This window comes from Tiliqua scincoides, chromosome 1, assembly GCF_035046505.1.
Source record: "Tiliqua scincoides isolate rTilSci1 chromosome 1, rTilSci1.hap2, whole genome shotgun sequence".
NCBI classification, from domain to species: domain Eukaryota; kingdom Metazoa; phylum Chordata; class Lepidosauria; order Squamata; family Scincidae; genus Tiliqua; species Tiliqua scincoides.
Genome location: NC_089821.1, coordinates 15455227 through 15507139, shown reverse-complemented (window position 1 = coordinate 15507139; position 51913 = coordinate 15455227). Strand labels below are relative to the sequence as shown.

The 51913-nt window shown below is 45.1% G+C and overlaps 1 protein-coding gene across 1 annotated transcript; it reads right to left on the bottom strand.

The window, feature by feature from the left end:
* Window positions 1-39774: 39774 nt before the first annotated feature.
* Window positions 39775-50228, bottom strand: LOC136639714 (cytosolic phospholipase A2 delta-like). Its single transcript, XM_066614202.1, has 10 exons — window positions 50106-50228; window positions 49027-49163; window positions 47731-47953; window positions 46854-46971; window positions 46455-46592; window positions 45481-45588; window positions 43659-43853; window positions 42767-42922; window positions 42002-42199; window positions 39775-39974 (listed from the first exon to the last, which is right to left on the bottom strand). The coding sequence occupies exons 2-10, from the start codon at window positions 49143-49145 to the stop codon at window positions 39775-39777; spliced, it is 1455 nt and encodes a 484-aa protein (XP_066470299.1). The 5' UTR covers window positions 49146-49163; window positions 50106-50228.
* Between the last annotated feature and the right edge of the window lie 1685 nt (window positions 50229-51913).

Below are 51913 nucleotides of genomic sequence, written 5' to 3'. Positions count from 1 at the left end.
CCTCCAACACGCCCCTGCCTGTCCCTCCTGTAGAGTTTATAGCCCGGGATTGCGGTATCCCACTGATTCTCCGCATTCCACCAGGTTTCCGTTATGCCCACTATGTCAATATTTTCCCTTGTCACCAGACATTCCAGTTCTCCCACCTTTGCTCGTAGACTTCGGGCATTCGCATAAAAGCATTTATACACGGAATGCCCCAGGATGGGCTGCTTATTCGCTCCTTTGTCCCCGCATCCTCTCATTGTGCCAAACCGTCTATCACATCCCATCACACTACCTTTCCCAATTTCTTCTCCTGCTCTGCCTTTGTCTTGTTGTTCTCTAACCTCCCCATCCTCATCCCATAGGGATGAGGAGTCCCGAACCGGATGTCCCTCGGCTCCTGTCGGCCTTCCTCCAGGGATCAGTTTAAAAGCTGCTCTGCCACCTTTTTAATGTTATGCGCCAGCAGTCTGGTTCCATTCTGGTTGAAGTGGAGCCCGTCCCTCTTGTACAGGCCCCGCTTGTCCCAAAAAGTTCCCCAGTGCCTAACGAATCTAAACCCCTCCTCCCTACACCACCATCTCATCCACGCATTGAGACCCCTGATCTCTGCCTGCCTAGCTGGCCCTGCGCGTGGAACAGGTAGCACTTCAGAGAACGCTACCTTTGAGGTCCTGGATTTCAGCTTCCTGCCTAAAAGCCTAAATTTGGCCTCCAGGACCTCCCAGCTACACTTGCCCATGTCGTTGGTGCCGACATGCATCACAGCCGCTACCTCTCCCCCAGCACTGTCTACTAGCCTGTCTAGACGAGAAGTGATGTCCGCAACCTTCGCACCAGGCAGGCAAGTCACCATGCAGTCCTCACATCCATCGCAAACCCCCCTCTCTATGTTTCTAATAATCGAATCCCCCACTACAAGAAGCCCCCGACCCCCCTCCCGCCGAGGAGTATCCCGAGTGCGTTCAGATATGGGCCCATCCCCTGGAGAAGGGGTCCCCCCTAGGGGATTGTTTCCCTCCTCTCCAGGATGACGTCCTCCAGTCCCGAGACTTCCCACCCTTACACAGCACTTAGTTGTTAGTGACTTGTACTCTCTGCTCACACTGCCACTGAAAGCCCAGAAAATGGTTGGCAACCTTCAGTCTCAAAAGACTATGGTATAAGCCTACAGCACCCAGTATTCCCAGGCGGTCTCCCATCCAAGTACTAACCAGGCCTGACCCTGCTTAGCTTCCGAGATCGGGCATGTGCAGGGTAACAAATTTCCTGAGAAAATGGCAGCCTCAGTGGCATAGCTACAGGACGGTCAAAGCACTAAGTTTTGCAGGGAGCCTGACCACAGTGTGTAAGTAGCCCCTCCCCTGCAGAGCCCTTCCAGGTAGTGAGAGCAAAAAAGAGGCAAATGCTGGAGAAAACCCAGAGAAACAGTGAACACCTCCATTTGGTTCCCACTGCCAGGAATGGCTCTGAAGGGGAAGGGCCATTTGCACACCATGGTGAGGCTCCATGTAAAACTTAGTGCTTTGCACCCCCTTTAGCTACAACACTGACTGCAAACAGTATTGCTAACTGGGTAAGAGGAACTTTTTCAAGTGGGTGCTCCTCTTTTATTTAGCAGAGGGAGTGTAACTGACCCTCCTCAACCCAACAGTGTCTTTTCTAGTGGCTGTCTGCTGGTGTTCTTTTGCATCTTTTTAGATTGTGAGCCCTTTTGGAACAGGGTGTTACCAAAAGGGCTGTTTTGTTTAGGGGAATTATTACACTGCCCTTATTGGAAACTTAGAATCTCAGGCTGGATAACAAGATAGCGTAATGCAGAGAAATTCCCTTTTGCTTAAAGAAGAGACTGAGAGAAATATAACTTTTAATTATAGATTATAGTTTGATTACAAAAGTACAAAGGTAAACATAATGCACATGGAGAAATGATAAGTATATGTTTCTTGGTCCTAGTACTTAGAATCTAGTGTACCTAGCTTTCATGGTGGTTGCATGTAAAGAGTATTTGGTGCATCAGAGAAAATTAGAAAAAGAAACGGTTGTAGGGAAGGATTTTAGGGGTCCCTGGTCTGCCAAACCCAGTTGCTAACTAAAGATGGGGAGAGAAGGGAAGGAAAAAAGGGGTGGAAGAAGGGAAAGAGTTCCAGTCACAAGATAGTTACCTGTCCTGTAGTAGTTGGGGGGGGGGGGGAAAGAGTCCTGTGAAGAGAACCCTCTAACACAACACAGATGTGTTGGTCCTTTGAGAGAGAACCAGAGAGAGCACGTGAGAGGAAGCCCTCACTTAAAAGGGGTTTGCAGACAGTGCTGAGCTGGAAGGTAGCTTAATTACTACCACACAGCAGGGAAAACACTGAAAGGATCAGTTATCAGCAAAATTCAATGGGGTCTATGGCTGGCTTCCTAAATGGGGGGGGGGGGAACTTACACAATACCACACACAATACACAATAATCAGCAACCCAAGAAGGCAGTTCAAGTTTGCATACAGTACTTACTGTACTTGCATACAGTACTTAAACAGTGATTGGGTTAAAACAATACAATGAATACAGTAATGTAGGAGACACTTAAACAATGATTTAAAATGCCAGACTTCCTCCCATAATGTGTGACCATAGGGAGGTGGTGGTTGTGTAACCATGGGCTTGTGACTTGACGTAATTGTGGCCTGTGTGCTGGGAGAAGTTTAGCCTGCATGATATTTTAGTCCATAGTTCCATAACCAGATATATAGAGAAAATCACAACTAAAAGGAAAAAGGGGATTTTCACGTAACAAGGGAGCCATTAATTATCTGATTTTCTCTGTAAACTACTTTGTGACCTTTTCCTTGAAAAGCAACACATACACACACAGTTATTATTTCACTGCATACCTAATGAAACAATTGGGTTTTTTCAGAAAACATCTTCTGGATCTCCTAAATCCAGCTAACTCACTTTTCCTTTCATAACCTCTTGTAATAAAACAGTTGCCATTATTAAGAGATCAATTTCCCTTTCAAACACTTGTTTGCATTAGCAAGTAAAATCTCACCGTTTCCATTTAAAATCAAATTGCACTGCTTAATGCATTCCTCCCACAGAGAAAGAACTGGCCATTTCATTTAAACTCTTCCTAAAGTAAAAGCATGTTCACTTCTAAGCCACCCAGATGCCCACAACAAATTTTTAGCATTTCAGAGGAAGTGTTAGAGGGTTCCCAATAGAGCGTTCTCCCCAGCACTTCCATCAAATGCCTCAGAAATAGTTGAGCTGATCTGTCCTACCTTCTCTGCTCTGCTCCCCATTCTCAGTAAAACTTTGCAATCACAATACTTGAGCAACAGATTAACAGTCAGACAGGTTGTTGCTCCTCCTGCATACATCCCAAAGGCAGCAATCATATATGTGGCTTTTGAGCTCCACCCACTAAGTGTCTTGGATGAAGCCACAAGGAAAAGAACTGTGAATACAACAAGCACAGGTGACCAGATACAATGGAAGAGAGTGTCTGTACCTCTAACTATTATATAGAAGAAGGAAATTTGATAGGTGCAGCTTTTTAACCCTTCCAAGTTGAACTGTACCTACCAAAATATCCCCTTTCCATACAATGGTTTAAAGGTATAGGCACCCTGACCTCCATTGTATCAAGTCACCCTGAACAATCATGAGAAACATCTGAAAAAGTGCCAAGTCCAGGATCACAAAGCTCAATGCAGTTACTAGTAGCTGTCCTTGCCTATTAAAAAAGGCATTGTTTTCATCAGTCTGACATTCATTTCTGACACTCGTTTCTGCTTTAGCAGATCTGATGAGTAGATACAGTGGCTGTTTCCTCACTGCAGGTACTGATTTCACTGTGGCATTCAGGTCTGCAACCTGTGCCAATATTGAATGGCTTGATTCCATACATCAACGGGAAATGGGTTCTTCAACATTTGCCAGTGTCTGCATAGTAAGAAGTTACATGGCAATAAATGTGAGGTGCGTCATGCAAAGATGTGCTTTCTCAGCACTAGGGTAATACATACCTTGACATTAACATTCCATGACTTCCCTATTTATGTAATCTTACCTGCTTGGAAATACTGAAATCTCGTTCACAAAATGAAGAATTGTGTGTCTGCTCTTATACCAGCTGCTGCACGCCCACAGAATGTCATATCACTTCTGCAGGTAGCTCATCAACACAGTTTTCATCTTCCTTCTTGCCCCCCCCCAATGGTTCCATTCCCCAGACTTGCAAGTTATGCCACAGTAGCACCTCCTTCCACTGTGTCTGTGCTTGCCTTCCTCCAAAAGGCTTTCACGATGGGCTCTCAAACTCTGAGTCAACATCTGAGAATCACTGCTGTAGGTGTCATGGCTTGTGAATCATTCCAATGGGTGTATTTCTGCCTTAGGCAAGTACAAGGACCCTCTACAAGTATCTTTTAGAGTATTTTGGGAGGACCCTTATTATAGAACAACAAATTCTCAAAGCAGCTAAATCTCAAAAGAAGAGAAAAGCTGATTTCCTACCTCAAAAGGGCTCACAGTCTAACACACACACACACATGCACACGCATACAGGAATAATATCAGGATAAGCCACTGAGGCAGATGTTATGCTGGGATGAATAGGGACAGTTGCACTCCCCCTACAAAATATAAGAGAACCACGCCTTAAAAGATGGTTTCATGCCACTGGCATTCCAGGGGGGTGGGGTGAGAGAACACCAAGTTTTGTCAGGTGCCTGGCTGCTGACAAAGCTTTTGCAACCATGACTGGCTCTGAAGGGGAAGGGTTTTTTACACAGCGGCCAGGCACCTGATAACTTAGGGCACAATCCTAACCCCTTATGTCGGTGCTTTCCAGCACCATCATAAGGGCAGTGCAGCTCTGAGGTAAGGGAACAAACAATCCCTTACTTTGAGGAGGCCTCCATGAGTGACACCGAACTGCAGGATGCAGCACATGTCCCACTGGCACCGCTATGCCAGTGCTGGAAAGTACTGACATAAAGGATTAGGATTGCGCCCTTAGTGTTTAGCACACACCCCCAGGAATGCCAGTGTGTGCATCTTTGTCCAGATAGAGGGGTTACACACTACTAGACATTATGCCAACATAAACAATACAGCATTTATATTGCTGCAGTTGCCTTCAAAATCTCCCCATTCCTTTGGCCACTGTGCAGCATAACCTAATGTAGCATATCAGTATTCTCTGATAAGATGCCTTCCAAAATTAAAGTCTTACATTCTTATACATGGTACTTATGACAAAACAGCTTCTTTGTTTTGCAGTCTCAATCTTCAATCCAGTCCTATGTTTTATCTTGTATTTCTGAGGCCTTCCTTGCCCTCGACTTCCCTGTTATTCTACCCAGATGTCAAATACAGCTACCTGCTTAGATATGCTGTACAAACCCCTCAGGTCAGGATCTCTATCTTGGACATTGATTACTTGTGCTAGATTCTCACGCGTGTTCCTACTTTTCCAGTATTACAGGCAACTGCTGTGCCACAGTGAAATCAGTACCTGCAGTGAGGAAACAGCCACTGTTAGGCATAGGAAGGTACGTAGCATGCGAAAAAATGTAAGTTCCTGTCTAAGGCCTCCTGGAGGCCTTCTTAGGCTCAGGGAGGCCAAGTGCAGCCTCCCCAGGCCTCAGAACACCTCCCAGATGTTACTGGAAGGCACTTCTGATCACATCTGGGAAGTCCTTTGAGGGCTTTCTGCATCCCTGGAAATCAGTATCTGCAGGGGTGCAGAAATGGGACCCCAGATACTGAGGGCCCACTCTATAGCATATAGAAGGCAACTATGGACAGACATATTTTAGAGATCTGGAAGCCCTTTTTAGATTGTGGGGATTGTTTATTAATTTTCTTTGTCATTTTTATGTATTGGGCAGCCCAATCCTATTCCGTGGTGGCCATCTAATCCTAGCTCCCTTCCTGGACCCAGTCCTGCAGTACAGGCCCACACAGAACCGCACCAGTGAATTTGCTAGTGCACAGGTTCAGGTAGACCCCTCCTGTGGAGGCTTACCCCTGAATAAGGCAACAAACGGTTCCTCACCATTAAAAGACCTCTGCAACTGCACCTTCCCCTCCCCCCCACAGTATGCATTGCTGTATTGGTGAGGGACAGGGGAATAAATAGAATTGGGCTGTCATTTATATGATGTATTTTCCCCTTTACTCTTTTTCCTTTTTTATGTTTTCTTTTTTGTGTGAATTTCATGTTTTAGATTTTGTTTCTGTGCATTTATTCACTGCAAGGCCTCCCTGTGGGGGGGGGAGGCCCACCTGGCCTTTCCGAGGGGGCCCCAGTTCACCAGAAGAAGGGGGGGTTGTGTCAGCCGGTTCCCCCTCTTTGGGTTGGCAGCATTTGCCAGTCAGGAGCAGGGGCTGCTGCAGCATATCCTCCTGCCTGCTCTTCTAACTCCCAACTGCCTTGTCATCCCTGGCCTCCAGGTTTATGTAGGGCAGACCCCTCCCCTTTTGCCCCGCTCCTTCCCTCACATGGAGGGTACAAAAAGGGTGTGTCTCTGGGGCTGCCTTCCCCTGGGACTACCACAACTCCTCCCCTTCCTCTCTCTGTTTCCCTCCCACCTCCTCTCACCTGGAGCTGCCAGGGTTGTTCCTGAGAGGGCTGAGAAGGCTGCTGCCTCTGCTTTGGTCTCTGCCTTTGGGGGTTGGGCTGGTCCTGCCCACCTGGGTCCTGTAGCTCTGCAGATGACGTCAGGAGGTCCCGTTGTGGGCCCCCGACGTCATAGCCAGGTGCCCTGCCCGGCAAGGCAGTTCCCGGCTGGCTGGGCCAGGGAGTGCTCCCCCTTTCCCCCGAGGCGGGGGAGGGGCGACTTGCTGAATGGCCTGCATCCTGTCTCCCCCCTCCCTCCTCCAAGGCGGAGGGAGAAGCGGGGGGTTCTGCGCGCCGTGTTCCTCTGCTGCGCTTTGCCACCTACAGGAGTGCCCAGGCAGCCTATGGGGAGGTGGCCCCATGTTCCACCGGCTTCCTCCCTGACCCTCTGGCCCAGAAGCCTTCTCCCTGGGTAAGTTGGGGACTTGTGCGAGGAGGGGAACCCCCGACATCACTAATAAAGGAAAAGGGAAAAAGAACTGAGAACTTGGTAGAAGGAATCAAGGGGAACGTAGTGCTATGAGAGGCAGAAATATCTTTTGGGTGGGAAGGTCAGGATTTTGTATGCTGCTAGTTTCCAAGTTAATCTGAAAATATCTGTGACTACCCAATCACAGGCTGGCCTGCACTGTATGCAGTGCAGGGTTGGGGCTGGCTGTGGTACAACCAGGGGCAAGGGGAGTCAACTCCCCTTCACCTGGGAAACATGGCAGTGGCCCAAATGGGACTACTTGGATCTGTACCATCTAAAGAGGCTGGGCCACCCAGGAAGGGGGTAAGGATCTGGGCTAAGTGCTGGATCCTGACTCCACCCGGCTCCCGGGTCTGGTCCACCCACAGGCCTACCCGCCACCCACCCTTCCCCCACCATGCCTCACTACCTCCTTCACCAGACCCCTGTGCCAATGGCCCACCAGCAGCACATACTTACACTTTGCCAACACTGTTGGGGCTGTATTCGGCCTCCAGAAGCTAACACAAGACCCCTTCACCAGCCTCCCAACTCACCCAGTGGCCTTACAGCACTTTTCTCTCTCTCATCCTGACCCAGTTGCAAATGACATTTCTTTTTAAACCCTGTGCAGAGCTCTTTAGTGCATGTGAGATTCAGTGAAGAGTGAGCCACACATGCAAGCCTGTTTCCACTTATGGATCACCTGAGCTGGATTTTGGCATTTTAAATACATCTGAGACCTCCCATGTGAAGAAAAACAACTATTTCTCCCTTTTGCATTAATTGTGCATTAATTGTGCAAACAGTACTTGGCAAACGAGATGATACCTGAAACACACTATAGTTGCAATTATCCCACATCTCTTCCCAGTAAGTTACCACACTTGCTCTGGTGACAAGTCTATTGTTTTCCTAAAGTGAGAAACATCTGTCAGAATTGAAGGGTTCTGCTGTAAGGAAGACGCTGCAATGTTTGGGGCTTTTTAGTTAGGAAAAAAAAAATCACATCACTGCATTGAACATTCCCCTCCTTAGCATGCAACAGTCAGTGAAATAACATGGGAACAGATAAATGCAGGATTGAATGGCATCCCATCATACCTCTGCTTCAACTAGACATTATCAGGAGACACAAGAAAGAGATAAGGATCAGCGGTTGCCAGGCATTTAAGGTTAACGCCTTGTTTGGCCTTGTGGCAGAAAGTCATCTTTAAAACCTGCCAGCTTGGCAGATCATAAAAAACAGGCACTTGATCCTCAGTTTGTTTATTTTATTTACAATGGTCCTCAAAGCAGACAAAAGCCATGTGAAACAAATATGTCTTAACTTGACATCTAGACTTCTCTGCACTGCTTAGAACTAAGCTGAACCCAATTCTAATCATTCTGCCCCCCTCCCCCCCCCATTTGCACTCAAAAGGAAAAGGAAGGAAGGTTTGGCAACCCTGCCAAAGGAAAGGAAACTTCTCAAGGAGGGTGGCCCATATTAGTTATGTATTAGCACAGATGAAACCACTGACAGTACGCTAGGCCTGACACTTATTAAGACTCTGGGCCCAATCCTATCCAACTTTCCAGTTCCAGTATAGCCACAATGCAGCTCCATGGTAAGGGAACACATGTTCCTGTACCTTAAAAAGGCCCCAGTGACTGCCCCTCCACCACAGGATGCAGTCAATATACCACTGGCACAACTGCACCAGCACTAGAAAATTGGATAGGATTGGGCCCTCAGTCTATGGCAGCTTCCAGTTTTTTTTACAAATCGAGAGTTGTTTAGGATACTTAAAAACCTGGGCATTTCCATGTAATATCCTGTTCACAGGAAGAGAATGTAGCCATTGGATGAGATCCATTATTGAACTGTTTCATTCCTCCTGGAAATCAAACTGTTTGAGAAACTATTTTTTTCGCAGTTGATACAGGTAGCCAATAACACCACAGACCATGGACTAAATTCTCCACAAAATTATTTGTGGAGAGGTGGCGCTCCAGAGGTGCGCAATTCCAAGGAGAGCAGAGCGGCTTGAAGCTGCTCCGTTCTCCCTGGGAATGGGGGTTGGAATCCGGCACAACTGCCGGATCCCAGCCCCGCCTCCCACTACCTGCCCACCGGCCTCCAGGGCCGCCCATCACCCACCCTCCCCCTGCCCACGAATGCTTCCCTCCCTCCTCCTCCCCATCCCAATCCCCCCACACCTACCTTTTCCGCTTGTGTTGGCACAGGTGGGCCGGCACAAGCGGTTGACGGAAAGTCGGCGCAGAGGCTTATGTCAGCTTCTCGGAGCATCAGCCTGACTTCCCCTTGAGGAGGCGCAACAGTGCTTTATGGCACGTTTGCAACCCTCCTAGGCCGGCCCAAGGGACTTGGGGCAGCATAGGGCGCAGTTTGGATTGCGCCCTTGGAGACTTTGAGCCTGTAACTTAGAGACTTTGAATCCGTTGTTTTTGCTCCCTTCCTTTGTTTTTTCAGAGGCTCTGAATATTGTGGCCAACATTGCTCATTCACACACATGCATGTGTTTCTAAATGTGTAATGTACAGACACACACGCATACATACATTAACTCAGACTGAGCCAAACTGGCAGTGGCGTACCTAGCCCATCTCCCACGGCAAACTAACATTTTGGTGCCCCCCCCACATGATTTAATTAATTAATTAAATTTATTATTATTACTGTATTATAGAAGATAGCAATGTAAAAATGGTAGATGAAATAACTTTAGCTTACAAAAACTTGTGCCACATTACTTTGTTAGGGCACAATCCTAAGCAAGTCTGTTGGCCAAGTGTTCTTATGTTCTTAAGTGTCTCTTCAAACTGGGAGAGGCCATGCTGCACAGCCTGCCTCCAAGCGGGACGCTCAGAGGCCAGGGTTTCCCACCTGTTGAGGTCCACTCCTAAGGCCTTCAGATCCCTCTTGCAGATGTCCTTGTATCGCAGCTGTGGTCTACCTGTAGGGCGCTTTCCTTGCACAAGTTCTCCATATAGGAGATCCTTTGGGATCCGGCCATCATCCATTCTCACGACATGACCGAGCCAACGCAGGCATCTATGTTTCAGCAGTGCATACATGCTAGGGATTCCAGCACGTTCCAGGACTGTGTTGTTTGGAACTTTGTCCTGCCAGGTGATGCCGAGAATGTGTCGAAGCGTTCAGTTTCCTCTCCTGTTGTGAGCAAAGAGTCCATGACTCGCTGCAGTACAGAAGTGTACTCAGGACACAAGCTCTGTAGACCTGGATCTTGGTATGTTCCGTCAGCTTCTTGTTGGACCAGACTCTCTTTGTGAGTCTGGAAAACGTGGTAGCTGCTTTACCGATGCGTTTGTTTAGCTCGGTATTGAGAGAAAGAGTGTCGGAGATTGTTGAGCCAAGGTACACAAAGTCATGGACAACCTCCAGTTCATGTGCAGAGATTGTAATGCAGGGAGGTGAGTCCACATCCTGAACCATGACCTGTGTTTTCTTCTTTCTGATCATCAGTCCAAAATCTTGGCAGGCCTTGCTAAAACGATCCATGAGCTGCTGGAGATCTTTGGCAGAGTGGGTAGTGACAGCTGCATCGTCAGCAAACAGGAAGTCACGCAGACATTTCAGCTGGACTTTGGACTTTGCTCTCAGTCTGGAGAGGTTGAAGAGCTTTCCATCTGATCTGGTCCGGAGATAGATGCCTTCTGTTGCAGTTCCAAAGGCATGCTTCAGCAGAACAGCGAAGAAAATCCTGAACAAGGTTGGTGCAAGAACACAGCCCTGCTTCACGCCGCTTCGGATGTCAAAGGGGTCTGATGTGGAGCCATCGAAGACAACAGTGCCCTTCATGACCTTGTGGAAGGATCTGATGATGCTGAGGAGCCTGGGTGGACATCCAATCTTGGGGAGAATCTTGAAGAGGCCATCCCTGCTGACCAGGTCGAAGGCCTTCGTGAGATCTATGAAGGCTATAAAGAGTGGCTGTCGTTGTTCCCTGCGTTTCTCCTGCAGTTGTCTAAGGGAGAATACCATATCGGTGGTGGACCTGTTGGCTTGGAATCTGCACTGTGATTCTGGATAAACGCTCTCTGCAAGTACCTGGAGCCGCTTTAGTGCATCTCGGGCAAACAACTTTCCTACAACGCTAAGGAGAGAGATGCCACGGTAGTTGTTGCAGTCACCCCTGTCACCTTTGTTCTTGTACAGCGTGATGGTGTTTGCATCCCTCATGTCTTGAGGTACTCCACCTTCTCTCCAGCAGAGACAGAAGATTTCATGCAGCTCAGTGACGATGATCTCTTTGCAGCACTTTAGGACTTCAGCAGGGATGCTGTCTTTTCCAGGTGCCTTGCCAAAGTTCTTCTAGGGTTGGTTCACTGTCAAGCTCCTCCAACACAGGCAGGCACTCAATGTTGTTCAGCGCTTCTTCGGTGACTACATTTTCTCTGGAATATAGCTCAGAGTAGTGCTGCACCCAGCGTTCCATCTGCTGCATCCGATCCTGGATGACCTCGCCTGTGGCAGACTTCAGAGGGGCAATTTTCTTCTGCGTTGGACCTAGGGCCTGCTTGATACCGTCATGCATCCCCTTGATGTTGCCTGTGTCAGCTGCTGTCTGTATTTGGGAGCAGAGCTGGAGCCAGAAGTCGTTAGCACATCTCCTGGCAATCTGCTGGACTTTGCTGCGAGCAGCTCAGAGGACCTGCAGGTTGCGCTCACTGGGACAGGCCTTGTATGCTGCTTGAGCTCTCCTCTTTTCCTCAGTGACTGGTGTCAACTCCTCAGAGTGGGCTTCAAACCAGTCTGCCGTCTTGTTGGTCTTCTTGCCAAATATGGACAAGGCGTTGTTGTAAACGGTATTCTTGAAATGTTCCCATCTGTTGGATGCATTTGCATTGACCGGGCCTGGAAGAGATTCATCAAGCGCTCGTGCAAATTCCTCCACTTTTCTCTGATCCCGGGTCTTGCTGGTATCAATGCGAGGTCTTCCTTCCTTTTTCGTGTGGTACAGTTGCTTTGTTTGCAGTTTCACTCTGCTGCACACCAGGGAGTGGTCGGTGTCGCAAGCAGCACCCTGATAGCTGCGTGTGATCTTGATGCTGGGAAGGCTGGAGCGTCTGGTGAGAATCAGGTCGAGCTGGTGCCAGTGCTTTGATCTTGGGTGTCTCCAAGAGACTCTATGTTGGGGCTTTGTGTTGAAGAACGTGTTGCTGACACAGAGACCGTGATAACAGCAAAACTCTATCAGGAAATTGGAGAGGGAGCAGTGGCGAGACAAACGGGATGCAGGGGGGAGAGGCAAGAGAGGGGTTTGTGGGTATCAGGAAATTGGAGAGGGAGCAGTGGTGAGACAAACGGGATGCAGGGGTGAGGGGCAAGAGAGGGGTCTGTGGGTATCAGGAGAGAGGATGAATGGGCTACTAAAGCAGAAGATCAGACAGTTGACCCCTGACCATATGTTTAAAAAGTGGAGCACAGTATTAGACCAGGCAGAATTTGAGGTAAACAGCAGGCCCATTAGCAGAGGTCAGACCCCCCTGCAACGTATGGTGGGATTAGGAGCCCCCACCCCGGCAGCAGTCCTGAAGGTTTGGAAGACAAATACTTGTAGCCTGCTACCAATACGTGCCACCCCTGGTAGCATTGGGGTGGACCTGGCTACACCCGGGGAGGTGGTGGTATTATTAACAGTATTATTAACAGTATTAACAGTATTTATATACCGCTTTTCAACTAAAAGTTCACAAAGCGGTTTACAGAGAAAAATCAAATAACTAAATGGCTCCCTGTCCCAAAAGGGCTCACAATCTAAAAAGATGCAAAAGAATACCAGCAGACAGCCACTAGAACAGACACTGCTGGGGTGAGGTGGGCCAGTTACTCTCCCCCTGCTAAAAAAAGGAGCACCCACTTGAAAAAAGTGCCTCTTATCCAATTAGCAGGGGTTACCTGCCGGAGAGCAGGTTGTTATTCCCTTAGGGGTTGGGATCTCCAATGCCCATTGGAAAGGATTGCCCCCCAATCAGGACTGGCACTTAAAGGGGTACAGATGCTAGGAGGGGTGGTGGACCCTGGTAATACCAGGGGGAATTAAAAGTAATCCTCCGCAATGGAGGTGGGCAGGACTTCACCTGCCAGGCTGGGTAGTGCATTGCGCAATTAATCTGCAAAAAATGCAGCATGTCGGCCATCCAAGGTGTGGATGGCCCAGGGAAATCCACAACCAGGGGTGGCAAGGGAGTTGGGCTCACCGACCTGGAGCTCTGTAATGGCCAGAAGGTGTGGGTGATGTACCCACACAGAGTACCCACCCACCAACCACACAGAGCAGGGGAATTCATCAGCCGGGGACCCGGGGCCTCCTATTGGGTAGTGATGACAGGCGCAGACTCCCCAGTTTGTTTGGACTGCGGCAAGTTGAAGCACAGGGAATAAGACTTGCACTGCAAAAGAAAAGGGACATTACTGGCTGATCAAGGGGACTGCTGTGGGCACCAAGGGGTGGAGTGTAGCGACATCGCGGAAGATATCACCAAGGAGATAGGGTGTGGTATCCACAGTGCCCCTTGCTCTAAGTAAATGCAGGGTTAAAGCCCAGGTGGTAGCTGGAGGTGTGCTGCACAGCTGCAACCACTAGAGGCTAAAGTACCTAGAAGTATATAAACAGCACCTGGAGGAACTAGGGGGTGTGCGTTGTAGAAGGAATGTAGGAGACCGACCTCAGACTGTGACTTGGCTTATTGGCTCTGGACTCTGGTTTGGCCTCATTGATTGGACTGGCTTACCTGGAATCTGACCTCGGACTGTGAGTTGGCTTATTGGCTCTGAACTCCAGTTTGGCAATTCTAACTGATTGGACTGACTTACTTGGAATCTGTGGACTGGGACTTGACTCTGACTTTTGCTTACTGCACTTGTGAGTTTAACAAGGGAAACCAATCAGCCTTAAGCGGGCACGAGGCCCAGTGAGAAGGAGCTGTGCCAAGACACCTCCCTCCCTTATCCACCTCACACAACCCGCACCTGCTTGCTTCTTCCCCTCCCATCTCTCCACATGCAACCTGGACCATGGTGTCCTGGGATTGGTCAAGGCTGGAGGAGAGGAGAAGTGTGCACGGGGTGCCTAGAGGGCCGGCAAGCATTTCGCTGCTTTTCCAGCAGAGATCATGAGTGCCCCTTCTCCTTTAAGAAAAGGACAAACTGGTGGGGAAGGGGTGAGGCTGGTGGAGGCACCCCCAGAGGCTCAGTGCTCAGGCCATCTGCACTGTTTGCCCTGTGCTAGGTCTGCCAGTGCAAACTGGGGGAATTCTAGACCAAGAGGTCAAATTCAGCAGTGTCTGAGATCATTAACAGGAATGGGCAAATCCAGTGCAGCTTGAATCAAGTCACGAGTCTCTACCCCTGTGACTTGACAAGTCATAATGGGGGCACTTTCCGAGTCACCAAGTTGCCCTTTTGTGACTCTAAAGGACTTGAGTTGAGTCGCCCCCTTTAAAAACCCAGCTGTGGAAAAAATGGGGCTACTGCCAAGGGGTGTGTGTGTGTGTGTGTGTCAGAGCTCTCCTTTAATACTCCCCTAATGTCCCTGCCCAGCTGTAAACAAAGCAGGAGGGGGTGGGAGGAACTGCTTGAGAGCGGGGACAGAAGTGGCAAGAGGGAGGAGAGTCGTGTGTAGCAGCTGTGGAGCTTACCAAGATGACCCAATCCATGGCAGCTCTATTGCAGTTGGACATTCAGTGGGGGTTCCTCCCCCCAAATAACAATGAAGCTCACAGCAGCCATGTGGTGGAAAGTGATCACTATGAACTGCCCCCCCCGCTTTCCTGCCTCCTCCCCCTTCCTGGGCTTCTGCAGCCAATTGTAAGGCAAGAGCTCCCTTGGCTCCTCCTTCTGCCCTACCTCAGCCAAAGAAAATATCAGAATTCCCATCCTTTGTCCAATGATCATTGGTTCCTTCCTTCCTATCAGAGATGGGCAAAAGAGCCTGCTCCCGCCTCCCCCCTCCTGTTCCGATGCAAAAGCAAACATTAACCTTTCTTTGCCTCCTGGCTGGAACTTCCCTGCTGCTCGCCCAATCAGAATGCTGGCCCCATGAGGTTTTGCATGTTGCAAAAACAGTAAGCAAGGACACCCAGACATAGACAGACTTGAATCTGCATGCGTGGGGACAAGCACCGGATCAAGGAGCCTTGACTCAAGTGTTTTTCTGAGTCTTCCACACATGCGAATCGAGTGTCCATGAGTCAGCAAAAAAAATGCATTTTCATGACTCCATGTTGAGTCACCTGACTTGAGTTCCCATCCCTGATCATTAACACAGGTAAGCAGTGCCAAACAACTCCAAAGTGCTTCAGGCTACCATTAGTAACCTTGAGACTGAACTTTTCAAAAGAAAATAGTTTATTAAAGAATATAGACAAACAAGAAAAAGGCACATTTAGTTTCACTTACAGAGTGAGCCTACTTATCCACAAATTTTATATCCATGTGTCTGGCTCAACATAGGTCTTCCAGACATGCGCTGAGCCAGACTTGGCCCAACCTGTATTGCGCGTGACCTCTGCTGGCTTCAGAAAGCCTTCCGGAGACAACCGAGCACAGCTTCAGTCGCCTTTGGAGAGTTTACAGGGGCCAAAACCATGGATTTCCTTATCCGCAGTTTCCAGTATCCACGGAGGGCAGCAAATGGATGCCCCATGCATACCGAGGCTTTAATGCTTGCACGTGAAAGAAAGGGGTGGGGGAGAAAGAGAGAGAGAAGGAAGTTATGAGGATCAAAAGAGGGAAGAGATTCTGCAGAACAGGGTTCTGAGTCACTGGCGTAGATGGGGGGGTGGCGCACTAAGTTTTGCAGGGAGCCTCCCTGCAGCATGCAAGCGGCTCCTCCCCTTCCCTTGGGAGCCATTCGCCTCTGTTTCTCCCCTCCTCCCCAACACAGCTCCAAAGGGGAGGAGAGGAGCTGCTTGCATGCTGCAGTGAGGCGAATGGCTCCCAAGGGGAGGGGGAGGAGCCACTGCAAAACTTAGTGTGCTGTCCCCCCCTCTAGCTACACCAGTGTTCTGGTTACAACTTCTGACTAAGTAGCAAAGGTAGGACTGTTCAATTCCAGGTTCCAGGGGAGAAAAATAAGAGGTCTCTATGGGGAAGTGACCCACAAAATGCACAGCTGGATGGGCACCTTGGCAAATGGCAAAAAACACTCAGCAGCATGGATACTTCCAGAGCATTTAGAAGTGACCTAAAATGGAGGAAGTTTCTACTGACAGGAAAAAAGCCAAAGCACAGCATAGACACTTCCAGAGGGTTAGGAGTGATGAGATTTGCTTTCAGAGCAGAGGCATTTCTAGGACTTTGCAAAAGGAAACAAAGCATTTCTAGGTTAACAAAGGAGATGGGAGCTTTCCTTTGAGTTATGCAGCATATGTGTCCTGTACTTCCAAGTGCACACAAAAGGCTAGCTTGCTCCACAATTGGAGAAGTTGCACCCAGACTCCAGACCAACCATTTTCAACCACTGTGCCATGGCACACTGGTGTGCCGCAGATGATCTGCAGGTGTGCCGTGGGAGTTTGGGGAGGAGGATCATTTGTTAGTAGAGCCACTGGGGGATGCGAGCCCCGGTTGGCAGTGTGGTGTGCCTTGTCAATTGTCAAAAAACTGATGGTGTGCCTTGACAATTTTAGTACCTTGTCAGTGTGCCACGAGATGAAAAAGGTTGAAAATCACTGCTCCAGACAACGTTGCTTCCACTTAAAGGCCCTTAATTAGCATGACCTTTCCTGAGAGATCAGCATGACCTCACCCCTTGCAGAGCAATGTCCTACTTAGTTCTCAGGATTGCCAGCCAGAAACCAAGATGGAGTTGCAATATGTTATTACGGTACTGTAGTTTAGGCTGCATATCTATTGGAAAAATGGGGATGCTGATACCCCCATCACACAGCAGTCCTGCTAATCTGAACTCATCCATGATGTGACGCAGTGGGGATATTGCTTGATGTGACCAGTACGCATTAAGCTCCGACAAAGGCATTAGGCTGAGCATAATTCAGAAAGGAGCCTTCATCAGGGACTGACTTTTTCCTGGCAGAATTACTTTCTTGTTGGATTTATACTCGTATTTTCCTGATTTGTTGCATTTAACCACTCAAGGTAGCTTCCAGCAAACTTTGAAAGCATCAGCACAAACCACTAAAAAATAATAAATCTGCAGCAGATGAAACACAAAAAGAACGGTACAAGGAGAAAGCCACCAGAAAGAAAATCATCCAACCAGGAGGTCCAGGGCTGGATGGAAGCAACATCTGACAACATGATGACAACATGCCATCAGGGAAGAGGCAAAGGAGATCTTTCAAAATTGAGCTTTCAACTGAGAAAACCCCCTCATGCGCCCCTGCCAGCAATGCCTCAGATGGAGGCAGAATGCTCAAAGACACCTTTGGAGGCAAAATGCTCAAAGATACCTTTACAGTTCTAAACACAGATACCTTAAGGTAGCCTATACACCCTGGAATAAAAGTTCCATGCAAAATGTTCTCCACTTTTTGTTGGTTTGGACAGGATCTATTTAAATGTACAGAACTAAAAAAGATTTGTGCTCAGTGGTGAGTTAAGAGCTTTTGCCAAATTTGAGGTCCAGGGATCAAAATGAGAGGACTGAAAATCCCATGTGCACCACATTTTTCCTGCTCATACCTGAGGGCCTCATGTTTTTATAATCTCAGTGCATGGCTTGCATTAGCCACATCACAATAGAAACACAGTGAGCAGCTGCAAACTGTAAATCAGTCTCAATTTCAGTCCTTTGGATTATGAAACTGGAATAATACGTTTAGTTATAATCAGCTATTATCCTATTATCCCGCCTACACATTAGCAGCCTAAATTATTACTGGAGAAATGCAAGGATTACATTAGATGTTGATAGGCATTACAGTTCTAAACACAGTACAGGTCTTTGGTAGTATTAGGATAAGAATAGATTTCAGTTGGTAGTGCAAGTGAACTGGCATAGATAAACTGCAGTGCCTCCTCATCCAATGCGCCATTACAGAAACATATTATGTGGGTAACATAATAACTAAAGTTAGTAAGTAAGCAGACAATTAAAGAATGGTGAATGCTTTTAAAAAAGGAATACAGGTCATGCCTCATTATCCACTGGGGTTCCATTCCAGAATCCCCAGTGGATTAAAAAAAAATCAGTGGATACAAAATCAGTGGAAAAATAGCTTATGAAGACCCACTTCCAGGTTTCTTGCTCCTCTATAGCTGCCCCAGAATGCATTGGTATAGATGCTATACCTCATTCAGCCATTAAATGAGGTGAATAATGGAATGTAATGGAATGAAATTATAATTATTTAACAGCATGAAGGTGGGAAATTGGAATCTTGTGCTTTTTCGTTGCTACAAGGCATTTAAAGGTGGACCTTGGTATCAGTGGTGAGTCATATCGGTGGATACCAAATCAGTGGATACCGAGGTCCCACCTGTATAGCATGGAACCAATTAAAAGGCAAGAACACTGACATAGGAGCAAGTCCCATTGATTTCAGTGGAGCTTACTTCTGAGTAGACATACACAGGATTGGTTATTTTACGTAAAAATTAGTATGGAACTAGCCATACATATTTGCAGGCAGGGTCATGTACATACCCTCTCCAAGTGAAACAGCATTTAGGTGAGACAGCCAAATTAACCCAACCATTCTTTTTTTAATTTGAAATGTTTATATCCTGCCTTTCTTTTCCTCATAGAGGCACCCAGGGTGGCTTGCAACATAATTTAAAAACAGTAATGCAATTATTATTATTATTATTATTATTATTATTATTAAGAACATAAGAACAGCCCCACTGGATCAGGCCATAGGCCCATCTAGTCCAGCTTCCTGTATCTCACAGCGGCCCACCAAATGCCCCAGGGAGCACACCAGATAACGAGAGACCTGCATCCTGGTGCCCTCCCCTACATCTGGCATTCTGACTTAACCCATTCGTAAAATCAGGAGGTTGCGCATACACATCATGGCTTGTACCCCATAATGGATTTTTCCTCCAGAAACTTGTCCAATCCCCTTTTAAAGGCGTCTAGGCTAGACGCCAGCACCACATACTGTGGCAAGGAGTTCCACAGACCGACCACACGCTGAGTAAGAAATATTTTCTTTTGTCTGTCCTAACCCGCCCTACACTCAATTTTAGTGGATATCCCCTGGTTCTGGTATTATGTGAGAGTGTAAAGAGCATCTCCTTATCCACTCTGTCCATCCCCTGCATAATTTTGTATGTCTCAATCATGTCCCCCCTCAGGCGTCTCTTTTCTAGGCTGAAGAGGCCCAAACGCTGTAGCCTTTCCTCATAAGGAAGGTGCCCCAGCCCCGTAATCATCTTAGTTGCTCTCTTTTGCACCTTTTCCATTTCCACTATGTCTTTTTTGAGATGCGGCGACCAGAACTGGACACAATACTCCAAGTGTGGCCTTACCATAGATTTGTACAACGGCATTATAATACTAGCCGTTTTGTTCTCAATACCCTTCCTAATGATCCCAAGCATAGAATTGGCCTTCTTCACTGCCGCCGCACATTGGGTCGACACTTTCATTGACCTGTCCACCACCACCCCAAGATCTCTCTCCTGATCTGTCACAGACAGCTCAGAACCCATCAGCCTATATCTAAAGTTTTGATTTTTTTGCCCCAATGTGCATGACTTTACACTTACTGACATTGAAGCGCATCTGCCATTTTGCTGCCCATTCTGCCAGTCTGGAGAGATCCTTCTGGAGCTCCTCACAATCACTTCTGGTCTTTACCACACGGAAAAGTTTGGTGTCGTCTGCAAACTTAGCCACTTCACTGCTCAACCCTGTCTCCAGGTCATTTATGAAGAGGTTGAAAAGCACCGGTCCCAGGACAGATCCTTGGGGCACACCGCTTTTCACCTCTCTCCATTGTGAAAATTGTCCATTGACACCCACTCTCTGTTTCCTGGCCTCCAACCAGTTCTCAATCCACGAGAGGACCTGTCCTCTAATTCCCTGACTGTGGAGTTTTTTCAGTAGCCTTTGGTGAGGGACCGTGTCAAACGCCTTCTGAAAGTCCAGATATATAATGTCCACGGGTTCTCCTGCATCCACATGCCTGTTGACCTTTTCAAAGAATTCTATACGGTTCGTGAGGCAAGATTTACCCTTACAGAAGCCATGCTGACTCTCCCTCAGCAAGGCCTGTTCGTTTATGTGTTTTGAGATCCTATCTTTGATGAGGCATTCCACCATCTTACCCGGTATGGATGTTAGGCTGACCGGCCTATAGTTTCCCGGGTCCCCCCTCTTTCCCTTTTTAAAAATAGGCGTGACATTTGCTATCCTCCAATCTTCTGGCACCGTGGCCGTTTTGAGGGACAAGTTGCATACCTTAGTCAAGAGATCTGCAACTTCATTCTTCAATTCCTTAATAACCCTTGGGTGGATGCCATCAGGGCCCGGTGACTTATTGATCTTTAATTTATCAATGAGGTCTGAAACATCTTCTCTTTTAACCTCTATCTGACTTAACTCCTTGGTTAGGAGGGGCCGTTCGGGCAGCAGTATCTGCCCGAGGTCTTCTGCCGTGAAGACAGATGCAAAGAACTCATTTAATTTCTCTGCCATCTCGAAGTCTCCTTTTATCTCCCCTATTATTATTATTATTATTATTATTATTATTATTATTATTATTATTATTACTACAGTATTTCAATTTATATCTCACTTTATCTTGGAGTCTGGATTACTTGTCTGTGATGTGACAAAGCAGTGGATGCTTTATGTTGCCTTCCTCAGCATAACAATCATACCTGGCACATTGCAGATCTTTGCTGAAATCTTTAGTCAATAAAGTTGAGACCCAATACAGTGATCTGACCTATGAACACAAATCAAAGGTACGTGCAGCATTCAGTTGCAGAATTCTTTTTGTGGACTTAAGCAAGGATCGGCTCCAGTAGCATAGCTAGAGAGGGTGCAAAGCACTAAGTTTTCCAGGCACCTGAATGGACCATGCAAGGGGCCCCTCCAGTTCAGAGCCATTCCACGCCTCTGCTTTGCTCTCTCCACCAGGAATGGCTCTTGGGGGGGGGGGCCTTGCATGGCCCATTCAGGCCCCTGCAAAATTTAGTGCCCCTTCTAAAACCCCTTCTAACTATGCTACTGGTTGTCTCCAACCTCTTGCCATAAAAAATGGTGTTCCTCGCTCTAGAAGCCCTACAAAGTGGAGCATCATGAACCAGATTCAAATCCAACCCTCTGGTAACTGCAAACTACTCTAGTTTATCCACCCTGTTGAATTGCCTGAGGCTACAAATCAGTGGGATTGCTGGAACCCATCAATATTAGTGCAGATTAGGGTTCTTAATCTGTGGGACCTGCAATGTAAAAGGGGCCCAGGGTGTGTGTGAGAGGAGGTTCCCAAATTCAGAATTTTTTTTTGCCTTGGTGCGCATTGCCTTGATAAGGACAATTTCTTGAAGCTTTTGAATTCAGCCTTGACTACTGATAGACCAAAAACAATAACACATTTTCCTTTTGGCCACAATACTTATAACTTTGCTACCTTCTCATTGATTTTTTTCATGAGTTTTTTTAATGTCTTCAAATTGTATGAAGCAAACTTTTTTTCCTAAGATCATAATTTCACGTTTCTTGAAACATATACCTGAACAGTCAATGCAATTTTGCAAAAATAGTAAATAATAATAAATGAGATAACAGAAATAAAACAAAAGTTTTTGTAGGGTTGATCAGGCACAAAGGGTTAAGAAGCTCTGATGTGGAGGCTACAAATACCAGAATGCCATCAGCGGTTGCCGCCAATCCTAGTTGTATAGACATGCTGCTAATTTTGTGTTCACATTACACAGCTGCTGACTACAGTTGTGTTTTGCCAAGCTTTCGTTTGTTTTGCTATATAAACCGCTTTGTGAACTAACTGTTGTTGAAAAGTGGCTTAGAAATCTTAATTAATAATAATAAAGATAATAATAAATAAAATAATATTAATTAATAATAAAGAAGAGCACAACTTTGTCTCCCTGCCCTTTGTACCCATTTGGATTTTTAACTAATAAAAAAATAAAAGGTTGTAGTTCACTAAAGAATAACAGATGCACTGAGTTTTCTCTCTCTCGTTCAGTGTTTCTCAGTCAGTGATATGGGTAACACCAGTGGTACTTGAGGTGGTGTCTGGTGGTACTTGTGGAACCCCTGGACCTCTGCCACCCAACACCGAGACCAGGAATGGAACACAACAAACAGCAATAGGAGGCTTGGTTCAACAGCAGAGCTCCAAAGCATGGTTTTCTGTGCTCAGAAAAGCCCATCCGTCCACCCTGGTCCTCTTACTGGTGTTCGTTGCGTCACATCTGGCCTCCCAACCCAGGAATAACTGGTGATGATGTTATCACCAGTTACTTCTGGTGGTACTTCAAATTGGTGGACTATGTGAAGTGATAGAGTGGAGGACACACATTGAGAAACATTGCTCTAGCTAGGAAGGACTGGACCTGTGTGGCAAATACTTGTGAATGAATGCTAGGCAATTACTTATGTAATTAAGGGCAAAACAGCCTGCATGACTTTCTGTAACTTTTGGTTATGGACCTGTTTACAGTAGGATTCTGTAAACAGGCAAAAATAGGGCAGGAACATAATTACTGTACTGAAGCCTGTGTTACTGTACTGAATACCTGTGTTACAGGTTAGCAACCAGGAATGCAGGCCAGCCAGCACTTTCATGAGGAGACTTATTAATAGTTCTTATTGAGTTGTTGATAGTCCTGACTGGGAGCCTTCATTTGGGGCCTTCAGGAGTCTGCACATCTCCCTGAGAGGAAGGGCTGAGGTATGAGTGTCAAATGACTCACCTCTGGCACTTCAGCATGACAAAGGCAGCATGAGCTGTAGATTCTGGAAGGATTGGGACTGAGATGGGATTTGATCTGAGAGAGCCTGCCATGGAAGCTAAGAAAAGGAACTGGCAACTAGTTGCTGCAGACATGCTTGGAAGATGCAGTGGCAGAAATTGCTTGTAAGAGTGCACACAACTTCAGGGCTGGCCTTAGGAACTGCGGGGCCCAAAGGAAACATATTTTGTGGGGCCCAGGATTCACAGCCAAGGTCTGTAGAATCTTAGCGCACAATCCTAACCAGATCTACTCAGAAGTAAGTCCTATGTTGTTCAATGGGGCTTACTCTCAGGAAAGTGTGGTTAGGATTGCAGACTTAGAGATACAAATGTAATTTAGTATATAGACTTTATATCTCTATAGGAGAATGGAAAGCAACCAAAACGTGCACTTTAAAAGTACATGTGATTTAAAGGACTAAGTGGATCTAAATGTATTTTAATATAGAATTGCATAAATGTAAGCCTACAAATAAACAAACAAAATGTGTTGATTACCTTTGAAAAGCAAATAGTTACAAAACCTCTTGTTTTAGTGACTGTGAAATGATTTTATTTATAATTTATAAAAATTATTTTTTAATTTTATTTTTTATTTTTACCCTAGCTTGGGGGGCCCTTAGGCACAGGGCCCAGTTGGGAGCAGCTGGTTCAGTTGGCCTAAAGCCAGCCCTGCACAACTTAACTCTATCCAATGCTCCAACCTATTTATTTGTAAATAGGATACCAAAAGCCTTCAGTGGTTTCTCCTCAAAAGGAAGCCCAAACCCAGATGGCACTGTATCCCTCAAATGTCTCACCACTTAGGGAGGGAGGGACACAAGCATGTAACAGCTAATTATCTTGGCAAGGAGGACATACAGTGCAGAATTTAAGAAATAACCTTGACAGCTGCATCCAAGTGATGAAACTGGACCAGGAGGAGATAAACATCAGATACCAACCTGTAATGTTAGAAAATTGGGTGGAAAGCTTATTATTATTGCTATGCATTCTGAACATACCTCCCTATGCACGGATTCATTGTGGGCTTGTGGCTTCATGTTAGTCAAGCTAAAAGTGGATGTTCCAAGACCATATTAATCAGTCCATATTTATAAAGGATGTAACAAACAGCAGCGGAAAAGGGTTTTCGATATGCAACTGTTATGTCCCAGCTTGTCACAAAAGTTTGAAATGGCCATAATTTGCATTTCATTACTCTGACACATTTTTTCTTTGTGAGTTCTGGTTGCTGTTTTTTTTTTTCTTTTCTGAAAGTTATAATACATAATCCCAGATCATTTTCTACTACACATTCCTTCCCTGTGCACTCTGATCAACATCAGAGGTCCTGCTTCTCATCCTCCCCATCAACTGAAATGCACTAGGAGGTATGAACACCAGGGCATTGTCAGCTGTAGTGCCATCACAATGGAACATGTAATTGAGTTAATTTTATCACCTGGCTGTTCCAGAAGTTCTTTGGGAAGAAACAGGTTGTTGGCTGCAAGTTACTTCTAGCTCCTGAAATGTACACTTTTATTGGCTGATTACTGTTAATTGTGGTTTTTCTATTTGCTGCTGTGAAAAATTTGCTTTGCTTTTATACTGATTTTTGTTTTAATTGTTTTTACCATTAGGTGCTGTCCATTCTAATGCAGGCAGTGGGCAGCCCTAGGGGCGGACGGGTGGGGAGTGGGAAGTGGGGCTGGAATCCAGCAGTTTATGCTGAATCCCAACCCTCATTCCTTGAACTTGCTCCACCTCTGGAGGTGGCGCAAGTCCGAGAAGACCCATAGGTGCCAAGGTGCCTAACCTGGAGGTAAGGGGAAAAGTTTCTCCTTACCTCTGGCTGAGCCACATTTGGCCCCTATCCTGCACTGGATTCAGCGCAAGCCTCTTGGCTTGCCTGTTCCAGCGTAGGGTAGGATTGCGTCCTCAGGCAACATCCAGACATGTCAACGATGTCTAGTGAGTGAAGTCAGCTTATACCAGACAGAAACTGATAAAATATTTGCTCTAACTGGAAATGAGAATCAAACAGAGTTAGTGCATCTTGCAGTGCACTAACCTTGCAGTACAAATACGTAGCATGGCTGATACTGTTCTGATTCACAGCATACTCATGGCAAGGATTATTTCAGTGGTGCAATTCATTGGACAGTGGTGGGGGACAGCTTGATGAACTTATCAAACCAGTGTGCAGCAGCTGACCAATTCTAAGATTGGGACCATTAAAAATGGAATCGAGAATAAAATGGCCAATCTTATTGCCAAAGTGCAATAAGTGCGATTTGCCAATTGTGCAAATCGATAGTAAGGTTACATCTGGAGTATTCTGTCCTCACCGCCTCATCTCAAAAAGAAGATATAGTGAAACTGAAGAAGGTACAGAGGAGAGTGACAAAAATGTTTAATGGGCTGAGGCACCTCTCTTATGAGGAAGGGCTACAATGTTTGAGGCTCTTCAGTCCAGAAAGAAGGCACCTGAAGGGGGACATGACTGAGAAATGTAAAATTATGCATGGGATGGATAGAGGGAAGTTCTTTTCCCTCTTGAACAATACCAGAACCAGGTGCCATCCACTAAAATTGATTGCCAGGGGAATTAGAACAGACAAGAGGAAATATTTCTTTACCCAGCACATAATTAATATGTGGAATTCCTTGCCACAGGATGTTGTGGTGGCATCTGGCCTAGATGACTTTAAAAGGGGATTGGACAGATTTAAGGAGGAAATGTCTTTCACAAGTTACAGGTCATGATGACTATCTGCAAAGCCCCAGGTTTCAGAGGTAGCTTATCTCTGAATGACAGGTGCAGGGGAGTGGCAAAAGGATGCAGGTATCTTGCTGTTGGTATGCTCCCAGAGGTTGGGCAGCCCAATCCTGAGCTCCCGTGGCACGCAGCTTCGGCAGCACCAAAAACGGCTGCTGCTGGATCCTGCACACCATGGGCTACTGCGGGCAGCACCTTGGGAGAAGGGGACTTTCATTCCCTTCTCCCGGGTAAGTGAAGTAGCCCTGCAATTGGGCTACTCAATTTACCGCCAACCAAAAGGTCGGTGGTAAGGTAAAACGTTTGTGTAGGGCACCGAGCCCCACACGAATGGACAGGATCCGGTGGAGCAGAGCTCCACCAGACCCATCTCCCTCCCTCTCCACTCCCTCCCCCAACACACCTCCCGCCAGCCCTCTCCCCACCTTCCACCTCCCCATCATGTCTCCTCCCCGCCCTCTCTCTGCCCTCCACCTGCCTCCCTCCTCCCTGGAACACCTCCTCCCTGCCTACCCCCCACCCCTGCTTACCATGCTGCAGTTCAGCAGTCCATGCGACCAAGGCCAGGCGCCCACCCAGCACTAGCCCAACCAGTAAGCCGGCATATAGAGCCCAGGACTGGGCTCTAAGTCAGGCTACTGTGAGAGACAGGAAGCTGAACTAGTTGGGTTTTTGACCTGATCCAGCAAGGCTCTTCTTATGTACTTGCTTAAATCCTCACACAGAAACCAATGGGACTCCAAAGTGCTTAACTTTCCCCATGGAATACAGGTGCAGCCTGTTTATCTGCTGATTTTCTACCCATGAATCTGGCTCAATAAGGGTCCCCAGAAAACCCACTTCATCAATTGCAGATTTCATTAGCCATGGTTTTTGGTATCCATGGTTTTCATCCCCTTCTCCCGGGAAAGGCAGTGGGGCTACTCACTTTATCGCCAACCCAAAGTTCGGTGGTAAAGGCGCTCATGTAGGGCGCTGAGCCCTCCACGAGCACCTTGGATCCCCTGGAGCTCTGCTCCAGGATCCGTCTCCTGCCTCCCCACTCCCTCCCCCGACACGCCTCCCACCCCGCCCCCACCTCCCTGGCACGCCTCCCCCTGCCCTCTCTCCGCCCCCACCAGTCTCCCCCCTCCCCGGAACGCCTCCTCCCTGCCCCCCTCCCCACCCGGCTTACCATGCCATGGCTCAGTGGTCCGGGAGACTGCTGAGCCGCGGAGGCTGGACACCTGCCCCACACTAGCCTGGCGCTAGCCCAGCACCAGCCGGAGCTCGCAAATGTGCCTTTCGGCATGTTTGCAGCAGTGCACGGTGGCATGAAGCCGTGCTGCCGAGCACACGATTGAGCTCTTCGTTGCTCATCCTTTTATTTCTGAACATTTGTTCTCAACTTCCATTAATTTCATGCAGCAAATGCTATCAGCTCTTTAAAAAAAGTACAAATTGAAAAGAATGGCAGTTCAACATGTAAATAACATTACTGTAGTCATTATTAGAGTCCAAAAGTAATCTTGACAAATACTCTTTTAATGGACTGAAACTTTTTGCAACTTAATCTTAAATATATTCATGAAACTGCCTTTAAACCTCACTGAGAATTCTGGGTCAAAAATAAACCCTTTGCTCTTCTCATCTGAAATAGTGCCGCTTCAGAAATAGGTGAGAACTATCAGTGCAAACCAATGCATGTCCACTCCATTGTTTTGCATCTGGCTTACTCCCAGGAAAGTATGAATAGTATTACAGCCTTTATCCAGCAAATAGAGCCCATTGTAGTGCATGGAATATCCAGCTGGAAGGAAGCTGGTCTCTGGAGGTGGCCTTAGACTGCAGTTGGAATGAAACGGAGCCTCCTCCCAAAGTGCACTGTGACTGCAATTGGCTATTTTTGCCCCAATCTGGCACGACCAGCAGTATTATACTGTTCCCAAAGCTTGCAGAAAAGGAAATATGCTGATGGGAGGCAAAGGCATAGCCTCTCCAAGCAGCTGTTGTTTTCCATCAGATATATTCCTGCATGATGCTGCTTTCATATGTGTCAGGGCTGATGTCATCCCAGATGAACTGAGGTTAAAGGGAGTGTATGTGGATTCCTCTGCTTTCCACAGATGCTCTGCTAAGAATACCTTCACCCAAAGCTTTGGCTCATTAATTCCCAGAATAACTAAAGACCGTTTCACTTATACATATTCTGAAGGGAGTGTTGCCACTGTCCCTGAAAGGGAGCCCAACCATGCTCTTCATGTTTCACCTACTAGCTTCAATAGTTGCTAGGTTGAGCAAAAGAGCTTCTGTACTGAGCAAGCAGGGAACTGGCCCTGCGCATGCAGTAGAACGAACAGGATAGAATCCACCCAAAATGAGAGCTTCCGGAAGAAAAATTCTGGCCCAACTTCTCACTGCCTTCTGTGTTTGTTTCGACTTGATGAGTTTTTGTTTTCTAACATGGGCATTTTGTTTTCTAACTGGGCAACAAACCCCATGTTATATATCCTAAGCCTCTTATCCCTGCCGTAACCTTACCTAACCACTGCATTTTAAAAATGAAAACTACATCTAAATATAAATACTATATGCCAGTGGTTCTCACACATTTAGCATCGGGACCCACTTTTTAGAAAAAGAATCTTGTTGGGACCCACCGGAAGTGATGTCATGACCAGAAGTGACATCATTGAGCAGGGAAATTTTTAACAATCCTAGGCTGTAATCCTACCCACACTTACCCAGGAGTGAGTCCCATTGGCTACTGTTGGCATCCTTCAGTCTCGGAAGACCATGGTATTGCGCTCCGAATAGTGTTCTGGAACAGAGTGTCCTCTCCAGTGCGCGAAGCCTGGGTAAAGTAGGTATGGAGGATAGGCTGTTTCCCATGCAGCAAATGCCCCCTCTCCACGTCGCTGAAATGGTCCAATGGAAAGGCAGAGGCCAATACGGTTGGTTCCAGCGGCGTCGCAGGAGTTGCCAGAACATGACTGTGTTCAGCCATGAACTGCCTCAGGGACTCCGGCTCCGAATTTTTCCTCGAGGTTGACTCCTGAAGCCTTTTCCATAACTGGATGTAGCCACAAGGCAGTGGAGGTTTGGGATCAGAGTTTTTCTTCTCTCAGATGAGCTGCCTTCCCAGGCTGACGAGTCCCATCTACCTGGTGGCTGTTTAGTCGCCTCTTACGACAAGTACAGCCAAACTGAGGGCCTATTCTTATCCCCAGCCCCCAGGGGATAATCCTATTGGCTATCATTGTTAAAAGCATATACTGTACCTAGTAGCTTGTTCAAAGCACAGGTCTGTCACATTTCCCCAAATCCAGTCACATGCTATAGTAGCATCGTCTAATATATTAAAAATAAAATATTGAAATGAATGGGGACCCACCTGAAATTGGCTTGTGACCCACCTAGTGGGTCCTGACCCACAGTTTGAGAAACACTGCTATATGCATATATTGGGACACAAATGTCTAAGGATGCAAAAAGAATGGATGCAAATGTCCAATAATGGGATGCATTTGACTGGGACACTGTTGACCAGGATGCAATGGTCCCATCACTCCAGTGGTAGACTGAATTACTATGAGGCCTGCTGCAGCTTGTCTAGAATAGTAGCCTATTATGTTCTTGCAGTCATAGGACCACTTTAGGGCCTGCCAAGATCTCCCAGTGCCTGAATCAGTGTGCCAGCACTGCCTCTCCTTATCTGGTGATGTGGCAGCCTTCACCCCTCACATTCCCTGGAATGGCAGCGGAAGACAAGACGAAATAGAAAGAGTGGAAGAGCAGAGACTGACGTAACACTCTAACCTGCCACTCTTCTCTTCTTCACACTTCCTAACACCAGGACCCACTTTTTAGAATGAGAATCTGTCGGGACCAACCGGAAGTGATGTCATGACCAGAAGTGACATCATCAAGCAGGAAAATTTTTAACAATGCTAGTCTGCAATCCTACCCAAACTTACCCAGGAGTAAATCCCATTTACTATCATTGTTAAAAGAATATACATAGTAGCTTGCTAAAAGTACCGGTCTGTAACATTTCCCCAAGTGCAGTCACATACCATGGCAGCATCAAGTCTAATATATTGAAAACAAAATATTGAAATGAATGGGGACCCACCTGAAATTGGCTCGCAACCCTCCTAGTGGGTCCTGACCCATAATTTGAGAAAGACTGCTCTATCCTCCTCTGCTTTGTCTAATCCAGGGACATTCCCTGGATTCTAATCCCTGACCATTTTGCTTTGACAAGTGCTTTCTGTCTGCTCTAAATAAATCCCATCTCCCATGTTACACTGAAGTACAGCATTACCATTGCCCCTCCCTTTCCAAGCACTAAACTTTATGTTGCCCTTTGAGGCATCCACCTTTTCCTTATTGTTGCTTACACTGCAAAGCCTTAAGTGCACCATATGCATTCATGATACTGCATACATAAGAATATATTTTCCGATATACCATGGAATAGGGCTGGCCCAGCTGTTCAGCAGAATGCAGCAACTTGCCTTAGGCTGCTTCTGATCATAGGAAGCTACCTTATGCTGAATCACAGCCTCCATGAGGTAGATCGAAGCAGCTGATTTGAGCATGGCTGGCTGGAGGACATGGCAAACTGACAAGGGATGCCCCACCCACCACATCTGCCCATTGTCTCCTTGGGCTGGCCCTGCTCCCTCACCTTCATTACTGTGCTGCCTGCTGTTCCCACCTTACCACTTAGCATTCAGGCTAAGAGGAGCATGGGGGGAGTGGAAGAGAACTTTGCTCCCAATATGCTCTGTCTCCCTGTATGCATCCAGATGCAGCAAGGCAGGTACCAGAAAGTAGTGGTGGTAAAGAGGATGCTCAAAGAGCACTGTGCTGTCCTGCCCTCCACTGCCCTTACCCACTCTGTTTTAAGTGGCCAGACAGGAGGAAGAGGAGGAGAAGGTGGTGGTGGTGGAGCTTGCACACTTACACCTGCACAAGAAGAACAAAGCAAAAGGTGAGGTGGAGAGACACAAAAAAATGGGAGGGGAAAAAATCAGGGCACCATTTTGGTGCCTGAACATGAACTGAGCTTGCTGAGTCCCACAGTTGGCTCCTCTAGAAGCCCAGGATTTTCAACTAGAGCTGCTAAAGGCTTTCCAAGATCTTAGGCATAGGTTTTTTGCCAGCCCTGCTGCATCTCCTGCTGCTGGAGATGCTGAAGTCTGAATCTGGGACCTTCAACTTGCACAGTAGATACTCTGCCTTGAACTATGAATCTACCCCATAACTGCAGGTTTGGGGGGGGGGCAATGCTTACCCCTAAAACATATGAAATGACAAAAGCATCTTTGGGCAAATACAGCATATGTTGTTTCCTCACACCTGAGAAAGCAGAGCTAGTCCACAGGACTGGAGATGCAGAATGTACAAGGGAAAAGCTGTGAATTCTAAACAGTAAAGAATCATTAGTAGAGGATTTAGAGCTCCCCTAGTGAAGAAAACCTGAGGTAAAAATGTACCAGCAGAGACAATACACCATTATACAAGTTATCTGTATGTGTTCAGAAGTGTTCATGATTTAAACCTTCTCAGGCTGCTTGTAAAGATCAAAGCACAGGGGGGAACACTGGTTTGTAAAGGGGTTAATCTGCTTCACGAATGTTTCCCACTAAAAGTCAACTGTAAGGATGCACATATATGGACATGCTTCCAGAAGCTGCTGAGGCCTTGATCCAAGCTGGGAACCCAACAGTAAAGTTGAACCCTCTTCTTCTGATATTGCTGCTCTGCTTCTTCATGACTCTGGACGTGTCCCTGCCACTGTTGGAGGCAATCTGTCACTCTCCCTGTTGGCTCAGGTAAGCAACAACAGTGGCTGTGGGAAATTAAAGGGGTCAGGAACAGGAAAGGCTGGTGAGATGTCTGACTCAGAAAAGGAAACTGGGGTTGGACACAAAGTGTCCTTACTCTCTGTCCCTGAACCAAGACATTAGAGTAGTGGTTCCCAAAGTTTTTTGACTGGCAGCTCCTTTGAACTACTGGGCCATTAGCCACGACTCCCCATTTGGGCTACAGTCCTACACATTGTATAGGGTGGCAAGGGTTTTGCAAGGATTCTGCAGCTCCCCTGGCTGGTTTCTGTGGCTCCCCGGGGAGCCATGACTCACAGTTTGAGAACCACTGCATTAGAGAGAAGCAGGATGACTCTGCCAGAAGTGGCTTAGATACTAAACATCAACCCGAGAGCTCGCCAGTTACTCCTGACCTCAAGTGCAGTGTAGCAAATGCACAGTGAGAATAAGATGTCCAAGACCAGGAGGGACATGAAAAGCCAAGACCTGCATCTGGAGGCATGGCAGACCTTGCACACTTCATACTTTAAGGGAGCTTACTGAGGATATCTTGCTAATGTCCCTGAAATCTGGAGCTGGTCCAGGTAAGAGGCAGGATGTTGAATGCTCCAGCTACCATAATGCTTGTCCAACTTGGGGCTTGTCCCTTTTCTCATGTGCTTCTGATGCACCCCAAGCATCTTGGAATCAGAATGCAACTGCAGAACAATCCATAGGGAAGGGGAGCAGAGGTCTGCCCCAACCTTATGCTGAGTTTTACAGTGAAAGCAGAAGTTCATGGACACCTAGACCCCATGCCTTGGGGCATGCACAGAGTGCTGGTGACCACAAATTTTGGGTTAGCTACCAATGCTAGCCAAAAAACCTTGGGAACCCCATCTGCATATACAAAATATTGCATCCAGCATTGGTGACAGGAAGTAACATCTTTACCTATACTAACTACTCAGAGCCAGCATTAGCATGTGATATCCTTTGTCATATGTGAACGGCCCAGAGTCCAGGAATGTTATAAGAACATAAGAACATAAGAACAGCCCCACTGGATCAGGCCATAGGCCCATCTAGTCCAGCTTCCTGTATCTCACAGCGGCCCACCAAATGCCCCAGGGAGCACACCAGATAACAAGAGACCTCATCCTGGTGCTCTCCCCTACATCTGGCATTCTGACTTAACCCATTCCTAAAATCAGGAGGTTGCGCATACACATCATGGCTTGTACCCCATAATGGATTTTTCCTCCAGAAACTCGTCCAATCCCCTTTTAAAGGCGTCTAGGCTAGACGCCAGCACCACATCCTGTGGCAAGGAGTTCCACAGACCGACCACGTGCTGAGTAAAGAAATATTTTCTTTTGTCTGTCCTAACCCGCCCAACACTCAATTTTAGTGGATGTCCCCTGGTTCTGGTATTATGTGAGAGTGTAAAGAGCATCTCCCTATCCACTCTGTCCATCCCCTGCATAATTTTGTATGTCTCAATCATGTCCCCCCTCAAGCGTCTCTTTTCTAGGCTGAAGAGGCCCAAACGCCGTAGCCTTTCCTCATAAGAAAGGTGCCCCAGCCCCATAATCATCTTAGTCGCTCTCTTTTGCACCTTTTCCATTTCCACTATGTCTTTTTTGAGATGCGGCGACCAGAACTGGACACAATACTCCAGGTGTGGCCTTACCATCGATTTGTACAACGGCATTATAATACTAACCGTTTTGTTCTCAATACCCTTCCTAATGATCCCAAGCATAGAATTGGCCTTCTTCACTGCTGCCGCACATTGGGTCGACACTTTCATTGACCTGTCCACCACCACCCCAAGATCTCTCTCCTGATCTGTCACAGATAGCTCAGAACCCATCAGCCTATATCTAAAGTTTTGATTTTTTGCCCCAATGTGCATGACTTTACACTTACTGACATTGAAGCGCATCTGCCATTTTGCTGCCCATTCTGCCAGTCTGGAGAGATCCTTCTGGAGCTCCTCACAATCACTTTTGGTCTTTACCACTCGGAAAAGTTTGGTGTCGTCTGCAAACTTAGCCACTTCACTGCTCAACCCTGTCTCCAGGTCATTTATGAAGAGGTTGAAAATGTTATTTCTGTACAGCAGACAGGATCCTTACAAATGAATTCGGATAAATTCCATGCAATGATTCAATTTAACTCACATAACCTCACATCTTAAACATGCATGAATAGGTTCTTAATTTAGCAGCTATTTCCTCAAGTCCTGAAAACCTGTTTCCTTCTCAGCAGCACAAGTTTCATACAAAACTATTGCACACAGTATTAATGACAGTAAATTACTGAATTGCCTCACAGCATCCACCATAAAAAAAATAAAAATGCCATTGCAGACTTGTTCCAGCATAGATAATTAGATCTCTCTCTCTCTCTCTCTCTCTCTCTCTCTCTCTCTCTCAGTTCAAAGCAGCCATGTAGGGGGGAAAATTGTATCAGGGAAGTAATTCAAAGTAAGAGGATGTTCCATGTTTTGCCCCATCTCATTTTCCTAAAGCTGGTATTTATCTTATGGTTGGGAGGGACAAACATACCAATGAAATGACAGATAGCAAAGTGAAAGGATCTATAGCTCAATTACAGGGCACCTGTTTGGCATGCAGAAGCCTCCAGGTTCAATCCCTGGCATCTCCTAATAGAACTTGAGAAATTCCACTTCCTGGAATCATGGCAGTGAATCAGAGAGAGCTGAGTCATTGCTAGTCATTAAAAATTGCCCTGATCTAGATGGGCCAATGGTTTGATGCAGTATAAGACATATGAGTGCTGGACAGGTCACAAAGGACAGACTCTGTAAGGAATACATTGCACATACAGGGAGAGAATGTAGCCCAGTGACAGAGCACATGCTATCCTGCAGCATCACAAACGTACTTGTTACATCAGAAATACCCAACCATGATAGATTTGCAGTATCACAGATGAATAAATGATGGAAAGATCATTCACTTTCATTCTTAGGACACACTGCCATCTGGTGTTCAGGAATCAAAAGCTCCATCTGAACTTTTGACAGCACACGTACTCAGAATTGAGGGTACCAACAAAACCAGTGCAAAATCACAAAATATGTTATTGTTGTTAATGCTAGTAATAATGATACACACAAAACCAGCTGACAACCTTCATTGTATTCTGGAGAAGCAAAGGCTCTTATACCTCTATGCAATATTTGAGAAAGATGAGTCTGCAACCTTCAGTCTCGGAAGACGACGATATCACGCTCTGAATGGTGGTTCTGGAACAGCGTCTAGTGTGGCTGAAAAGGCCGATTCAGGAGTGACAATCCCGTCCACACTGGGAGCAAGTGTAGTCTGTCCCTGGTCTGTCTCCCTGGTTATGGGTCTTCCTTCTTTGCTTCCTTGCCATGGTCTGTTGGCCAAGTGTTCTTATGTTTTTAAGTGTCTCTTCAAACTGGGAGAGGCCATGCTGCACAGCCCGCCTCCAAGCGGGACGCTCAGAAGCCAAGGTTTCCCATCTGTTGATGTCCAATCCTAAGACCTTCAGATCCCTCTTGCAGATATCCTTGTATTGCAGCTTTGGTCTACCTGTGGGGCGCTTTCCCTGCACAAGTTCTCCATAGAGGAGATCCTTTGGGATCCGGCCATTGTCCATTCTCACGACATGACCAGGCCAATGCAGGCATCTCTGTTTCAGCAGTGTATACACACTGGGGATTCCAGCTCGTTCCAGGACTGTGTTTGGAACTTTGTCCTGCCAGGTGATACCAAAGATGCATCGGAGGCAGCACATGTGGAAAGCGTTTGGCTTCCTCTCCTGTCATGTGCGAAGAGTCATGACTCACTGCAGTACAGAAAGACACTTAAGAAAGACACTTCACATAAAGGCACATATGCATGGAAGCCTTGTTTGCATGGAACACAGAAAGCCAGTGGCATCAGTGTTTACGTCACCTAGTGTGGAAGGCCAGCGCATTACCCCTATGATGGACCTTCTCCCATGCAGTGGGCAGGGCAACACCCCTGTCAGTGGGCATGGTGATGCACCATTGACCTGTAACTGCAATTTTTTTGGCTATAATTTTTGATAGAAAAGATATATTTCAATGCAGTTTGTTTCATTGCATTCTGCATGAAATTACACATCAAATGATGCATAACATGATGGCATTATTCAAAAATACCAAGATTTAAAAACATTTAAGCCATTAGTGGTGTCAACCCCCCCCCCCCGTTGCGCATCACCTGTTACAGCCCGCACCCTCCCCACACTCACCTAGCAACACCACTGCAAGAAACAGACCTTCAACTGAATCAGACCCTTGGATCATCTAGTTCAGTACTGTGGCAGGAAGTTTTCCTCTGCTATACCTGGGGATGGCAGGGACCGAACCTGGAACCTTCTGTATGCAAAGCATGTATTCTGTCTGAGTTACAGTCTATTCCCCAAATGATTCCCTGACACCCAGGACCTAAGAGGGGGGGAGTAAAGGGGATAATTTGTACTCAGGTGCAGGGTCATAAGGGGGCCCACGAACCAAAGGAGGGGGCCCAGAAATTTCCTGGGATCTGACATTTTCCTATCTACTCAGGCTTGTTGCCTGCATGAGATGCTGGGGACACTACCATGAGTGTGCAGCTGCAGCTACTGACAAGCCATATATGCTAGGCTGAGGAATGCATATATGACACAATGTCAAATGTGGGAGGAAACCTGTCTGCTACAGTAGCTCTTTGGCTTGTGGATCTGCTTACCATTAAGGAGTGTATACAAGCTCAGGGACACAGCTGCAAGACTACAGCTGTTGCAGAAGCAAGTTTTGGTATGCACAGGACACTTTCCATTCTAGTGTGAACCTAAATATGATGATACTAATTTTCTGCATGATTTTCTATATTTAAAAGATTTTAGAGAGACTTACAAGTGTTTTTGGTTTTCCATTATTACTGTATCTAGCTTCTGATGCCATATGGGTGGGTAGAACTGGGCTCCAAACACTTTTCCAGCTGTCTCCATCTGCCTCCCATCCTGTTTCGTCCCTTCCGCCCCCATACTGCTTGCCCTTCACCACCCTCCCCTGCTCTGTTTCACCCCTCCCCCTTTGCAAAGGTGTCCAAAAGGAACTTTGTACCCCCTGATAGAATTCCTCTCAGAGGTCCTGCCCACACCAAAACATTCCAGCCTTCAGGCCTCTACCTCCATCACCCTCAACTTTTCAAAGTCTCCTGCACTATTAAAAGGAGCTCTCTTGCTGGCCTTTGTACCTACTTCTGCCTCCAAGGACTCTTGTGTAACACCAACTCTCTTCCTTCAAATCCCTCCACCCTTTCTACGAAGCATTCAATATAACCTCTTAGTCTTCATACTCTACTACAATAACAATACCTATGTAACTTTTTAAAAGACATATGTTCTTATTTACTGCTGCCACAATTTCCTTCCCATTCCTTTGTTGCCTCCCCTGTGCTGAATTTTTTTTAATTATACAAACACATAACAAATACAAATTCAATACACAACACCAAAACACACAACACAAAAACACACCGTTGGAGGGTACAGGCAATCATATGTCAATATATCTAATTAATCAATACATATCTTCTAATCTTGTTCCTCTTCTAGTTTAGCCTCTTAATATCATTTGTCTATCTTATCATATCATATATAATATATCATGAATACAATACATTCATCTAAATGCCCTATCTTATACATCTACAACTTCATTTTCAACCAAGCATAGAATGGTCTTCATTGCTCTATCTGTGTCAGTTTGCATTGTTGATCCAAAATCTCTGTAAGTCTATCCATTTCCGCCACATTCATTATTTTCTCTATTAATTCATCTTTCATTGGAATTTTAATATCTTTCCAGTATCTAGCATATAAAATCCTTGCAGCCATTAATATCATAATAATAATAACTAAATATGCATCATTTTCTTTATCTATAATATCTAAGGTAATATTAAGCAAAAATAACTCTGGTTTCAGTGGTATCGTAAATCCATGTCCACCACATATGATAAAATGTCCCTTCTTCACATTTATACTTCCAACAATTTTTTGATATGTTCTGATTCATTTTTACTAGTTTTACTGGTGTCATGTACCATCTATAAAACATTTTATATACATTTGCTTTAAAATTTGTTGCTCTAGTAAATTTTATATTATATTTCCAAATCTGTTCCCATTGTTCTAATGTAATGTTATGGCCTATATTTTGTGCCCATTTTATCATACAGGTGCAGCCTATTTATCCACGAATTTTTTATCTGTGGATTTGTCTCAATGCGAATGGGGTGGGGGTACTGAATGACACACACACCTTTGCCTCCTTTGCCCTGCGCTGGCATCTCACTCCATTTCCAGGCAGCCCAAAACACTGCAAAAAGGCTTCGCCTTGCCCAGGCAGGGAAATAGCCCTGGAGCCCTGGAAGAGGTTCCCCTTGCAAGGAACAGTAACATTCCTGGAGCCCCTGAGCCAGCAAAGAGGCTGAAGAGGGGAAGGGGGACGGAAAACCACTGTAGCCAGAACACGTGCAGCAAGGTGGAGCTCCCTCTCTCGCTCTCTCACTCATGCACACACAGGGGCAGGTGTGGTAGCAAAAGAGGGGATTGCTTTAAAAATCACAGGGAGTGTTTGCTGAATTCCCCCCCCATGGTGCAGGCAATCACCAACACAAGCAACCCTCCCCCCACTGAGATGGTGCAGGCTATCACCTACACAAGCAAGCCTTCCCAGTATGCAAAGCATGTGATTTAGCTGTGATTTAGCCTACAATCCTCTCCACACTTTCCTGGGAGTAAGCCCCATTGACTACAATGGGGCTTACTTCTGAGTAGAAACACCTAGGGCTGAACTCTTAAAAGCTCAGCGGGACAGCTGGCAATGGGAGGGCTGAGTACGGAGCGAAGGGGAGGGGATTGATAACAGCTGCCTTAGTTTCCTTCCATCCGGAAGTGTCAGGCTGCGGTGTATTTGCGTAACTCTATGGAAATTAGCACAACGCATTTTTTGTTAATCACACCGAGTCACGGGGACAGAACTAATGCAGATAAATAGGCTCCACCTGTACATTCTTTTATTGTTTCTTCATGCATCTCAAAATCCAATAGGAATTCTTTTGATATATTTTTCTTTTGTTTCTAAGAGTATTCTATCGAATGGCATCTGTTCTGAATAGAATCCTTCTTGTTTATCTTTCCCAAATTTTGAATCAAGTTGCAAGCGAGTCCACCAGTCCATCTCCACGCCCTGTTTTAACAATTCTTCTTTTGTCTTTAATTGCCCATCTTTCTTCAATAAACTTTCATATCTAAGCATTTTTGTTGTCTCTAATAAATTCAGCCTGGTACGTGTTTCTAGCGGTGTCACCCATCAGGGGATTTTGGTATACATCTGTCTTTGAATTTTAGCCCAGATCCATAATAAAGATTTCCTTAATATATGATTATTGAATCGCTTATATTCATTTGCTTTTCCATACCAAATAAATGCATGTCATCCCCATTCAAGATCATGTCCCTCCAGTTTAAGTATTCTTTGATCTTCTAATATAACCCACTCTTTAATCCATAGTAGCGCCGCAGCCTTATAGTATAAAAATCAATCAGGGAGCCCCATGCCTCCTCTTAGTTTCACATCCTGCAAGGCCTTCATTTTAATTCTTTGTTTCTTTCCCTGCCACATAAATTTTGAGATAATTTGATTAATTTCTTTAAATATATCTTGCTTCAAAATTACAGGGATTGCTTGGAAAATAAAGTTTATTTTAGGCAAAACATTTTCACTGCAGCAACTCTTCCCATCAACGAAAGTTGCAATTCTTTCCTTTTTGTTATGTCTCTTTTTATTTCTTCAATCAGTTTCAAATAATTATTTTTCACTAATGTACTTGTTTTCTTTGTTAATTGAATCCCTAAATATTTAATTTTTTCTTCTTCTTTAAAGTTTGTTCCTTAATAATTATTGCTGCCTCCCCTGTACTGAATTTTAGATTGTATGTTCCTAAGGGCAGGGACCTGTCCCCTTGTACTTTGTAAAGTGCTATGAAACTGATAACATAATAAAATTAAGACAGTAATAGTGAAAACAAATATTCCATTATAGTGGTCCAAGTTGGCCTGAACTTTTTCTATTTTAAATAGAAATGGGCAGAAAACAACCCAAAAATCCCAGATAGATTGATTCAAGTTGTTTGCAGATGATTTCAAGTCACTTCTTAATGCCTTCTTCTTTCTACTGCTGCTTGCAACACTTGCAAAACCAGCTCTCTGTTGTTCTGAATGTTATAGTCACTCAGGTTTATCAGCTTGTCAAATTCATCCTCAGTGTAAGTTAAATCTGTCATGTTATAGGGTGACATTAAGCTAGCAAAATCCAACTCTCCTTGAGCCATTTCTGCAGACGTGCGCTTAATTCCTGCACAAAGAAAAGCAAAACTGTAATTTTTTTAAGGCATTGGCTTGACATTGAGTTTGTAAGCTAATAATCATCTAGAAGAGGGGTGGTAACTTCTGTATTGTTGAGGTCACTCTGTGTGTACTGTGGACCAGATGTGTATTTTGCCACACAACACAACCAACCCCTTCCTTCCCAAAGGTTGGCCTGTGTAATAAATCTAGCAGAAAGGACTTCACAGCCGTAGAGCACATTGGGTCATTGTTGAGACATTCTGTGATTCTAAGATCCAAACATTGAAAAAAATCAATCTCTCTCTCTCTCTCTCTCTCTCATGCATGTACACACAATTTTTAAAACAATTTGCTTTTCTCATCTGGATTGCTATTACACAGGGTCATTGGGGTCATTGCAAGGTGGTCAAAAATAGTTTCATAGGCTTTATATGCCTGTAGGCTGCCAGTCACAAAATCTAGTCCTATTGTGAATTGTACTGCAGAGCTTTGATCTCACAGCTATTCAGCACAAGGGTAGACTTGGAAGGAACCATATCTGAGAAAGAAAGAAAAGTCCTGGTTGATGATTCTACTTATAAAACAATGGTTTAAGTCTGGCTGATGTGAAAAGACACTGGCTACAATCTAACAGAGAATTAAATGTGTATTGCTCCACTGATTTCAACGGCCTTAAGGGTCATTGAATCGTAGCTCCCATAAGTATCCATTTAAAAATAAACATGTTTCCTCTCTCTTGTGTCAACTTGTAGTTTAATGATGAAAAAAGTTCCCCCCTCCCATAAGAACATAAGAACAGCCCCACTGGATCAGGCCATAGGCCCATCTAGTCCAGCTTCCTGTAGCTCACAGCGGCCCACCAAATGCCCCAGGGAGCACACCAGATAACAAGAGACCTCATCCTGGTGCCCTCCCTTGCATCTGGCATTCTGACATAACCCATTTCTAAAATCAGGAGGTTGCGCATACACATCTTGGCTTGTACCCCGTAATGGATTTTTCCTCCAGAAACTTGTCCAATCCCCTTTTAAAGGTGTTTAGGCTAGACGCCAGCACCACATCCTGGGGCAAGGAGTTCCACAGACTGACCACACGCTGAGTAAAGAAATATTTTCTTTTGTCTGTCCTAACCCGCCCAACACTCAATTTTAGTGAATCTCCCCTGGATCTGGTATTAGGTGAGAGTGTAAAGAGCATCTCCCTATCTACTCTGTCCATCCCCTGCATAATTTTGTATGTCTCAATCATGTCCCCCCTCAGGCATCTCTTTTCTAGGCTGAAGAGGCCCAAACGCCGTAGCCTTTCCTCATAAGGAAGGTGCCCCAGCCCAGTAATCATCTTAGTCGCTCTCTTTGCACCTTTTCCATTTCCACTATGTCTTTTTTGAGATGCGGCGACCAGAACTGGACACAATACTCCAGGTGTGGCCTTACCATCGATTTGTACAACGGCATTATAATATTAGCTATTTTGTTCTCAATACCCTTCTTAATGATCCCAAGCATAGAATTGGCCTTCTTCACTGCTGCCGCACATTGGGTCGACACTTTCATTGACCTGTCCACCACCACCCCAAGATCTCTCTCCTGATCTGTCACAGACAGCTCAGAACCCATCAGCCTATATCTAAAGTTTTGATTTTTTGCCCCAATGTGCATGACTTTACACTTACTGACATTGAAGCGCATCTGCCATTTTGCTGCCCATTCTGCCAGTCTGGAGAGATCCTTCTGGAGCTCCTCACAATCACTTCTGGTCTTCACCACTCGGAAAAGTTTGGTGTCGTCTGCAAGCTTAGCCACCTCACTGCTCAACCCTGTCTCCTGGTCTCCCTGTCTCCCTGTCTCCCGTCTCCCGTTCTGGAATGGCTCCAAAGGGGAGAGAAAGGGGCCACTTTCACATCACTGGGAGGCTCCCTGAAAAACTTAGTGCTTTGCACCCCCTCTAGCTATGCTACTGGACTGGGGTGATCATCCCCTCTGCCACTGCAGACCACTAATTAGACAGCTTATGTGGGAAAAGTCAAATACTTACCAGGACTCTTGTACTCCTTAAAAGTGTTATTCACCAGTGGGAAGTGAAGTACAACTGGAGCGTCTGGATTGCTTTTGTCCTCAAAAACATAGCACTCCTTTGGGTTCTCTTTGTCTTCTTCAGTCAACTCAATTTTAGGGAAAGGAATTCCCTGCTCCAAACAGTATTTGCCCATCTGTTCTATAGACTGAAACATACAAGAGGAGAAACACTGGAACCTAAATGAAAAACCATAGTCCACTTCCAGCATTTCCAAATCCAACCAAGGGCATAGTGTTCTAGGAGTGAGAGGTTGCTTTGCTCTTCTGGTAGGTTTAGCAGCATTTTACTATTATGAGATCTTTAAATGCACTGCTTTGAATTACAGGAGGACCAATGGGAGCCAGATTTCATAATATTTGCAATGACCCACCTTAGCAACTGTATTTAGAAGATTACAGAGGAGCCATAATTTAATTTGGGGGGAGGGAACTAGGGGGGTTAGAGTTTCAATAAGGACCCCTACCTCTTCTCTCATAATAATACAAACCCTAATTAAATGCAGCTATTCTACAAAGTGCATGTTTGCTGTAAGAATTTGCTACCCAGCATGCATACCAGAAGCTGCTATGTGTCTGTCTGTCCCAAGGGGAATGCACAGAAAGGAAGCCTTTCTGTGAAATGGGCTTCTATGCTCCCAAACAATGCAATGAATGGTAAACTTTTTCCCAGGTAAAATAGCCTACTAAATATCAAAAATAGAAAATCTCACATGAAACCTGGTCTCCAACAAGTTGTAGTCAAGTGACAAGATGACATCTACATTCCTTTCCTTTCTTAACAGCGGGGGACAACTGGTATTAATAAAATATCCAGCATCAACTAAGCACAGCTCTTTTTCCATTGGGGTCAGATGGTTCAGGTATTGGTCCAGATGACTATCTGGAAGGCAAATATTGCTTGTTATTAGAGATTGATAGTACAGTAAGCTCCTACTTATGAAATAAGTACCAATAAAATAATGCAGAAATAGAACAGTGAATCAATAAGCTGATCCATTATGCTTTGACTTAGCCTTAATCAGAAATCATTCAAAATATCCAAATTAAAAATCAAAATCAGCCTCCTTCTGGCACGATCTCTACTATCCACTCTCATGAACTACTGCACTACACATAATTTTTCAGGGGAAAAGCAGGAAAAGGGTACTTGACACATGCAACACTGAACTGATTGGCAAAAGCCAATAATTGGTTGCATGCATATGAAAAATGGCAAGTCAACATAACAAATTATGTAATTATTGTACTGCTGTCTGGTCATAGCACAAAAGTTCTGGACTCTCCTGTACTTTCAGTTACCATGATTTTGTATTCACAAGAATGATATTACTTACAAGCAAGCCCAGATCAGTGAATTAATACCAAACTGATATGCTTAGAAAAATCAATTATTTCACTTTGGGACTTATATGATTTCATGAAAACCAGAAAACTCACATTAAAAAATGTGAGTAAAAAGTAAGTAAAAAAGTAAGTGAAAAAAGTAAGTAAAAAAGTGAGTAAAAAGTAAAAAATGTAAAAAAAAGTCCTTGCATGAGGACTAAACCTTTGTGAACATTTTTAACCAAAGACGAGTTTAATCAAATTACCCCAAATTTCAAGGCTCATTCATTTACCTTGCCATGTAGAGAATGTTTTATGTTGGTAATAGTCCTTGTGCAGCTGGAGACCTCTCAAGAAGTTTGGTTTCCGCTCTCCTATCAGGCGATGGGTCAAAACTCCCTTTATCACGTTAGAGATATCCTTTGGTGGAGCAAAGCAAGCTGTTTGACATGCAGAGAACTGATTTGGAGAGGGACTGTTGTCTCTGTCTGGAAGGGCAGTAAAAAGTGCAAACTATGAGAAATTCTAAATCTGTTTATTCAGGATATAGGAACACAAATGCACACGAGTTCCTTACCAATGGCTCACTGCAACTCTAAGCATCTTTCAGGTGCATCTGACTTGCATTCTTTATGCTACAGTACAGGCCCTACTCATGTGACATAGACCATATAGATGATCTTAGCCATTATTTATGGATATGTTCTTAAGAAGACCATTTTAGAAGAAAACTATCATATCCTTTTTTAACTACTTTGAAACAACAAGACGAAAGAAACAACTTGTGGGCACTGGATGCACTTCCTCTGGGAGCTGGGCTACTGATGCTACTGAAGAAACTGATTACAATATAGTCTCTATGCATCAGATCCTAACCTACTTTTAGGGCCAATAACTGCATTTTTGAATTAAATGCTTGGGACCAGCCACATCTCTTTTTGTACAAAAAGCATCCATAAGGGATTCAGACTGTGGATTGGGAAAGAGGGTGCTTGACCCTTTCCCCTGTGCCGTTTTCCTGTGGGAAATTAACCCCCACCCCTCTGGAGCTGCCCTTTGACCTGATGTTTTAAAATTTGGGGCAAACAGGACCGTGGAGTGGCAAATTTCATTGGGAAAATGGCACAGGGTTTAATGTTTAGCTCCCTGCATCATGGTCTCAGTTCAAATCTGGGCCCGATGGCTCATTTTTGTACAGAAAGAGACATATCCCAGCCCTACACATGCTATTCAAATATGTAATTGAAGTCATGTCTGCTTTGACCCTGAGCCCACACTCCAGACATCCTTTTTATGTGCCCTCAATCAATTTCACACTTGCTATTATGCTTTGTGCTTAGATCCGACATGTGCATGCGCATGCACTATCACATACACGCATCTCTGCAGTCCTAGTATTTAATTAAATGAAAAGTTTCTCATTTAAAAGTACTGTGCGAGCTACAGGAATGCATGTGGAAGCCACCTGCACAGCTTCAGAAGGAAAAATAGATTAGTGGATCACCACAGGTGAGTGTTCTGGGGCAGGGAGATGTCCCAATGGTGCCACAGCAAATGTGGCACCATGGGAACTCAGGGGCTTTTCATCTTACCTGGGGGATCGAGCTGGCCTCAGGGAAGGTCCAGGAAACCTGTAGCCTCCTCCATAGGCCTTCTCAATGTTTGAAGTCACTCCGTTTGGGGATCAGGGCATACTTCTGGTTTTTGTGCGTACTTTTGGTTTTCGCTTCCCAAATAGAGCATTTTCAAACACCGGGAAGGCTTGCGGAGGAGGCAGTGGGCCTTCCAGATCCTCTCTGAGGCCAGTGCAGCCCACCAGGTAAGAAGAAATACCCCTTGGTTCCTGCGGCACCGCAATTGCTGCGGTGCTGTCAGGACACCCATTACTGGGCCACTCCCCTTAAGGGGAAATGGCCCAGTTTTGGTTTCCTATGGTGGGTCACAACCCACCACTTTGGGAACCACTGACTTAGATAGGTATATGTTAGATAAGATACAATTTACACATTGCAATCATCACCTTTGTAAATTTTATGCCCTAGGAAATACTGTATTCCTGATTTCGTTTTTAAGAATCCCCATTAAAATCAAAGAAATTGCACAAAACTCTCTTACCGCCATTGTTTTCTTTGGCTGGGAATGGCCACTTCCAGAACTGATTTAAGCTGTTATAAGCATTCCAGACATCCATCAAATTCAAGGAAAATATATTACTCCATATTCCTGTAAATATAAACATACAGAAAACTAAGACTCTCAGCATTTTTCTTTATTATTAGTCCATAACAAAAACCCAGTTTACCACCTGAATGTTCACTAAATAGGCATTGAGCCTGGTCTACCACCCATTCTAGAGTCCACTGTGGATGTGAAAGGGACTGGCAAATATTTGTGTCCTCCCTTATACAGGCATGCTCCCGAATCCACAGAGGATTCATTCCAGGAACTCCCTGTGGATACAGAAATTGCAGATATGGGGAATCCTGTCTCCATCCCCCCCCCTACTTGCCCATTAACATTATTTAAATGGCTACTAGACTAAAAATGTTCCTGCTTCACAGGTTGCTATAAGCACCCAAGCTTATAGTGATGCACAGGCTGCCTGAATGCTTTAAAAACATGCTTCAAGCCTCCCAGCAGCCTGAATGCTTGAAAAGACTAGATTGAGGTTAAAGGAAGCAGAAGTTAACTGCTTCTAATTAACCTCAGTCTCTTTTGTAAAGTGTTTAGGCTGCCAGGGGGCAGCCCCTGTGTTGGTATAAGCTTGTATGCTTATAGGGACCTCTAAAGCAAGAATGTTTCCAGTCCAGTAAGCATATAAATAACATTAATGTGGGGGGGGGCACAGCCCCCCCCCCAAATCCATGGATAATTGAAACCATGGATACTAGATTTGTGAATATGGGGGCCTGCCTATATTCAGCTTCAGAATTTTCAGAATATTGTTTGAAGAATCAACAGCTACAGAGAGATACACAATTTTGATTACAGCAGTCCTAATACTATTGTTTCAAGTTATCACTGTTTGGTTCCATATGACAGGTTTTCTAATCAAAAGCTAATTGTTTTTCTTATCCAAATTCAGTCACCTTCCAAATAGCAGATCTGAGACTCAGGTCTCTTCTTCATCAGTCGTCCCATGAAGAATTCACTACCAAAATCCTCTGAACGAATGAAGGCTCCATATTTAGAAAATCCCACCTCATAAGGTGAAAATTCACACCATTCTATAAACAGAACAAGAGATTAGATGAGAGGCCAACAGCATACACCCTAAAGGCAGTCAGGTTGTCAATGGAATGTGGAATGGCTTTCTCCTTTCAGGGGAGAGAGAGCTGAACTGTACCTTGCTTGTTACAATCCAACTGCAGTTTGGAACCCACATACATAGTAATTCCTATTAAAGCCATCTGATACAGTTTCATGCCTGCAGTTTCTCTGGGAGTATTCTCATTTAAACTGGAATACAAAGTAATACTGTTGATTACCTTTAAATTCACAAGTGCTCTGAGTGTACTCTTTGACATTAAGGGCCACGTAGATGGGCAGTGGATTTTGGCCCAGGCTCACAGTCTCTTGCTGATCTGAGAGTTTGCTATCACTCTGCTAAACAATCCGACAAAACACAAAGAAAGTAAGAACAAATTCAAGCAGAAGAGCAATTCTGAAACTACCAATTCTTAAACCCTCTTATATCCAGGCCATCACCACATCTTGTGGTAGTAAATTCCACATACTAATTTTGTAATGTGCAACAATTTTGCATTGTACTTGTTTGCTTTGGATGACTAGTACGAGGAGGAGTTCTAATATTACATGTGAGAGAGTTCTCTCTATCCACCTTGGTCAAACCATTATATTATAAATGTCTAATGTCCTGGCCCTTTGTCATTTCTTTTTTTCTACTACTACTACTACTACTACTACTACTACTACTACTACTACTACTACTAATAATAATAATAATAATAATACAGGTATTTATATACCGCCTTTCTTGGTCTTTATTCAAGACTTTATTCAAGGCGGTTTACATAGGCAGGCTTATTTAATTCCCCGTAGGGATTTTTACAATTGAAAGAAGGCTCTATCTTTCAAGAGCCACAACAATTCAGATGTTTCGTTCTGATCTGGCCTCCATCCTCCCACGCTCAGAGCAGATGGAATAGCTCAGCTTCAGCTTGTCAGCTGCTTCAAGGTCGCACGGTGCCGGTGGCCTCGAACTGGCGACCTTGTGGATGTTATCTTCAGGCAAATGGAGGCTCTACCCTCTAGACCAGACCTCCTGCCCTATACACCTTTAGCTAATCTATACACCTTTAGCTTTAGTCTTTCCTTTTAGCCTTTCCTCATAAGGAACCATACCTCATCATGGAACATACGGTCAATTATAAGTGACCACACATCAGTAAAAGAAACCGAGTGTCCTTCTTGGGCCCTTCGTTTCAACTCCATGTCATAGTGCTTTAGCGCCTCCAAGGAGAAAGCATGGGACTTACTCCTGGCCATACATTCCCGTGTTTTACCAATTGGGCCCATCAGGTCCTTCTGAGACCAGTCAGTATCTTCATACAAATTTCTCATTGTCCTAGGAGAAAAAAAAAAGGCTTTAAAAGAAGACAACGTAATTTTAAACTGCACAGTCCTAAAACAATTACAGGCAAAAACAGCTCTATACATGAAGTCTACACTCATGCATTTAGAGCCAAACTACACATGACATTAAATGCATCATCGTGCGGTAAGAAGCAGGGCTTAACTCATTAGTGGCAGCTATGTAGGGCTGTGATTTGGATCAGAACCGCAGCACAAAGGCAAGGGGTATTTAACCTTTACCTCCATTCTGCTTCCTGCCAAAATGCCCCCCCCCATGGCTGTTTAACCCTGAGCAAGTGGAAAGAAGACTGGAGCAGCTGTGGCAGGTTGCAGAGAGGCTCCAAGCTGTGTGGAGCTAGACTTAGCTGCGTTTTGAGTTGCTCAGCCACACAGCTTACAGGTAACAATGACTGTCATACTTGGAGTTTATGGAAAAGTTAGAAGAATACTGAAGTTTTGAATGATTTGACGTGGTAAAGGACAAAGAAAGATGGGCTGGGAAAGAGATCAGGATTCCCTTCAGTTCAAAGCCTTCATTCACCACTACCTGCCGTTTTTTGCCACAGTCATGAAGGCTAGATCCTTATGGAGTATCTACAAGAGACAGGAAAGTTTCTTAGGGTCAAACTCAACAGGACTGTGGCAGCCATATTTTTTTTAATATGTTCAGATAAAACGGGGGTGGTGGTGGTGGTGATGGTGGTCCTAACCTTTTCATCAAAAGATCTCTGAAGGACATCCTTCGTCCCTATATTTCTTTGACACATTGAGTATTTTTCTCCTAACCTGACTGATATCGGAAGAGAGTCTCAGAGGCAGATGAAAAAACTATAGGGAGATAAGCACTGAATTCCTGTTGTAAGAAACCGATGCTATCATGTGATATATTTTAATACAAATAAGATTCCCAGCCACTGCAGACCTATAGCATTTGCATACACAGACATATAGACACACCTCATTTTTAATGTATTTTTAATGAATAATGTATTTTTAATGAACAAGGTTACAACAAGGAGATGATCAGTAACTTGTATGCATTGTTACGCTGCTGATTCACTTTACCAGGTTGAGCCAGAGGCGCCACTGAGATACGTAACACAGTCTAAGAGCTTCATCTTTTGCAGCGCCAAGAGGTGACCATAGAATGCTGACATTGCCCTGGCCCCTCCTCCTGTTGCCATGACGGCAACCACTGGGACCTGTTGAATAAACAGACTGGCATCAAAAAGAAGTATATGTGTTCAGTTTATACTCAGTCTTGGTAGGATATAACTATTTCAGATGGATTTGAGCAAGAAAAAAAAGGATCAATAATTATAAAACCTGAAAAATCAGTGAAATGGCCTGACACTGTAGTAGGCAACTTGGGAGCCTTAAGCACTTAGCTCCCACTGCAGTTTCTAGCATGACTGCAGGTCCCTCCTCCCCCACAGCACTATTTATAGTTTTAAAAGAATTATATTGGCTTTCAACAGAAGCTTTTAAAAAACAAGAAATAGCACTCAGAGTGGGGAGAAGGGCTATGCTAGAAACTAAAACAGGGCTAAGAGCTCAAGTCTCCCAACCTCCCTGCTGCAATTTTGAGCTGTTTTGTACAGGTCCCGTCCCCCCACTATTGTAAACAAAAACATTCTTGGTCAAAAGCGCACATTTGCATGTACATGTGTAACTCTACCCTTATACGCAGTGAGTATCAGCTCTATAATATGGACAGTTCTACACAGGTGGTTCCCAACCTTTTGGAGCTCACAGACCACTAAGACAAAAATTGGAATTGATGTGGACCACATGCAGTTGTGGGTGGACTGGTCTCCACCCTCTGGTGGTCCCAAGCATTCCCCCACGGACTATCAGAAAGGATGGAGAATGGACCACCCACAGTTAACACTTCAGCGGCTGTGGGCAGCTCGTTCTCTGCCCTCTTCAGTGATTCACGGAAGATTGCTTGCTTGGCAAGACACTGGAAATGATCAAAGGTGATTTTTTTCCGGAGACCTCACAGACCATTTCTCAGGGTCTTGTGGACCATCTGACCACTAGTTCCCACCTTCCACAGACCACAGGTTGGGAACTAGTGTTCTAAATTCTCCCTGCAAAGAATTCCCCCATCCTCCTTTGTTCACCAAGTGAAATCTACACACCTTGTGTCCTGATAGTTCTCCGTCCAGTGCAAGAACTCTTTTTAGAGCACAGGCGACAACCTTCTTCCGCTTAGTCAGGAAATCCTTCTCTGCCCCACCGAGATCACATCCCAAACGCACATCTAAATCTCCTGAACTGGAACAGAAAGAAATACTGTACATTAGCACCCATCAACTTCTTCTACGTGAGGTGTTAATGCTGGGAAGTAAAAATACAAAGGTATATTCTCAGAGAGTCAACACTCAGCAGAATCAAGAATAAGGTGGTCAGTGAAGCAACATAGAGACCCCCAACCAGACTGCAAGTTCAGTCGGTCCACTGTGATCATCCTGAACACTGGACCCGGAAGACCAATTGCAATCTTCAGTTTTTCTGTGGGCCAGTTTTCAGGCAGGAGGCTTTGCCACCTCTGTTCCCCGTGGGAAGCCATGCAACAGTTTCTCATAGGGGAAAAAATGAAAACTATGCAAGAAGGAGTGCTAGTTTTAATATTAGCACATTCTGGTATGGTTAATTTTTTTTTTACATGATGGGATTTTTTAAACACAGAGGATTCCCCAGCACATGCAATGATTATGCTATGCTACAAATGATCCGTCCTACATCTTCCACCACTATAATCAGCAGGATATCTTAGCTGGTGCTGCCCAACATAAAGAGCAATGATAGAGTTGAAATTGTACAGGGTTATTGTGAAGTAAATGGTTACTGGACCATGTTGGATTAAGCCAGCAGACTTTGCATCTTACACAGCTGAACAGATAATAATTTCTTACCAGTCATTAACCTTGAGCTGCAACTTCAAATCTGCATTCTGTAAATGAAAATATCAAAATGAACTACTATATTAACATGCAAGACACATGCATTCTGTAATGGAAGGGAATGCCCATTCCCTATTCAGAATTTCCTTTTCATAAACATTTGTATCATCAATTTCATAAACATTTGTATTGAGAGCAGTGCTTGCCCCAGTATCCCAGCAACAAGAATGTTTGCTGCTTATAGCAATCCTGGATATGGGTCACAGTGCTACAGTGGGACTGCAGAGAAACCAATCTTTAAAACAAAAACTTAGCAGCAATTAAATCCTGAGTTTACTTCTTCAAAGCTACAATGGACTCCTTTAAAAAAAATCAAATACTATTTATTTAGCAATGTTTCCCCAGCAATGAACTGCTCGTGTCTATCTTTGTTCCAATAAATTATTTTTATCACATTTGAAATTCAACATAAATATGAAGTCACATACCTTTGTTATGCCCAAGGCTACTTTTGTGTCCTTTCCCACAGGGAGAGATTTCAGCGACACATCTTGGCAACCCATTGCAGGATCCCCAAACAGTTTTTTCCCAGGGAAATTATTCTGAAATGTATCACAGCATTTTCATCATAAACAAGAATGCATTTTGTTCAAACCGATGCCAGCATCTATGCAGGCCAGTGACAGTGGCCTTTGGGAAGTGTTACTTGCACAGGTGTAACTAGATATACAGTCTGACATGGAGAGCCATACAGGCTTTTTTAATTTAAAAAAAAAAAAGCTTTGGCATGCAGGTGGGTGCAGTAATATTTGAACCGGCACCCATCAGAAATGTGTTTGCCCTCCCAAAGTTAGCTTGTTACTGTTTGTGACTTAGCCTGTTAAAGATTCACAAGTGGCAATGAAGATGAAAGACTGTGACTTATCCAAACCTACCCCCACTGAGTCTGTGACTGGTCAGACTTGACCTCAATTTTTCCAGTACAATGGTTTATCCACAGATGGCTCTTTTTTCCCCTCACTAATAGCATGGTGTGTGGGAGG

What these genes read in the sequence shown, in the direction of transcription:
- LOC136639714 (XM_066614202.1), bottom strand. Translation starts at nt 49,145, where the DNA reads ATGGCAACAGGAGGAGGGGCCAGGGCAATGTCAGCATTCTATGGTCAC. An exon ending in TCAGATCTGCTATTTGGAAG is followed by an intron (nt 45,589 to 46,454) that starts GTGACTGAATTT and finishes TTATATTTACAG; the next exon opens with GAATATGGAGTAATATATTT. An exon ending in AACATTCTCTACATGGCAAG is followed by an intron (nt 42,923 to 43,658) that starts GTAAATGAATGA and finishes TTTGCCTTCCAG; the next exon opens with ATAGTCATCTGGACCAATAC.